The sequence below is a fragment of the Hibiscus syriacus genome, unplaced genomic scaffold (assembly GCF_006381635.1).
Source record: "Hibiscus syriacus cultivar Baekdansim isolate YM2019G1 unplaced genomic scaffold, ASM638163v2 tig00117056_pilon, whole genome shotgun sequence".
Taxonomy (NCBI): Eukaryota; Viridiplantae; Streptophyta; class Magnoliopsida; order Malvales; family Malvaceae; genus Hibiscus; species Hibiscus syriacus.
In genome coordinates this window covers 4,115,194-4,187,282 of record NW_024063539.1, presented here as the reverse complement: position 1 = coordinate 4,187,282, position 72,089 = coordinate 4,115,194, and the positions used below count along the sequence as shown (strand labels likewise).

General features: G+C 34.4%; 2 protein-coding genes and 2 pseudogenes across 2 annotated transcripts in view; 2 read left to right on the top strand and 2 right to left on the bottom strand.

Annotated features, from left to right (window-relative positions):
- The window catches only part of LOC120198021, a 1,580-nt gene extending 407 nt beyond the window's left edge, over nt 1–1,173 (bottom strand). Inside the window, exons 1-3 of the mRNA XM_039199415.1 lie at nt 989–1,173; nt 586–900; nt 1–414 (exon numbers count right to left, since the gene is read on the bottom strand). The exon at nt 1–414 is cut by the window's left edge and continues 407 nt beyond it. Coding sequence (XP_039055346.1) covers nt 1–414; nt 586–900; nt 989–1,093 — 834 coding nt within the window. The 5' untranslated portion in view covers nt 1,094–1,173. The remainder of the gene's footprint in view (nt 415–585; nt 901–988) is intronic.
- A 20,597-nt stretch (nt 1,174–21,770) lies between these two features.
- Nucleotides 21,771–23,373, bottom strand: LOC120198238 (annotated as a pseudogene).
- Nucleotides 23,374–41,330: 17,957 nt separating this feature from the next.
- On the top strand, nt 41,331–49,139 carry LOC120197893 (annotated as a pseudogene).
- A 931-nt stretch (nt 49,140–50,070) lies between these two features.
- On the top strand, nt 50,071–52,104 carry LOC120198237 (B3 domain-containing protein REM16-like). Its single transcript, XM_039199592.1, has 5 exons — nt 50,071–50,175; nt 50,349–50,478; nt 50,566–51,136; nt 51,391–51,605; nt 51,730–52,104. Exons 2-5 carry the CDS (start codon nt 50,368–50,370, stop codon nt 52,102–52,104), a joined length of 1,272 nt encoding a protein of 423 aa, XP_039055523.1. The 5' UTR covers nt 50,071–50,175; nt 50,349–50,367.
- The last annotated feature ends 19,985 nt before the right edge of the window (nt 52,105–72,089 follow it).

Genomic DNA, 72,089 nt, shown 5'->3' with positions numbered 1-72,089 from the left:
ATTATTTTTATCACCTAGAAATGTCCTAAGGACTTTTTGTAACCTGGTGATCCTTGAACTTATAGAATCTATAAGGAAAGGTTGTTTCGAGTAATCACGAGCGTCATAACACTTCTCAGGCAGCAGCTCAATAGTATCCTTGGATGGGAAATGAGCATCAATTCGGGCGTCAGGTTTCCGAGTTCGGTAGGCAACAAGAGATACCGACCCTAGAACACGAACGGGAAGTAATGGTCTACAAAACAAATGCCGGAAGGGCCAATATCCACTTTTCTTCTCCTTGACATCATTTCTATTCGCCGGCAAACCAAAATTAAGGGTATGGAAAAGAGAAATCTCGTGAGCTCCACTTAGTTGTAAAGTGATGCCTTCACCAACAAGGACTCGTTTCAGATCAGTATGTGAATTGTTCAGCTGATGACCAAATACCCAAGTTTCAGACTACTACTAATTGATGATTAAAATTTGTAAATGAAACAATAATTAAGCTAACGCTAAATCGTAAGCTATCCTAAACATTATCTAAGTAAAAAGTTAACCCTTATAATTAATGAGGATATCAAGAGGGGAAAAAAGGAAGCATACCGGGAAGAGGAGTGAAGATTGGTGACTGGGCGAGAGGAACAATTCGAAGGGACCTTCCACTGTAAAGGGATCTAGTACGGCTGAGGAGTTGATTTCGTTGACAAAATCGACGAAATCGTCGCTACTTCGGTTGGTGAGCTTGTTCAAGGAAGAAACTTCGTCGGGAAATTTGAAGAGCAAATGAGTTTTTCCAAATCGGATCCGAAACTCGTGTCTTTTGCCAGTCCCAAACCTAACCTTGCTCAATTCAAATTTTGTAAAATTAAGCCCTTCTTGCTCCCATTTCTGCTTCAAAGCAATCTTCCCAATTACATCCTGATCCCCAAAAAAATATTTAATGAGAATTATAAAACTTTTTTTTGAGGAGTGATAATTAGTATTAATTTGATTTTTTGTAGTCTACCTGTAGGATTTGGGGATAGTTTGATTGGGGAGGATTGAAAGCGAAGGATAAGATCTGAGAGAATAGGAAGAAAAGCAGAAACAGAAGGACACGGCGGCTTGTCATAGGTGGCGGATGCCGTTGGTGCTGCGTTAACGGAGTTTAGTTTAATGTGGACCGGATCGTAGACGATAAGATGAGTCACTGATTCCCTGGCTCGCTCAACTCGTTGGCTTTGAACTACGTTTTTGTATCATGTTTCTCGGGTGAAAAGATGAAATGACAATTTTGGGCTTGTGGCCCGAATCTCAGTACTAATTTGGCGTTGATTTCATGGTCACGTACTCGAGTTTAACGGGTGGTCGGAAATGGACAGTATTCCGTTTTTTTTAATAGATAAAATATATAAATAATTATTAAATTTTGTTAAAATAATCTTTTAGCATCAAAAATTATATTTAACGAAAATTTTGTGAAAATATTCGTTAAATATGATTCATAATTTAGTAAAAAAATTATTATATCTAATATTAAATAATTGAAAAAAATTAAATAGAGAGAAAATCAAAATGTAAATGTATATTTCTCCCCAATATAATCACGTCTCATGACGCCAATTTTTATAGAACGTCTAACACTGTAAATGCACATCTTCAGTGTGAAGCTCAACATAAAAGTTTCCAACAGCTTGATGAAGGTATTCATTCAATGAGTTTAGTTTTTATGTGATTAAGATTTGAAGTGAATGAATAATTTCTTTTTGTTATTATCTATTTTTTTAATAATGTGTTAAATGATGAAAGGTATAATGTCAAAAATAATCTCTAATATTTATTAAAATAATTATTTTAGTTTATATATATTTTTAGAGTATTTCTGTTCTAACGTTTTACGAGATCAAAAAAAACTCTATATAGTGAAAAACTATTGTAATCACCGATTTTATTCCGAAACAAATTAATTTAAAATGTGAGAAGTCATACCCTGCCACTCACACTGATCCCAGCCCATTCCCTGCCGGTTACTGTGTCACCAACTCAACGACAGCTCCTGCCACACGCCACCACTGAACCTATATACTTTCCCTGCAGAAAAGAGAGCAAGAAGAACACTTGGAGGGTTTTTTCATTTTTTTATCCTAATTTGTAATGGGTATATATAACCTGAAAAAAATCAAAGAATTGTAACTTCTTCTTCAGCAATCAAAAAACACAAAGAAAATTTCAACAAATTCCAAGCAGATTCAAAAACCAAAAGGAAAATATACAGGTATTTTTTTGGCTCCATTTTTTCACGTTTTTGGTTTTCACATGCATGAACATGTAAAGAAAAAAATTAAAAGAGAGTTGAGAGAGAGTGACTGGTTACCTTGTTTTGGGGCGCCGGTCAGTGGTCGTTGGTCACTAGAGATGGTGAGTAGCCACTGATTTACAGTGGTCGGATGGACGAGCGTAGCCCATGTTGGGCGTTCGGGTCTCAACCGAAGTGAGGTAAAGAAGAAGGGGAAGTCTTTGGTGTATTCGAGTTTCGTTTGGGGTTCCCTCGGTCTTCGATCGGAGTGAAAGAGAGGTCACCATTGTTTGGTGGCCGGTGCCGGCGAGTGGCTTTGTGGATTGGTAAGCGATGGCCTTCTCGGCCATGGAGAAAGAAAAGAAAATGAGAGAGGGGGAGGGATTTTTGTTTTCACGTGCTATTGGAAAGAATAAGAAAGGTGTTTCATTTTAAGTTTTGGGTAAATCATGCAGTAAGTCCTCCAGTACCAGTGCATGTATTGCTTTGACACTAAAATTTAGGAGTTAATCACGCTTCAACCCCTATACTTCTACCTTGTATTTACATCTTGGTCATCATGTTTTTCTGCTTTTATTTGTTGTGATTTTACCCCTGTTTTGTTTTATTTTAATTTGATCACTATTCTACTATGTTATTTATTTTAGGTTAACTACTAACTTTCATTTTATTGCATATTAATTCTAACATTTTACTTTTATTGCTATTTTATTTTTATATTTAATTTTATGAATATTTAAATTTCTGTATTTTATTTTAGTCCTTCCATTTTATTTACTTTAATTTTTTGAGCTTTTATTTTTGTCCCTTATTTTTTAACAATTTAATTTTAATCCATTAATTATTGCACTTTTGTTTCTATTTATCTTGTTTTAGTCCTATATATATATATATATATATATATATGTATGTTCTATATTTTTATTATATTGAATGCCTTATTTTTCTATCTTGCATTGTGGTCCTTATGTTATTTATGATTTCATTTATAATTGTGTTTCATTTAAACACTTATATTTGTGATACTTATTTTTGGCCTTTGCTTTTTATTATATATTGTCTGCTTTTTATTGTATATATATTTTTGCCATTAAAGTCCAAACATTTATCATCTGGCATGATTAACTAAATTTATCAAAATATTTGTTCACTTTGTCTAATATATTTAAGCTCTAAAATATGTTTATATATGCCTACTTTAGTTATGTTCGTAGTAGATATATTGTAATATTACAATTAATTTTTTAATAATTAGTTTTCCTTCTTTTCCATGTCAATTTGTTCGTGCATATAGATCTAGACATTTCGATATATATATATATATATATATATATATATATATATATATATATATATATATATATATACATACGGAAACCTATGTTCTACGGAATATATGGACATAATTACCTATGTCTTTCGGGATATATGGACAGTATACATGTGTTCTAAAGAACATATGAACAGTTTACTTAAGTTCTTCATGACCAATGGACAGTTTCCGAGGTTCTTTATGCCTCTGGATAGTGGTGCAAAATCTCAATGTACTCGAATAACATAAGTTCTCAGTAATGTACATAGGCCTATAAAAGGTTATCAAAGGTAATTGCATAATTATATGATGTTATCTGTGTTTCTTTGTGATATGATAAATGTATTATATATTATACATAAATGATAAATACAAGATCATATGATAAATAGAGATTATGATAATGATGGTTTAGATGTATTTTGTTATATGGAATGTTTATGGTTTTATTATATGTTTTATATGCCTCACTAAGTCAACGACTTAGCGTGTGATTGTTTCACGTATAGGTTCCGAGAAGAAGAATGATAAAAATTAAGCAAAACATGTCAGTTTCTTATTTCCAAAGATTAGATATGAAAAGAAGTTAATAGTATGTATTTTGTAATACTAATAGTGGTTGGCATGTAAACAAAGATTTGAATCCGATATTTTTTAATTGGTTTTGTAAAATCATATCATTGAATTTTATAATGTTTTAAATTTGTATATGTAAATAGAATTTTTATATGGATGAAACCTTGGATTTTTTTGAATTTACACATATTTTACCGAAGTACTATAGCAGTACTGAAGCAGGGTATCAATTCCCTGTAGCAGGGGAATCAGTTTCCCTATTATAATCTGGAAAATTTAACATTCGGGGTACTATAGTAGGGTATTGTTCACGGTACTATTCACTACTGTTCATACGGTATTATTCACTGTTTATACCATATTTTATTGTTCATAAAATATATATTTTCTTAAATTGGTTATAACAAACATAATTCAACAATATAATATCGTATTTTCTTAAAAAAAAGTTTAAATGTCTTGATATTTTGTAAGAAAAAGGTTTTGAAAAGTTAATGTGACGTCTTAGACTCGTATTCGGGTCGAATACGGGTTAGAATGTTATATTTAATGGTATCAGAGCTACGATTTAGTCGATTATAGACTAAAAATAAAGTCAAAAGTGTTGTAAAAAGTATACATGCCAGCATAAAGTGAAATTTTTTTGATCTAATAGTGTAAGGAGTGTATTGTCTTGCTAATAGAATTAAAATACAATTTTATATTAGATGTATGATCATAAGAGTTTTCAAAGTGAAGCATAAGGCAATAGACTGAAGGTAATAGCATTCACCTGTCCTGGTCAGGCATGGAGAAGAGCGAAAAATATCAGGGCGCGCCTGTACAAGATTAGAGAATGTTGAATGATATTATGATGTGTTTTTAATTTTATACTTCTATAATTCATAGAATGAATGTATCGAAAAGAGTTGAGAACACCCGAGTTCAAGGGTGAATTTGAGAAATGTTCCATTGTTACGGATATTTGATTAAATAATAGGAAGATAATGTTAGAAAGTTTTCATTTCTCCAAAGTGGAGAAGTTAAATTGAGTAATTTCGTTACTACGTGGGTAAGTTAGAAGTATGGTGAACAAATGTCACCATAAGAATATTAAAAGATCAAGTGATGTGGTTATCATTTGTAGAAGAGTTCAAGAATAAGTACATGGATGATCATTTTATAAAACAAATGAAGCTTGAATATATGAGCTTGAAGCAAGAAAATTACACATGCATATGTATGAGTATAAGTTTAATAAGTTAAGAAGATGTATTGCTGAGTTGATTTTGATTAAGAATGATAAGAAAGATACATGTGATTGGTTGTTTAGGGATTGTGCCTTAAATTAAAAAGAATGTTAATGGTTTTGAGTTTGTTCTCATTTGAAGAAATGATTAATCGCATTAAAGCTCTAGTAAGAGCTCAAAATAAAAGGATTGGAGAACAAAAATCAAAGATGATTAAGAGAATTAGTGCTTCATAAAGTTAAGCACCATCAAAGAAAAGTAGAAATTATGGTTTTCAATTTTAAACCATATATGAATTAGTTGTATTTTCCGCCACAGAATAAAGCCAATTAGTTCAGATGGATTGAAAATTACAGTATTAAAGGAACTTTATTGTTATGAAATAGAATAGTTTCTTTACAACATGGATAAGATAAAGTGGAAGAGATGGATGTTAATTGGAAGAAATAAGTCGAATAATAAGGTAGTGTGATAGTGAATGTATTAAAGTTAAATGATTTGTATGTTTGACAGAAACTAAGTGTAACACTCCCAACCCGTATCCGACCCGGATACGAGTCCGAAGTGTCACATTGACTTTTCAAACATTTATTCGTATAAAATAGTGAGTAATTTTAAAACTTTGATAACAGTTAACTCATTCAAAACGTTTACAAAATATATTAGAGTTCATACAATTTATATCTTTAGACTACATGCCAACTACACTCTATAACCAGTACATATATTTTATGATCTGACATTTGGTAAGGAGAACTGACATGTTTTGTTCCGCATTACTCTTTACTCTTCTCGAAACCTACGTGAAACAATCACATGCTAAGTCGAAGACTTAGTGAGGCATAAAAACTTATAATGCACTTTATATCATATATCAATACATGCATGTTCTTTCTATCATGTTATACCAAATTACATGCTTTCTTCGTATCATATAAAATCATATCAGATTAATTACAGTAAATACATACATACACATAACTCATCATTAACAGTTTATCATGTAATCACATACTTTTATGCTTAACCTTTTTAATCAAACACTATACACACACAACATCATATCATTTCTATAACATTTATCATACCACTAACATATATTTGTTCATATCTTTGGATTAGCCCATGTACATATGTGAGAACTATAGATATGTGAGTTTATGGAGGTTGTGCACTAATGCTGTCACCACAGCTCATATAAATGCACCGAAGTGCCACATAGAATTGCACCGTAGTGCCGCGTAGAATTGCACCGTAGTGCCATATAATAATGTCCATAAGGACCACATATCATTCCTTAAGAATCATATACATATACTAGGGATCAAGTATGCGTCTCACCAGACTTCACACATGTTCCAAAGAATACATATATGTCCCAAAGGACCACAATGTACCGAAGGACCACATATCATTCCTTAAGAATCATATACATATGCTAGGGATCAAGTATGTGTCTCACCAGACTTCACACATGTTCCAAAGAATACATATATGTCCCGAAGGACCACAATGTCCCGAAGGACCACATATCATTCCTTAAGAATCATATACATATGCTAGGGATCAAGTATGTGTCTCACCAGACTTCACACATGTTCCAAAGAATACATATATGTCCCAAAGGACCACAATGTCCCGAAGGACCACATATCATTCCTTAAGAATCATATACATATGCTAGGGATCAAGTATGTGTCTCACTAGACTTCACACATGTTCCAAAGAATACATATATGTCCCGAAGGACCACAATGTCCCGAAGGACCACATATCATTCCTTAAGAATCATATACATATGCTAGGGATCAAGTATGTGTCTCACCAGACTTCACACATGTTCCAAAGAATACATATATGTCCCGAAGGACCACAATGTCCCGAAGGACCACATAGACCCTCGACTCTTGGCATGCCAACTATACCCCTAGCTCTCATGACACATAACATGGGCATTGTCATTTAACAGTTCATATTACTTGTCATTTCTCTTCTGTCACATACCATATGTATGTGTAATCATGTATTCCATATCATATCACATGTTCATATAAGCTCATAGCTTCTTTCACATATACATGTAATCACTTAGTCTATTTTCATGTAATTCTTTTCACTTCTCATATGATTTTATATTCATATCTCACATATTTCATATAGTCACTTGGCTTATTTCATTTCACATTGGGCATGTCTCATAGCATATATCACACATGCATATAATCATGTAACATATATAATCACCTATATCCATTTCATGTATCCATGCACATACCAAAATCATAAATCAAATAACATTGTATTATTACATACTTTGTTCCATAGCCATATATTTACATATCTTATACTTACCTAGTTTACTCTATTTCACACATAGTCACATAATCACGTAATATACTTACGCATAGATCATTTTCATATCTAAATCATATAACACCCAATTCTTCCTCATAAAGTTATATATTATATTCATATAATATCATATTATCCTAAAGTAAATACTTATCTTATGGTTTGGTATCATCATTTATACTCAATTCCCTTCACTAATATATTATTCTCATATTACTCTCTAGTCTAATCTTATTTAACTCATCACCTTTCTCATGTAATCAAATAAATATATTATATAAATTCTTATAATTGATCACTTATACTATTAACATATATGGCCACTTATTATATAACCTATTTCATATTCCCATGCAATCATATAGACCATTCATATTAATTCCTATACTTATCACAATACATGTATTCACACAATCATTTAACACATATTGTAATATATATCACATATACCCAAATCAAACATATGCCTATGATCATAAATTAATGCATTATAATATAGGAAATAGACTCGTCGCAAGTCTTATTTCCATTAAACATCATAAACTAACTTGTATGCACTCACCTGGCCTCATTAGTCCATTCCAATCTCTTATCTTCCCTTTTTATCGATCTTACTTGTCAATGATTCCGGAACTCGTTTAGGCTCTGAATCTACATAATAATTCATTGATACTTATCAGTATACTAATTAGTATATTCTAAACTATCATTTCTTAGGCTAAAAGAAAAGCCATTTTCATCTTTTAATGGAGGCATGCATCGATGCACTCCTGATGCATCGATGCACTGAGGGCATTCGATGTTCATTTTATTAGAAATGCATCGATGCACTCCTTATGCATCGATGCACTGACGACATTCGATGTTTGTATTTAAATTAATGCATCGATGCACTTCATATGCATCGATGCACATTCAACAAATTTCTGGGATTTATCATTGATGCATCGGTGCATATTGAATGTGCATCGATGCACATTGCCCAGAAATGGCATTTAAGCACGAAAATCTCTTCTTACTCTACTTGACACTTTATATTTCCCCTCTTTTAATATCCCTAACTTGCATACTCTTACTTAAACTAATTATTATCCATTAAATACTTCTAAAACTTAGAAATCTAATTCTCCATGTAGAATTTAAGAATCTAACCCAAATTCCAACATGTTCTAATTTGAATTCTAACACCTCATACTTCTTAGTTAGCTTTATGACAAGTCAAATCCCACTTTCAATTCTTATTATGAACTCTACTTCAAGATTTCACTTTTCTACTTCCTTTCTTTAATTCTTCCTATACTCCTCATCTTATGGTTTTAAGATAATCTAAGCTTTCCTTAAGCTTAGTTATTATCTAAGGATCAATAAGCAACCTTAAATTCATCAAGAATTTGATTCACAAGAAAACTCACCTTTAGCTTGGCTTCACGGGGGAGAAGAAGAAGAAGATGAGAGAAATGTCTAGAACTCTAATTTTTCTCCCAAATGCCATCCACGTGGGTTATAAGATCACCCCAAATAATATTAAATTCATTTACTTGATAAAAGACTAGTTTGCCCTCTTAACTTTTCCTTATATGCTAAATTATCCTTCTCCAAATATTTTAATCCAGTTCATTAACTTTCAATTTATCTAATTTGGTCACTGAAATTAAAATCTCACAATTTGATCACTAACCCGGTATGAGGGATGTTACAAATCTCCCCCTCTTAAGAAAATTCGTCCTCGAATTTTCACTGCACATCTTAATAAGAACATATCTTCTAATGTTCTTATATTGTTTCCCTGACTTATTCTTTCTTGTCATCACCAGAAACTTACTTTTCAATCCTTTAGTTTTCCAACTATCTTTTTCGTTTATACATTCATCTTCTGTTGCTTATCATATAAACAATAACTAGTAATACCAATCCATTGTTGTCTTTTCTCTCATTCGATTATGCATTTTTCCTTTGACCTTTCTAAAATTCCATATAATGTCACTCATCACGTTGACAGTAACATCCATCTCATCACTCTATATCATAAATCCATCTATTTCTTCATAACTCTCTAATTACCTTATAACCATACCAACTTGTATTTCGTCATCATTTGACCAAAACACAACTTTAAATCTTCTTCAATTGTGATTAAACATATACTTTAAGGAGTCAAACAATATTTTCACATCACCTTGCACACTTTTCGTGTTTCTATATCGCACTTATCATTTACACTTCCATACAAATCCTCACTTCATTCACTATATCACGTTTATGTAATCAAAATATACAACTATATCTAATAAAATTTCATCACAAAATCTTGTTAGTCAACGCTAACTCTTTCATTCTAAAGTATAAATCCTTATCATATCCACACTCTTTCTTACACACAATACTATCCCTTTGTTTCAAATTCATAACTCTGATTCCATTCATGTAATGTTACTTATCCTGTAGACAGTAACATCAATTCTTATCACTAAAAATCAAAAAAATCAATCAATTCATTTCTTTCCTCATTTTCTAATTAATTCACCACAATCCAAACTTTTACTCATTCTTTCATCCTTGTCGGTATTACGATACACATAATCTCTTCATATAACCTTACATACTTTTCTTACTTCTAATCAAACTTATAATTTGCACTTCCTTATAACCCTTTATCATATTTACTCATTTAAACACCATCTTTTCATTTCTTTATCCATTTATCCTTTTATTATCAAAATCTTCTTATATACAAATCATATCTTTCCTTCCATGTTCACATACTCTTGTCTTATCACTTAATTTTTATCTCTGTGTAACCATCTTCATTGCATCCTCATAACTTTGATATCCCTATTTCTTCTACCGATCTTTATTCTTTATCATCTCTTGTATTTGTATTTTTCTTCTTTAAAGCCACTTTTAAAACATACCAATGCTTATCTCTTTGCCTAAATCATATCGGTATGATCAAGATACATAACCACATCCAGATTCATATCATATTTGATTAAATCCACTTTATATTTCCTCCAATCTTATAACTCTAGCACTTTTACTCTGACAGCTAGATAATAACTTTTGTTCAATCTAGGGCACAAGCCCTATTATACCAATCATATACATCCTTTCCAATCTAAATTATCTCAAAATTCGCTTACTCAACTTATCAATTTCACTTCTATTCTCATACATCCTGAAATTTCTTTTGCTCAAACTCAACATTCTGACTTCCTGTGTCCTATAATCTGATCATCGATATACACATTCTCAAACTCTTCTTATCAATCCTTAGCTTTACTTAAATATACAAATTCTTACTTTCTTTTCCTTTACTATACCACATTACTATAATCCAAATATGCAACTGTATCCAGATCCATTACATATTTGGTTATCATATCCTGACAATATCTTATAATCTTATAATTCCAGTATATTTTTATCACATACTCTAGTTAGCCAATGCTAACTCTTTCTATCTTAACTGCAAACCCTTATCATAAACATACTCTTGTTTATGCGTAATACTATCACTTCGTTTCAAACTCATAAGCTTTGACTTTATACATCTTATACACTTGTCACTGATGCACTTATCATTGAGTTCTTCTATACGTACTCACCACGTCATTAAATCTTTTTAACATTCTTATGGTGACACCTGTTCACCATATTCTATCTTATCCACATAATAACAAAACTACTCTATATCGTGTTTCCGATTCAAAACAATGAAAACTTTCTATCATTATTCAGATATGATTTCAACTTTCTGAAATCAACTTTTGATCTTACTAGGCATTTCCTGAGGTGTCCGCTCTTCATCCTGCCTAGCCAGGGCAGGTGAATAGCTATCACAATCAGGAATATCACCTTTCACTTACTTCGAAATTATCACGATCGGATTTCTACTGTATTAAACTATTCTTATTCTATAAGCAAGACAACATATTCCTTACACTATCAGATCAGAAATTTTTCAATCTATGTTGGCATGTACACCTTTTATGACACTTTGGACTTCGGTTTATGCCGAAAATCGGCTAAACCTTAGCTATGATACCATTAAATGTAACACCCCCAACCCGGATACGAGTCCGAAGTGTCACATTGACTTTTCAAACATTTATTCGTATAAAATAGTGAGTAATTTAAAAACTTTGATAACAGTTAACTCATTCAAAACGTTTACAAAATATATTAGAGTTCATACAATTTATATCTTTAGACTACATGCCAACTACACTCTATAACCAGTACATATATTTTATGATCTGACATTTGGTAAGGAGAACTGACCTGTCTTGCTCCGCATTACTCTTTACTCTTCTCGAAACCTATGTGTGAAACAATCACAAACTAAGTCGAAGACTTAGTGAGGCATAAAAACTTATAATGCACTTTATAACATATATCAATACATGCATGTTCTGTTCTATCATGTTATACCAAATTACATACTTTCTTCGTATCATATAAAATCATATCAGATTAATTACAGTAAATACATACATACACATAACTCATCATTAACAGTTTATCATGTAATCACATACTTTTATGCTTAACCTTTTCAATCAAACACTATACACACACAACATCATATCATTTCTATAACATTTATCATACCACTAACATATATTTGTTCATATCTCTGGATTAGCCCATGTACATATGTGAGAACTATAGATATGTGAGTTTATGGAGGTTGTGCACTAATGCTGTCACCACAGCTCATATAAATGCACCGAAGTGCCACATAGAATTGCACCGTAGTGCCGCGTAGAATTGCACCGTAGTGCCATATAATAATGTCCATAAAGACCACATATCATTCATTAAGAATCATATACATATACTAGGGATCAAGTATGCGTCTCACCAGACTTCACACATGTTCCAAAGAATACATATATGTCCCAAAGGACCACAATGTCCCGAAGGACCACATATCATTCCTTAAGAATCATATACATATGCTAGGGATCAAGTATGTGTCTCACCAGACTTCACACATGTTCCAAAGAATACATATATGTCCCGAAGGACCACAATGTCCCGAAGGACCACAATGTCCCGAAGGACCACAATGTCCCGAAGGACCACATATCATTCCTTAAGAATCATATACATATGCTAGGGATCAAGTATGTGTCTCACCAGACTTCACACATGTTCCAAAGAATACATATATGTCCCGAAGGACCACATATCATTCCTTACGAATCATATACATATACTAGGGATCAAGTATGTGTCTCACTAGACTTCACACATGTTCCAAAGAATACATATATGTCCCGAAGGACCACATATCATTCCTTAAGAATCATATACATATGCTAGGGATCAAGTATGTGTCTCACCAGACTTCACACATGTTCCAAAGAATATATATATGTCCCGAAGGACCACAATGTCCCGAAGGACCACATAGACCCTCGACTCTTGGCATGCCAACTATACCCTTAGCTCTCATGACACATAACATGGGCATTGTCATTTAACAGTTCACATTACTTGTCATTTCTCTTCTATCACATACCATATGTATGTGTAATCATGTATTCCATATCATATCACATGTTCATATAAGCTCATAGCTTCTTTCACATATACATGTAATCACTTAGTCTATTTTCATGTAATTCTTTTCACTTCTCATATGATTTTATATTCATATCTCACATATTTCATATAGTCACTTGGCTTATTTCATTTCACATTGGGCATGTCTCATAGCATATATCACACATGCATATAATCATGTAACATATATAATCACCTATATCCATTTCATGTATCCATGCACATACCAAAATCATAAATCAAATAACATTGTATTATTACATACTTTGTTCCATAGCCATATATTTACATATCTTATACTTACCTAGTTTACTCTATTTCACACATAGTCACATAATCACGTAATATACTTACGCATAGATCATTTTCATACCTAAATCATATAACACCCAATTCTTCCTCATAAAATTATATATTATATTCATATAATATCATATTATCCTATAAGTAAATACTTATCTTATGGTTTGGTATCATCATTTATACTCAATTCCCTTCACTAATATATTATTCTCATATTACTCTCTAGTCTAATCTTATTTAACTCATCACCTTTCTCATGTAGTCATATAAATCTATATAAATTCTTATAATTGATCACTTATACTATTAACATGTATGGCCACTTATCATATAACCTATTTCATATTCCCATGCAATCATATAGACCATTCATATTAATTCCTATACTTATCACAATACATGTATTCACACAATCATTTAACACATATTGTAATATATATCACATATACCCAAATCAAACATATGCCTATGATCATAAATTAATGCATTATAATATAGGAAATAGACTCGTCGCAAGTCTTATTTCCATTAAACATCATAAACTAACTTGTATGCACTCACCTGGCCTCACTAGTCCATTCCAATCTCTTATCTTCCCTTTTTATCGATCTTACTTGTCAATGATTCCGGAACTCGTTTAGGCTCTGAATCTACATAATAATTCATTGATACTTATCAGTATACTAATTAGTATATTCTAAACTATCATTTCTTAGGCTAAAAGAAAAGCCATTTTCATCTTTTAATGGAGGCATGCATCGATGCACGCATCGATGCACTCCTGATGCATCGATGCACTGAGGGCATTCGATGTTCATTTTATTAGAAATGCATCGATGCACTCCTTATGCATCGATGCACTGACGACATTCGATGTTTGTATTTAAATTAATGCATCGATGCACTTCATATGCATCGATGCACATTCAACAAATTTCTGGGATTTATCATTGATGCATCGGTGCATATTGAATGTGCATCGATGCACATTGCCCAGAAATGGCATTTAAGCACGAAAATCTCTTCTTACTCTACTTGACACTTTATATTTGCCCTCTTTTAATATCCCTAACTTGCATACTCTTACTTAAACTAATTATTATCCATTAAATACTTCTAAAACTTAGAAATCTAATTCTCCATGTAGAATTTAAGAATCTAACCCAAATTCCAACATGTTCTAATTTGAATTCTAACACCTCATACTTCTTAGTTAGCTTTATGACAAGTCAAATCCCACTTTCAATTCTTATTATGAACTCTACTTCAAGATTTCACTTTTCTACTTCCTTTCTTTAATTCTTCCTATACTCCTCATCTTATGGTTTTAAGATAATCTAAGCTTTCCTTAAGCTTAGTTATTATCTAAGGATCAATAAGCAACCTTAAATTCATCAAGAATTTGATTCACAAGAAAACTCACCTTTAGCTTGGCTTCACGGGGGAGAAGAAGAAGAAGATGAGAGAAATGTCTAGAACTCTAATTTTCTCCCAAATGCCATCCACGTGGGTTATAAGATAACCCCAAATAATATTAAATTCATTTACTTGATAAAAGACTAGTTTGCCCTCTTAACTTTTCCTTATATGCTAAATTATCCTTCTCCAAATATTTTAATCCAGTTCATGAACTTTCAATTTATCTAATTTGGTCACTGAAATTAAAATCTCACAATTTGATCACTAACCCGGTATGAGGGATGTTACACTAAGGATTGATAGAAAGGTTAAAAAAGATAAAGAAGGAAAAGTATAAAGAATATGAAAGGAATGTAAAAGCATAAGGGAAAAAGATAATGAAAGAATTAAAGTAATGAAGTGAAGATTATGATAGCATGAAAGATTTATTGAAGAGGTGATATGTGAAAAGGAATATTAGAATTGTAAATAGTATTGTGTATAAGCAAGAGTGTAAGAGTGTGGATATGGTAAGGGAGCATTATAGATGGAAAGAGTTAGCAATGGCTAACAAAATTAGGTGGTGGAAATGTATTGGAATTATAAGATATTGTCAGGTTATGATAGCCAAATATGAAGTGGATTCGAATACAATGTATATTTTAATTATGTAATGTGATGTAGTGAAGGAGATAAGGATTTGAATGTTCAAGAGAATATAAAGAATAATAGAAAAGTTTGAGAATGAGTATGTCGGTGAACATTTTATCAGACAAAGGAAGTTACAATGTTTGATTTTGAAACAGATGAATAATACTATGTGTGAGTAAGATATCATTGAGGAAAATTTCGATGGAAAAGAATGTATATGATCAAGTTGATAAGGGTTGTACCCTAGATTAAAAGTTAAGGATTTCGTTCAAAAAATTTAATGTACAACCGAATAATATCAGAAGATATCTACTATCCTAAAGTGGAAAAGTTAGATGAAGTAATTTAGTTGCTATGCGGTTGAGCTAAAATATGGTAAACAAATGTTATAATGGGAATAATTGAATATTCATTAATGTGAATATTGTTTCAGAAAAAGTTTGAGAAATAGATACGTCGGTGATTATTTTATAAGATGGAAGACATTGAAATGTTGAGTGTGAACAAAGAAGATTACATGGTGTATAAGAATAAATGTGGATTTGATAAGTTAAGTAAACTATGGTTGAGATAATTCTGATTGGGAAAAAAATATATGATTAATCGATTATGGCCTGTGCCCTAGATTGAACAGTTGTTATTGATTAGCTATAAGAGTAAAGGTGATATAGTTATAAGATTGAAAGAAAAGATAAAGTGAGCTAATCAAGTATGATATGGATCCAGATATGATTATGTATTCTAATCATATAGATATGATGAAGGAAAGGATATGAATATTTATATGTTTTAAAGAGAGCATTGAGAAAAAAATATAAAGTACAAGAGATGGTAAAGAATGAGTTTCTGTATAAGTGAAGCTGCTTATCAAAGTTATTAAGATGCAATGAAGATTGATAATCAGAGATAAGTATAAGTGAGACAGAAAAAAAGTATGTAAACATAAAGCAAAAGATATGATATGAGTATAAGGAGATTTTGACTTTGAAAGAATAAAGGAATAAATAAATAAAAAGGATTGAAAGATCAAATATGATAAAGGTCATATGAAAGTATCAATGATAAATTCGATATAGAAGTAAGGAAATGTGCAAGGTGGTGTGAAAAAGATTGTTGTATTTCGTAAAGTATATGTTTAATCACAATTGAAGAAGATGTAAGGTTATGTTCTTGGTCAAAGGATGATGGAATAAAAGTTTGGTTATCGTTGCAAGGTAATTAAAAATTTATAAGGAATTTGATTGATGTATGATACTAAGTGATGAAAATGAATGTTAGTGTCTACGTGATGAGTGAAATTATATGAATTTTATAAAGATCAAAGGAAAATGCAGAATCGAAAGAGAGAAAAGACAGACATGGATGAGGTTATTGTTTATATGATAAATGACAGTAAATGAATGAATAAGGAAAAAAGTTAGTTGAAAAACTAAAGGAATGAAAAAAAATTAAATAAAGGAAACAACATGAGAACATTAGAAGATATGTTCTTATCAATGTGTGCAATGAAAATTAGAGGACGAATTTTTTAAAAAAGGATGGGAGATTTGTAACATCCCAAATTACGGGTTAGTGATTAAATTGTAAAATTTTAGAATTTTGTGATTAAAGTGGAAAAGTTGAATAGTTCATTGATTTATGTGGAGATATTTCCTAGAAGTTTATAGTAATTATTAAGAGAATTAAAGGGCAAAATGGTCATTTGACAAGAAAGATTTTTATTTCCCTTATAAGATAAAGGAAACCCACGTGAAATTCATTTTCTCTCATCTTCTTCTATTCTCCACCGTGGAGCATACAAGCAAAGGTGAGTTCCTTACTTAGTTGATTATTTGTTGAATTAAAGGTTGGGTTTTGATCATTAGATGATAATTAAGCTTAAGGAAAGCTTAATTTGTTATAAAACAACAAAATGAAAGGTATAGGAGAGATTAAAGATTTTGAGTTCTTGAATGAAATCTTGAAATAGAGTTGATAAGTTGAATTTAAAGTTGAATTTGACTTGTCATCTATGAGAATAAGAAGTTAGAAGTGTTAGAATTAAGTTTGGATAACATGGAAAATTTGATATGATTATTGATTTCTATATGGAGAATAGAATTTTTAGGTTTAAGATGAAATAAATGGATATAAATTAGTTTAAACATGTATATTTGAGTTAAGAATATAAAAGGGGATGAAATATTAAGAATTGAAGTAAAAATAGTGAATTTTCGTGTAATGAACAGTGATTTCTTGGCTTGAACAAAATTCCAAATTACGCAGGGGTACAGATTCCCCTTTGGGGGTATCGATTCTCCCCTAAATGAAAAATGGAATTTTGGTTCATTAAACCGGCTTAAGTTATTAACATCAAGTTTAAGATTTAGGCTTCTGATAGTTGTTTTGAAATGTTATATTTATGTAGATATTGAGCCTAAACAAGTTCCAGAATAATCAAAGGATTAGGATTGAATCAAAGCAAGGCTAAGGTGAGTGCAATTTAATTATACGTATGTTATTGAACATACATTGGCTTGCGATGAGCCAGTGGCGGAGTTACTATGGTAAGAAGTGACTCCTAAAATTTTATATAGTTGATGAAATTCTTATATGTGCATGAGTACACGAAAATAGGTATACGGTATTATAGGTGATTATAAGAGCAATAAAATGAATACATGCATATGTCTATAGAGTAAATGCATTTCTACATGTGATTTATGTGAATACATGTATGTGTGAATATGTTTGGTATGATTACATGATCATAAGATATAAACAATGTAATAAGTGATATGTGAATATATGAAATTATGAGACAAGTGATTAAGTGCTTAAGAGATATAAATAATGAGATAGGTGACATGTGATTCAAATGGAAATGATTTATGCATAAGTTTATATGTTATTCTATGTGCTATGTGATGTATATATGAACAAGATGTGACATATGTGCTTATATAAAAACATGAGAAATGATATAAGTCATATGAAACTATCTACGTGAATACATGCGCTTGTGATACATGTGATATGATATGAGATATATGCTTACACATATATGTGGTATGTGACAAAAGAGAAAGAACAAGTGATATGAAATGTTATAAAGGATAATGCCCATGTTATGTGATATGAGAGCTAGGAGTATAGTTGGCATGCCAAGAGTCGAGGGTTTACCTATGTTCTACGGAACATATGAACAGAATTACCTATGTCTTTCGGGACATATGGACAGTATACATATGTTCTAAGGAACATATGGAAAATTTACTTAGGTTCTTCGGGACCTATGGACAGTTGCCAAGGTTCTTTATGACCTCTAGATAGTGGTGCATAACCTCAATGTACTCGAATACCTTAAGTTCTCAGTAATGTACATAGGCCTATAAAAGGTTATCAAAGGTAATTGCATAATTATATGATGTTATCTGTGTTTCTTTGTGATATGATAAATGTGTTATATGATATACATAAATGATAAATACAAGATCATATGATAAATAGAGATTATGATAATGATGGTTTAGATGCATTTTGTTATATGGAATGTTTATGGTTTTATTATATGTTTTATATACCTCACTAAGTCAACGACTTAGCGTGTGATTGTTTCACGTATAGGTTCCGAGAAGAGGAAGAATGATAAAAATTAAGCAAGACATGTCAGTTTCTCCTTTCCAAAGATTAGATCAGAAAAGAAGTTAATAGTATGTATTTTGTAATACTAATAGTGGTTGGCATGTAAACAAAGATTTGAATCCGATATGTTTTAATTGATTTTGTAAAATCATATAATTGAATTTTATAATGTTTTAAATGTGTATATGTAAATGGAAATTTTATACGGATGAAATCTTAGATTTTTATGAATTTATACATATTTTACGGAAGTACTGTAGTAGTACTGTAGCATGGTATTGATTCCCTATAGCAGGGGAATCAGTTCCCCTATTATAATTTGGAAATTTTAACATTCGGGGTACTGTTCAATGTTCATATCGTATTTTACTGTTCATAAAACGTATATTTCTTAAATTGGTTATAACAAACATAATTCAATAATATATTATCATATTTTCTTAAAAGATTTCAAATGTCTTGATATTTGTAAGAAAAATGTTTTGAAAAGTCAATGTGACATCTCAGACTCGTATTCGGGTCGGATACGGGTTGGGGGTATTACAAACATAACTCGATCGATTTTATAATTGGATTAAATGTAGTATTTAGTTATTTTAAAATATTAAGAAATGATCGTCTTAAAGTAACTAGATGTTCTATTTCGATATTTTAAAATAAATAAATACCCTACTAGAAGAAAAAAAAATAGAGTATGCATAAATTAAATCAAGAATAAAAGGAAAAAATGTTCCTTTATTTAAACTTGTCAAGACAATTCGTTTAATTTTTATTAGGGATTTGATCTCGATCCTTTTAAATATTTGAACATCCCTTATCTTTTTTAATTAAATATATAATTTGGATAAATCTTAATTTCTTATTTTGGTCGAATCAAATTGTTTAATCTTGAATTATTGGAAGAAATTATTATATTCTTTTTATTTCAGTTAGAAAGAGAAATATTCGTCTTAAAGTATTTTAGGGATTATTTTCAATTCGATTGGAGATATTGAAATATTTTATATTTCTCCTTAGAATTTTTTGTTAAATAAAAATTGTATAGTTGAATTTAGAATAATAGGATCGTAACTTAAATTTATATTTAAATTCATAGATTTCCACTATTATAGACAATTTATAATCTATAGGGTACTAATTTTGGGCGTTGTGGGGGTATTGATCCTTAATCAAGAATTTTGGGCATTGTGGGGTATTACCAAAAATCGGTTACGACAACTATTAGTTAACACACGACTAACGCTCCAAAATATGAGGTTTTTTTTAACCTAAAATGAAACGTTGAGGGCAAAATGATTGTTCTATCAAATGTTAGGAGACTTTTGGCCCTAAAATGAAACATTATAGGCTAAAATGCTCCAAAAAAAATAGAATAAAAGATAAAATGACCATTTTGATAAATATCGAAGGCTAATTTTGACATTATGCCATGATAAAATGATATATGTTTTTATTCTCATTTTGTACTATATTAATGGGGTTAACCACCGCATTCGGTCATTATTTAATGGTTTAATATTATTATATTACTAGTTAACCATCATCTCATGTATTTTTTATTTTTAACTCATTCGATTCATATCCAAATTAACTTAAATTGACCCAAAAATCCAAATGTTGAATTGAATAAAAAATTAACTGATAAGATATTCATCCATTTGGAAATCAGCTAATTTAATATTGACGCGTTCTAAAAATTGATTGATATGATATTGACCTGATTCGAAATCCAATCAATTTAATATTATTTTGAATCAAAATTCGATAGATCTAATATTTAGTTAATTCAAAAATTGATTGATCCAAATTTAATATATCCTAACGCGTGACTCAATTTACCGTAAATATGAATTAAATCTAAATCATATTTAATATGACCAGAATTGAACTTAAATTGTATAGTGTCTAAATCTAAAATAATCCAACACAAATCCAATTTGAACGACCCAGTTATCACCTCTAATAAAAGATAACTATCAATGATTACCGTATTTTATTTGTTTATCAATCCAATATCCGGTTTTATTCATTTGAATGGACTCTGAAAAGGTTATTTAAGTATAAAATGGAAAAAAAGATTAATATATTTTTAATATATAATGAAACAAATGTTCAGATTAAATGAAAAATAATAATAAAAGTAAAAGGTTTCAGAATGTGATTGGATTTGATCTCACTAGTCAACATATTTAATCTAATCTTATAATATAATCGAGGAGGTAGCTTCAAGCAAGCTTTACCTCCTATCTAACTATAACTTCAATTTCTACAGATAAATTAAAAATAGAAAACTTGAAGAGACGATACAATTGCCAATATTCATAACTTTCTAAATTTTAGTATTTGCAGAGATGCATATTGCATGGAGGGAACTATAAACAATCTCTTTTTGGAATGGTTAGTGGCTATAAACTAACAACACTATGCTTATGTTGTAACATTGTAGAACTACTAAAAATTGTTGAAAACAAGTGAAACCCAATATGTTCCCATTAGTATCATGGGAACTTTGGTGGAGGTGGTGATGAGTATTTGAAACCGATATTAGGTGGTAGAATCACATCTTTTCGAGGGGCAGGTGGCGGAGAATGCACCGGAGGAGGTGGAGGGTGGACTAGTGGTGGTGGTGGTGACTGAACCGAAGGAGGTGGAGAGTGCATTGGTGGTGGCGGAGGGTGAACCGGAGGTGGTGGCGGATGGTGAACCGGAGGTGGTGGTGAACGAACTGGAGGTGGGGGAGAAATGACTGGCGGGGGAGGGGAGTGGATGGGAGGCTGAACAACTGGTGGCGGCAATTGTTTTTGTGGAACTGGAGGCCGCTGCCTTTTAACAGGTGATTGGTCATAAGGGTCATCATCATCCGTTGGTTTAGGCGTAGGAGGTGGTTTTGATTTAGGGGGTAGCGGCTTCGGCGGTGGTTGACCGCCTCCGCCACCACATTTTGACTTACCGCATTCGACTTGTCGGCTTACCACCTGTCGACATTCTTTAGCTGACTTCTGCTTAGGCCTATCGGGTAAACAATTACCAACATCGTCGAAGACAATGTCTTTCCCCTTCAATTGTAGGCAAGATTCAGCCTCGCCGTTGAAATAGTTGTAAGAAAACCCAAATTTCTTTATGCTCGACAACCGGCAGACTTCGTCCTACACGAAACCCGTCAACATGTTATTTGTAACATCAAGTTCTTCCATTTTGCCTAGACCTTTAAATGTCTTCGCCAAAACACCGTTGAAAGTGTTCGAAGCGATGTCCAAAACCGTTACGTTTCCAAGATTCCCAATCTCCATTGGCAAGCAGCACGTGAGATTGTTATTTTGGAAGACAATCTCGTTCAAGGTGTTCTGCATCTTGCCGATGCTGTTCGGAATACAACCGGAAAGCCTATTGTTGGCGACAACGATGACAGAGACGGGAGAAGAGCCAAACGTCTCCGGGATGTTAGATACAAACCATTTGTTGTTCAAGAACAATGCGTCTAACTCCTTCTCGAACAACTCCGAAGGCGAATTCTCGAACAACTCCGAAGGCAATTCGCCTTAGAAGTTATTGTACCTTAAATCAAGGTACTTAAGCGAGGGTATTGATATAACAACTCTGGGAAAAGGACAAACGAAACGATTGTTGCTAACATCCAATTCATGTAGAAGAGTAAGCTTGGAGAAACTCTTGGGAATGACCCCACAAAATCGATTAGAATTTATATGCAACAGAGCCAAATCAGTCAATAGGCCTAACTCAGCAGGCAGATATCCGGCAATGTCGGCATGGTTAAGATCGACGCCGGCAATGACCGTCGACTTGGGATCACTGAGGGACGGTGCACAGAACACCCCTTTGTAATCACAAACCTTGGGACCATTCCAATTCTTCGTGAAATTAAGCTTCACATGTGACTCATAACTATCGTTCGAATCATCAGTTCCGTGAAGATTCAAGAGCTGGCTTCGTGCGATGAATGCAATCTCGGAATCAGAAAGGGAACGAGTGGAAAACGAAAACAACGATGAAGACGAAGGAAGGAGAGAAGCGATCAGGAGAAGAGCTAGCAAGTAGCCCGACGTCTCCCGAAGAAATGGTAGTGTTTTCATGGCGGTCATTTTAGGTGCCTTGGAATGAACCAAGGCTGCTCATAAAGAAGAATTGTTTTAGAAAATCGAAGGACGATGATGTTTTTATTATTATTATTACAAGAAAGTGAAATAAACCGTTAGTGGTTAGAGGGGAGTTTGTTAGGCACTGCAAAAGTTTCTCATTTGGTGTTTGTTGGCCACCACAAGTTTTCGTTTTTATGTTCTAACTTTGCTCCACTCCCTTGAAATCTCTCATATTTTCTAGAAAATTTTGTGATTGAAATGCCGTATCACTTTTGCCTAAATTTGATTCAATATAAATACATACCTATCAAACACCTTATGTATCAATTGGAAAATAAAAGTAAACAATTAATTTCATTTTTTTGAATAAATGTGTGATTTCTTTCATTTAAAAAATATTATAAAGTCAACGGTTTTAATTTACTTGATGTAGCTACAACGCATGTTATGTGTGGTAAGACTATTATTTAGGCATGATATATAAATTTTCTTAATATTTAATTAAACAATTTCTTAGAGTATATTGACCCTAATATTTTATTCTAGCATAAAATGTTTAGATAGAAAAATTAATTAATTAAAGGTCAATATTTTCAAATATGGCAAAATTTATATATCCAAAGAGATGATGTAATGATGACACATGTCCAATACAAAAAGCGAAAGAGAAAATGAACACATCAATGAGAGAGTTGGGTTGATGGGGCGAAGGGAAAAACTGTACACTGAAAAAGGTGAGGTTTAATAATGGTGGACGAAGGAGAAAGGCAGCGTCTCAGTGCAAGAATGTTCGTATTAACCTCCTCTAATTAACGCGGGAATTGATTGAATTCAAAGGCTCGGCCTTTGTATTCTTTTTATTTTTCTTAATGAGCATCAATTTCTTCTTTGATAACATAAAAGTTCTTAGTAATCTTAGTTTAACAATCTTTGTTTTTGCTGTTATTTTGAATGTTTTTGGCAATAAAGTAAAAGGGCTAAAGCTTGATTCTGAAACAAAACATACACAACTTTAGCTTTCCGCTCTCGTTTTAAACTTTTCTCTTCTTTGCTTTTTTTTCGTAACGGGTTTTCGCCCGTATACAAATTTTACTTGGTTGAAAAAAGTAATTTGGATAAAAAATGGTGTTTTAGAAATATTTTGGAGTAGCCATTGACCTTTTTGGGTTAAGTAGGTCAAATACCTAAAAATAATCTTTTAAAATAGTTTTTAAGAAAACATAATTTAAACTGATCTGCGTATAAACCAAAAATTTGTTCTTTTTTATAATAAAAAAGGGATTCGTGGTCGATTACGTTTGGGGAAGGATTAGCATCCCACAACGCCCAAAATTGATACTTCATTAATTATAATTTGTCTCTATTATTAGAAATTTAAAAATTCAAAAATATATTTAATTATTAATCATGTTATTTCAAATTTATTTTAAGAAAATATATTAATATATATATATATATATTTATAAATAAGATATTTATTTACTTAGAAATATCAGAAAGAGACTTCTAGGTGCTTTAAGACAACTCTTTTCTTCGATGTTAAAAGTAAATAAATATTAATAAAAACATTTCTATAAAAATAATTAAAATAAAATAATATATATATATATAAATAGGATATTTATTTATTTAAGAATATTAGAAAAGGACTTCTAGGTGCTTTAAGACAGCTCTTTTCTTCTATATTAATAAATAAAATAAATATTAAAAATGTTTCTTAAAAAATAATATATATTTTATATGATAAAAAATATCAGAAAACAGACTTCTAGGTGCTTTAAGACAGTCATTTTCTTTAATATTATTAGAATTTATTATTATAAAAAATAAATAAATAAATAAATAATATTTATTATATGTATATGTTTATAATAATAATAATAATAATATATTGCAAATAAACATATAAAATTAAATCAACAACTAAAATAAATGAGATTAAAACTATATAATAAAAGCTAATAATTTTAAAGTTAATGACTAAATTAAAATGTATTAAAAATAAATATCTAATTCGTAATTAATTTATTAAAATTTTAGTATCTGATTATGCTATTTTACATATTTATTAATTTGGTGACTAAATTAAAACTATATTAAATTCGAAAATTAAATTAAAACAAGTTAAAACATGCTTTCTAAATTAAAATATTAATTATTAAAATTAAAGGACTAAATCTGTCATTTACCTAAAATATATATAAAAGCATAGCAAGGACTAAATTATAAATAGCCTCCTAAATTAGAGGGATTATTTCGTATTTTCCCTATTTTAAGTGAATAAAGTAATGAACTCTTAAAGCCTAGGGACCTGACGTGTGGTTTACCCAAACATTTTATAAACTTAAAACTCATCTTCTTCCTCTCATTTTTCACACACCAGAACACCCAAAGCTTTCAACTCTTTTCTTTTCTGTTTTTTTTATTTAATTAACTTACTTTGTTTTTTTTCCGAAAATAAATAAATAAATAAAATATAATGCTGAAAAAATGAATCAAATGTAAAAATAACCTTTGTAATGCTTTTTCCTTTTCAATTTGCTGTGTATTTGCTCCTCCTCCTCCTTTCTTTTTTTAAATTGTTCTGGGGTTTTTATAGCCCCAATTTACATGTGAAAAGAAATAAAATATTATCCTTTGTTTTGTGATGATGAATTGATTCAGGACGTGGAGCATTGGTGGTCGTGGGTGTGGCGGCTGAGCTATAACGAGGAGAGACAGCTGGTGAGGTGCTGGACGGTTGTCGTTGTTGGAGAGTTGCTGAAACGTGGAGGGGGCAGCTGGCTTCTGGAGCTGCTGGAAGGTGCTGGAATGTGCAACGTGGAGGGGCCGCTGGAATGGAGAGGTAAAAATGGTGATTACAGTTGCCCCTCTTTGCTCGTTGCTGTGGAACAGGAATGGAGCAAAGACATAAAGCACCATTTTTAGCTTGAAATGTTTAAACTTCTTAGCTATAAGTTCTTCTCATTATGAACTTTTCCACTGGGATGATAATTTATCTCATTCTGTGATGTAATCATGCAAAGGCTGAACAAGTTCTTCTCGGATGAACTTCTTTTTCGTCTTCAGATAAGTTCTTTTCATTATGACCTTTCTCTGGAAAAGTTGATGTTGATCTATCTCTTTCCGTAATAGAGTCATGCAAAAGGTTGAACAAGTTCTTCTCATTATGAACTTCTTCTTCCTCTTCAGATGAGTTATTCTCATTATGAACTCTCTGGAAAAGTTGATCCATCGAGTGGTGAATTCAAGCAAAAGGTTGAACAAATTCTTCTCATTATGAATTTCTTCTTCCTCTTCAGATGAGTTCTTCTCATTATGAACTTCTACCTGGCAATGCTGATCCATCGAGTGATGAATTGAAGAAAAAGGTTGAACAAGCTCTTCTCATTATGAACTTCTTCTTCCCTCTTCAGATGAGTTCTTCTCATTATGAACTTTATCTGGAAAAGTTGATGTTGATCTATCTCCTTCTGTGATAGAGTCATGCAAAAGGTTGAACAAGTTCTTCTCATTATGAACTTCTTATTCCTTCTTCAGATGAGTTCTTCTTATTATGAACTTTCTCTGGAAAAGTTGATGCTGATCTATCTCCTTCTGTGATAGAGTCATGCAAAAGGTTGAACAAGTTCTTCTCATTATGAACTTCTTCTTCCTTCTTCAGATAAGTTTTTCTTATTATGAACTTTCTCTGGAAAAGTTGATCCATCAAGTGATGGATTTGAATTTTTGCTAAAATCTTTGAAATTCCTGTCAAAATCCAGCATGGATAAAATGAATGAAAATGCATCTATTTTTGCAAATGCCTAAATATGATGCATGAATGTTAAGTTCATTTTTATTTGATTTCAAAGTGGTGAACTCGTATTCCTTCACTTTGGTCAAAATGTCATTTTAAGCTGGCATTTTTGATTTGGAAGAGCAATCTTTATGTCTTCTTTGTTTCATGAAAGTCTCAGAAAAAATATTTCATTTATGAAACTCTTGTCGTAGTTAGAACTATGACCTTGATGCCCTATTTTGTCTTGGATAACATCGGCTTTCTTTATCTAGACTTGTGTAGAAATCCAATAAAGCTTTCATCTTTGAAAAGAGAACCTATCATCTTTAAAGAGATATGCTATCATCTTTGAAGAAAGAATCTATCATCTTTGAAAAGTGTAGATGTAGATATGTCATACTCAGCAGGGATTAATTAGGAGAGCAATGTCTGTTCTGATTTGACTCTTGCAACACATTATAAGGAGGATGTATCCTGATTCCTTTCATGTCTCCACATCTAATTGGATCTCGAACAAGGCAACTTGTCATTCAACTTTAGTTGGCTCCACTAGTTTCTTGTTGTAAAACATTTGACAACACATTCATCATTTCTTGTGATTTCTGCACAGATGTTTCATAAACATTTAACAATACATTCATTATTTCCTGTGGCTTCTGCCCAGATGTTCTCAATCAAATGAAGCTCTTTGCATAGTGTTCAAAGCTTTTGTATGATGTCACAAGACCACTTGAGAACAGAACTCAGTGGGGATACAAGTGATATGTTGGTATGACTAAAAACTTGGTCAAATTCACGATATATGCTAGTGCCGAGTTGAATAAGAGATATAAACTGATCTTGATATCATCTCGAGCAAGGGCAAGTGTGATATCGATCACGTTTTCTTCCGAAATGAGCATTGTAGAAAGTATAAACACTTCAACTATAGGATCCATGTACAGAAGAAGGTTTATGGAATTCTTGATGTTGGGGATGAAACACACAGGATAAACCAAATAGATGAAAACTCAGTTTACCCTGGCTGGTAATGATAACCCTAGTAACAACGGGAATAAGAATAACATAAGCTGAGCCTCTTTATTTGTTCAATATCATCAAGTAAACAAACACTGATGTGAAAAACAGCTTCGTGGTCTCAACAACATGATTGAAACTAACTGTCAGGAATCTCAAAGAAATATTTCCAATCATTACCGACACACAAAATACAAAATTCAAAGCCAAGATTTTGAGAAACTGAACCCTGGATCAAATGGTTTGCCTAGGGACCATCCTTATTCATGCAACCGTGATGTAGCTTAACAAAGAACATGTTGTTGTGTGAAACATGATTTAAGAAGATTGAGTATTTGAAACCATTCTTGCTGAGTAGATATTTGTTCAACAATATGATCCTGCTGTAACTGTCTGATGAATGAAACAATAATGTATAGTCAGCTCCACTGTCACTATTTCACCATTTTCATTCTTCATTCCTTTCTGTCTTATTGGAAATATTTGCTCATATCAAATGATCTTTAACATATGACGATGTGGGCCTTCAGCATGCCCCAACATTGGCTAATACAAACGTTTAAAATGTGTCAACATTCTTGATTCTGATTGAAAGGGGCTTTCAGCATGCCCCCGTATTAGCTAATACAAACGTTCAAAATGCGCCAATATTCCAATTGATTTAAATGGGCTTGAAGTAAGCCCCAACATTTGTTGACGTAAACATTCAAAATACGTCAATGTTCCTGATTATGATTGAAATAGGTTTTCAGCATACCCCAACATTTGCTTCTTGTTGATGTGAGCTTTCAAAATGCCCAAATATTCATACTGACGTGGGCCCTCAGAATGCCCCACATGAATCATTTCTGTCTGAAATGGGCTTTCGATATGCCCCAACATTTGCTAATACAAACGTTCAAAATACATCAATATTCCTGATTCTGATTTGAAAGGGACTTTCAGCATGCCCCAGTATTTGCTTCTTGTTAATCTGAGCCTTCAAAATGCCCCATATGGATCTGTCTGAAGTAACCTTCAAAATGTCCCAACATTCTATTTCTGGTTGAAATGAGCCTCCAAGAATACCCAAAATGCCCCACTATTCTATTTCTGTTTGAAATGGGTTTTCAAGATGTCCCGCATGAATCTATCTGAATTGGACCTTTAGAATGCCCCCAACCTTCTAAACTGTAAGGCTTACTTCCAATGTTTGTTTGATTTCAATATCGTGATCCCCACGAGGTTCAATTTTAACAATGTACTGTTGTGGGTACTTGTAGCTTTATTCGTGCCTCAAATCTGTTTATCTTGAATACTCTCATTCTGGTGTCACTAAACAACAGTTGTCAAGTAACTTGAGGAAATCTCTTCATGTTGTCACAAACTTAAGAAGTGCTCAATCATTCTGACGGAAATGACTGAGATATGTGCCTCTTCTGAATGAGGTGCCAACTTCTTGGATCTGGAAGGATCTAGTCGGACAGAGCGGTATAAATCATTTGGTAACTCATTCCAGGCTGACACAGTGAACCTTTTTTCAGTGAAGGCTATTTCTGGAATATACTTTTCCATGCAACATGTTGATTCTGATAACTACTCATCTGATTATGAAGCGATCTTTCAGGATGATTTCACAGATATTGATAGTTCTTCTGATACTGAGGAAATCCTGAATTCTGATTTTTATGAGGAGAATAAACTGTTATACTTGACGAAAATGGGGTACTCAGAGGCTGAGGCTTCAATAGCCATGGAGATATGTGATCCTAATTCATCAATTGCAGAGTTGACAGATTTTATATGTGATGCTCAAATGGCTAAGGCTGCTAACTCACTTATTCCGATAGAAGATAGGAAACCATTATGCAATGACCCCAATTACAAGCAAAGGAGAAACTTGGGCTATGGTATTTGGAAAAGGAAGAAGTAGATGAAGCTTGAAAAGAAGCTTCTTAATGAAAACGATCATGCAATTCCTCTTCTAAATCCGATGATTGGTTTTGGATTTCCCACCGAACCAGATCAGATAACTCAAAGAACACTTCCAGAATATACTATTGGGCCTCCTTATTTCTACTTTGAAAACGTGGCACTTGCTCCAGTTGGTGTTTGGACCAAAATGTCACTGTACTTATATGATGTAGAACAAGAATTTATAGATTCAAAGTATTTTTGTACCGCTGCACGAAAAAGGGCTATATTCATAATTTGCCAATTGAGAACATATTTCCTCTTATTTTGCTTCCTCCACACACCATACATGATGCTTTTCCATTGACAAAGAAAAATTGTGATCTTCCTAGGATCCAAGAACAAAGTTGACCTATTTACAAACATGTACAGGAAATGCCAAATTGACAGAAAGGATCCGTAAGGCTCTTGAAGCTTATGACGATAAGCCACCTTAGAGTGTCCAGAAGTATGTTCTTGATGAGTGCCGAAAATGGAATCTGGTATGGGTTGGAAGAAATAAAGTTACTCCACTTGAACCTGATGAGGTAGAAATGCTTTTAGGTTTCCCTAAAAACCATACATGAGGAACTGCTAGAGACATGTTCTCCGGTGATATCAATGTCCTGTCTTTTTTTTTCTGGGATCAGTGATGCAGAGGTCGCCTTCTACTGTCTTGGCATACATTTGAAATCAGATGTGCAAGAACTGAATGATGATCGGTTGGAGCAATTGATGAGTAGATTTGTCGAATTCGACCTTGTTGTCGGTGGCATTCCGTGTAACAACCTTACCGGAAGAAATAAACATCATCAGGATGAACTAGAAGTTTTTTTTGTTAGCACCTTTTCTTGTAATGGCTACTAAAGTGACTGTCTCTCATGCTGCTTCAAGATAGACACCTACATATCCCACTCTTCCCGAACCATAGAAAGGTTTAGTTGAAATGGGCTTTCAGTATCTCCCTTTAGAATAAGGTAATCATTCTTGATAAGTTGCTGATAATTTCACGGAAGAGCATCATAAGTTCAATTCTCCAAACTTTCAGGCTTTTTGGACCACTTGCTTTCAAGAATGCTTCATCCTTTTGGCCTGACTTATTCTTTCTCTTCAATAGAGGTAGAATAGACAACAACTTACTTCAAGAACCTTCCTCATTTGAGATTGTCCTGTTTGAAAATGTTTTTTCTCATTTCTTTATTGAAGAATGACAAAATTTTGTAAAGTATTGCCCTTTTCAGGTTCACAACAGAATTAAATCATAAGACATGTAATTAATGAATATAAAATAAATCAACTACTCTTTCAAATTAAAAAATCATAGTTCTATGGCAAGTGTCAAAATTATTGATTGGTTTAAGGTGTAGGTTGATTCAGGTAAAGTAAGGTCTCTCAGGTTGGTTAAGAATATATGTATTCTTTGAGATTTCACTATCTTGAAGGAGGGTTGTTATGCTCATCTGATGGAGATACTTCTTGGTTCCAGAATCTCAGGAACGTCTTTGGGATGTGCAGTGCTTTATCAAGAGCTTAAGATCATCTCTTATGTCATTGTTGCACCATTCAATATTCGAGCCACCTTTTCAGGTTTTCAACTCGAATCCTCCTTTGGTTCCAAGATGTTATTTAAAAATTTACATCTTGAACCCCCTTTTATCATTTTTCATATCATGTATTAAAGATTTTAAAAACAATTTTGTAAATAAAAATCAATCCTGGGAGGCGGAATGAAATCTGAAGATAGTCCATTTCACATAGAAATTCATGTATGATTAGAATGGACTTTTCAGGTACGTAACGTAGGCCAGGGTTCATGGTAATGAAAGAAAGGGATAAAAAGGCCCAAACAAGTGTTTAAGGGTAATTAAACCAAGGATCAATTCTGATGCCTTTAATCTTGTCTTGCTTGACTTGGATCTGCTTTGCTGGGGTTTTTCCATAAGATTTATTTATTTCCAGCATTTCTTGTGCTTCTTGTTGAATATGAATCTTTGAACTTATTGCACTTGATCAACCTTGTAGCTTGAGGCTCCATGAGTCACCCATCTTGATTCAATTTTTTTCTTCATTTTTTCCTTTTTTTTTGAACGAGTATATGACTCCAATTGCTTTGAGAACCTTCTTTTCCTCTTGTATTTTGAAAATTCTTTCGTTATTCTTGAATGGATTGATCTTCAAGCACTTTGCATTTGATCTACCTTGTAGTTCAAAACTTTCTTCATTTCGTGAAGATTTGCCTTCGTAATAAGGCTGGATTAACGATCTTCACTTTGCCCCCCCCAATGTGGAGGGTGATCCTTGGTTAGGGTTTAATCAGAAAAAATATTATAGGCTCAAAAGGGGACAACAAGGGATATATATACATATATTTGAAAGGATAAATGAAACAATGCCGTTCGTCATCTCATACACAGAAGCCTTTGTAAAAAAGATGTATCCCCAGGGGGGATGAATATTCAAGATTAATCTTTATTTATATGAAAATAATGTAATTAATACATGATATATCAATCTTTTTTCTTTCTTCTTTGAGTATGCCTTAATCACTCGAAATTATCTTTGATAGCTTGATCATGATGCCTCATCTCGTTTCTTCTTGCAGGAAGATTTACGGATAATTTGAAAGTTTGGTTCTTTTTGAGGTCTTTTGATTTCACTGTACAAAAATGATGGTTTTGTATTTGGAAGGACAAATGTGTGACTTTTGAAGTCGTGTATGTAGTGGAAGGTAATGAACCAATCAACTCTACTGGAGAAGGTAAACATTTGGATTTGGTGTCTCAAAAACAAGTAGAGACATGACTTTAAGGTCTCAGGTAAATGTATGGTCAAGATTTGATTTTAACGAGGGTCAAGTAATTGGCATTGGATGGGATATGTATAATTTTACCACTTGCTAAAGATCTATAATTCTTGAAAAAATATATTTAATCTACTTGATACTTAAAAATTTCAAAATTAAAATTTAAGTCCTTGCTCATAACTATAAAAGTAACAAAAATTTATTTATCTCAATAAGACAGAGAAAGGAACAAAAAACAATTTCAAACAAGATGCTGAAAATAGAAAGATACTACAGTGGTAGATATCACTTCCACTTGTTTATTTATTATGCATCATTACTCCTCTAATGTTGAGTGTGTAACAGGATCAGAGTCTTTGTCCTCACTTGCCCCCCATTTCTTGATCATTTCTCTTATCTGGGCTCGTTTGGATGATTCCTCAGACGTACCAATCTCTATTTCTTCCTTAGTAGCTTTATGGTATGATCTTATCTCCTTGTTTAGCGGTTGGAATTTGGGCTCAAAACAATCTTTATTAGTGACAATAGCTTTGTCCCGGTTCTGAACACATATTGCAGCTGTGATTGGCATAGTATTTGTCCTGTTCTCTAAACTGCCCAAAGTTTCATCTGTCTTCAGGAAGTCTGATATGGGTGATTGAGATGTTTTCATGGTTGCATCTTCCCAGTTTATTTTTAGGCCTACAGGCCAATCTCTGATTACATCCATGGGAACCTTTTTGCTTTGATTTCCTTTCCCATTTTATTGTGTCTGATATTCTTCACAGGATTTGATCACATTAGTCTCAGTCGAGGCAATAATTTCTGAGTGTTGAACTTTAACCCCTTCTTTTACCTTGCATTTTTGAATTGCTTGCTCTAAAGGATCTTGGAAATTTCCCTCAAGGTTATCAGGAACCTTAGTTGAACAACTTGGAATTCCAGTCTGATTTATCCAAGGAACATCCTTATAGGTCTAATTCTCATTTGGAGGCCATTGTGACTGAACGTGTTGTGGAGTAGTTAAGCTGGCTGAGAGCATTTTTGAATATGATTTTTCACCTGAAAAGTGGAAAGGAGGAAATTGAAAACTCTGCACATTCTTTTTCTTCTTGACTAGCCTTTAACCCTTTTCTATGTCCTTTTTCTTTGGGTAAAACTTATCTCTCACAAGTGAACTTTTTCTATTCATTGATTCTTCATTCACTATTAATTCATCCATACCCTTCGGGACCAAATCTTGAAGCTGTCCTGAATTACCATACTCACTAATAGGTTCGTAATCATCAGACAATATCACGCCGAACTCATCATTATCATTCAGATCCTCATTCATAGCCTTCACTGCGGAATCCTCTAAGGGTTTCTCTCCATGGATCATATCATTCATCATATCCATTAACGTGGTCATTTATTCTTTTGAATCAACTTGGATCTTTTTTGCGTGATTAGTCATTTCTTGTTGAGTCTTAATAAGTTGCTCTTGCAGTTTCTCGATTCTACTGACCCTTGCTAAGATCTCATTCATGGATCTTATTTTTTTAGGAAGACCAAGTTAGCTCCACTTTGATTTCAAAAATTCTGTCATGTAATCCTCCACGAATTATTCCCATATTATAAAATAATTTGAAACAAAATGTAATTATGCCAAGATGCAAATGTAAAAATGAAATTGTAAATACAAACGTAAAAATGCAAGGATGCAAATGTGAATATGTGAATGTAACAATAAGAATGCAACTTGTGCAATAAAAAAGCAAACATAAAAGTATAAATACAAAACGAAAATGAAAAGATGTGAAATGCAAATGCATGTATGAAAAGGTGTTAGTCAAGAGTGATCATCTTAGAACAGATTTCATTGAACACAAAAGTTTTCATGCATCAAACAAAACCTTTACATATAGGGGATGGCTTTTACTCCTAATTTCTCTATTTCTCTTAAAAGCCAAATTAACTTCCACTCATGTTCAGGTGTGGAGTTATCAATCTGCTTTAATTCTATAGCGAAGCCAACTAAGTTCACCAGCTTATGAGCCACATTGCTTGCTTGAACAACAACTTCCTTCGTGACATTGTCTTTTTCCTTCATATTCTGTGTCAATTCTCAGCGTTGCTCGTTTTGTAAGAGACCCTTTGTGTCCAAGAAGTTCTTGTATAAGATCTCTATACTCATCTGAACATTTCTCCAACGTCTTGTTTCTGGTCTTAGTGACTTCTAATTCAGTATCGATCTCATGCTGATGGATCTGATATGATGCTTCCATGTTAGTCATAGCCATATTTAACCTTTGATTTTCGACTTGACATCTTTTTAATTCACTGACAGATGTATTGTGTCTTTTTTTCTACAACTCGTAAATCATGAGAAAACTTCTTGGCTTGTCCTTCATGTATGTTACAGTTCTTTTTCAGTTTGGTGACCCCTGTTATCCACTCTTCTGGGGTGTTTCCTAGGCCAGTATTTTGAAATGCTTGACTGACCTTTTGGAAATCTTCATGCATGATTTCCATTTTGGTGCTCAATTTATCGTTTGCAATCTTTAGATGACGTATTTGAGCCTCAGACCTCAGTAAATTTTCTTCTTTCTGGGTGCCCTTACTGATACTCTTACATTTGAAGACTTTTAATATTAATCTAGCAGGACCTTCAATTACCAATCTAGGTCGATAAATTATCACAAATTGTAAGGTTCCATGATCCAGAAGACTTTGTACTCGACGTTTGAAGGCAAGACAATATTCGATGGTATGCCCTTGAGCTCCAGCATGATATTCACAATAAAAGTTAATGTCATACCAATTCGGATACGGATGTTGGAACGGTTTTATATAGTACGGGGCCACTTCTTGCGCTTCAAGTAGCTTTTCATATAACTCCTTATATGATATAGGGATAACATCAAAATAAGAACCGCCTTTTGTCTTGGATTGAACCTGAGTTTTAGACGTCGGGAGCAGACTAAACTTTGACGACTTCAGATTACATGATTTCTTCTCATCTCTGGGAGTTTTTTTTTACAGTTGTCACCATTTCCTGGGTATCTCCAGATAACTTGTGAATACGAATGAAGACTGTCTCTATTTGTGCCGGAATCTCTTTTCCTTTGGTCAAAACAGATATTCTTTCCATCATCTTGGACATCTGCTCTCTTATTTCTCGTATCTCCTTTTGTTCTTTAATGGGCATACGATCTTTGGGTGCCTAGCTCTCCTATATCCTCGGAGTTCCCTCAGGATGCCATTCCACGGTTGCGTCATATTTTGTTCGATCATAAAACTTTTTGTCCATTTATGATTTCTTTCCAATTTGATGAACCGTCTTTCCAGTTAACACCTTTTGGTTATGCCATGATCATGCAATGCAAACAAAAGAAAATAATATAAACAAATTAGAGCAAAAATAACTTTGTAATGGGAAAATAAGAAAAAATAAAATGGTTAGTACCAACTAATTGAAAGAAATTTTTTTATTTATCATGGTATATAATAAATCCTAACCTCATGCTTTCTAGTTTCATACTTTGTTTGGAAAAATTAACCTAACCACATGATTTCTAGTTCGCAGGCATTTATTCAGAAAAAGGAAAAAATTAAATAAATCAAAAGATAAAAAGTTAGAACTTATTTCTTCTTTGTGTATACCTATGAACAGAGGTTCAGTACTGTCTTAGATCAGGTAAATTTCTAGGGTTTATTATATGCAGAGTTTCAGTTCTAGGAGTAAAGATACTCGAATTGTCCTTGTTGATGCCCCCTTGGGCTGCCAACCCTCAATCCTAGTCCACTACAGACTTAAACAGACCGAGTTCAATTCAAGGGGACACATTTCTTTATGTCTGACACGGAGAATAAATTCTCACGAAGACATAGAGCATATGAACCCCGAAAGCTACTTGCTAGGTCTGACACGGAGAATAAATTTTCACGAAGACGTCGCTTTCACTCCCACTTAAAAGGGACAAATCTCAGTTATAGAGATTATGTTTATGCAATGCATGTGTTGTGTGTGAGGATAAATGTTCAAGCCTCTGACAGATAAATAATGAAATAAAATACTTGAAAAATAATGTAACAACCTGAAAATTTCAAAATAATATTTAATTGGGAATTGAGGTTTTAATTGTGAAAATTGGTGGATTTTGGGGACTAAATTGGAAGTTTTTAAAACTTGTAGCTTGTTTTAGAGTTAAAGAAAATTCAGGGACCAAGCCCTGAATTTACCCCCAAAAAAATTAGGTATTTGGTTTATATATATGATATATGCGTGAATTGGGTTCTGAAAATCAGAACCCAATTCCTCCCAAATTCCCTCTCCCAACCTCAACTTCCGACGACGATCCCGACGTCGTCCGAATTCCGATCGTCATTTTAAAACTACTATCGTGTTCATCATCAAGCGAGGAACAAACCCTTCAATTTAATTGAAGCGAAACGCTGCCAAACACCGTGAATTTCAAGTCAAAGCATCGACGTTTTTTTAAGCTCAATCGCCTAGAAAATCCTAAATTCATCGTCGATCGCTACTCCGTTTACGACACCTCCCGCACCATCGTGTTCCTTGTGCCGTTCCGAGTCCTCCGATGTCATCCTCGATCTCCGTTGACGACGGCGCGTGGGGAGGTGGATCAGTCAAAGATTCGGCCGAGTCGAAATCGAGCTCTCCGCCGTTCAAAAATTTGAACCGATCTTAGTAAGTATCTCGAAATCGCTCAAAATAATTTTTAGAAATTTTTCCGTGATTTTTAGAGCCCCGGAGGACGTCGCACGCGCCACACGCGCCGCCGTAGGCGAGTGAACGCTGGAAACCGGTTTTGAACCGGTTTTGACCGGTTTGACCGGTCACGACACGACCCGTTTACCCGACCCGTTGACCCGACCCGACCCGTTGACCGTTGACCCGTGCTATTCTGGGAATTAATTCGAAATGGGTGTTATTTTGGTAATTTTTTTAAAAGGGTGCTATTTGTGTAAAATGTTTGACATTTGTTGACCTCCTTTGACCAGAACTTTGACCGGCTTTGACCAACTATTAAACGACCTTTGTTTTCGACCAAGAATACCTATCCTGATAGTTTTCGACGTTCCGAATCCGTTTTTGGGATCCGTTTTGCTAAATTCAAACCCGAAAGTCTCCAAATCGTCAGTCAACCCCGTTGACTTTAATTTTGACCAAGAATTCGAAATTTCGGAAGGTCATACTTTATATTTTTCGACGTCCTGAGTTTAATTTCGAAGTCTGTTTTGCCAAATTCTGACCCGAAATTCCCGAATCGAGCTTGTAAACCCAAAAGGCTTAATATTTTAATATTTTGATTATTTAAATGAGATTTGGTCAAGGATTTACTCAATAAAATATTTTATGAAGGTACTCGTGTTTCACCTGAGCAAGGATCAATTAGGTCCGATATTATCCGTTCGTTAGATCAGCCTGAACCGCGTACTACGAGAATTACCCGTAGGTTTCCGTATATTATTTAAATAATATTTAGATTATTTATATTAGGATTCCAATATGGATTTTTCTAATTCGTAGGATCTAGCGCTGCAACAGAAAGTGATCGACAAACCCAATAGTAGGATTCCCTATCCGATTTCTCAGAGTGTGACAGGTGTGTTTCCTGACAGTGTTGTTTTACTGTTTTAAAATATTATTTGAATTATTTCAGAATGGTGATTATTCAAAATATTGTTATGACATGATACATGATATCTGATTTCTGAATAATGGTTACCGACATCTGATTACCGTATTTCTGTATATGATTTTCAAGCATGATCCATTTTCATGTTTTAATGGATTAATCACCATTTTTACTCGAATATATATTTGTTTATTACTGTCATTGGGGGGAAAAGAATTGCTGGAGGAAGAAAATATTTCAGGCTCCTCGACTTTGTGCTCAGGGCCTTACTGGTCGTGACGGGGTGTATGGTTATGGGAACCTACACAATTTGTTCGTGACGGATGGGGGTAGTGTTCATATTTAAAAAAAAAACATGTTGCATAAATCGATTTTTATTGATAATATCTTATTAATATGTTTTTGTACGCTGTATGGAACACACTGGGCTTCTTAGCTCATTCTGTAAATTTTAACCTTTTTCAGATAACAGCAGACCGTAAGCTAGCAGATTTGGCATCAGGAGAAATCAACTATTTTATTTTGTACGAACATATATTTCTGTATGTTTTTCGGTTATGTTTGGTGACATGTATTTTATTATCGTTTTGGACATATCTGTATTATTAATATTATGTTCTATATTATATTTAACGTTCTATAAGTTATATAAAAAAAAAACCTCTGAATGGGATATGTGACCACTTAGGTTTGGGTCTAACTCAGAGACCGGGTCTAGGGGGTTATAAATAAAATGAAACATTAATAAAATAATATACATATATATATTATGAAAATAATAAGTATATATAAAAATTTTGAAAAGAAAGAATTAAAATTAAATATATGAATTTTTAATTTTTAATTAATAGAGACAATTTATAATTGATTTTAAAGTTTGACCAGCTCCCCAGCGGAGTCGCCAAGCTGTCGTAACCGGTTTTCGCCCGGGTACAAATTTTACTTGGTTGGAAAAAGTAATGTGGATAAAAAATGGTGTTTTAGAAATATTTTGGAGTCGCCATTGACCTTTTTGGGTTAGGTAGGTCAAATACCTAAAAATAATCTTTTAAAATAGTTTTTAAGAAAACATAATTTAAACTTTTCTGCGTATAAACCAAAAATTCGTTCTTTTTTATAATAAAAAAGGGATTCGTGGTCGATTACGTTTGGGAAAGGATTAGCACCCACACAACGCCCAAAATTGGTACTTCATTAATTATAATTTGTCTCTATTATTGGAAATTTAAAAATTCAAAAATATATTTAATTATTAATCATGTTATTTTAAATTTATTTTAAGAATATATATATATATATATATATATATATATATATATATATATTTATAAATAAGATATTTATTTACTTAGAAATATCAGAAAGAGACTTCTAGGTGCTTTAAGATAGCTCTTTTCTTCGATGTTAAAAGTAAATAAATATTAATAAAAACATTTCTATAAAAATAATTAAAATAAAATAATATATATATAAAAATAGGATATTTATTTATTTAAGAATATTAGAAAAGGACTTCTAGGTGCTTTAAGACAACTCTTTTCTTCTATATTAATAAATAAAATAAATATTAAAAATGTTTCTTAAAAATTAATATATATTTTATATGATAAAAAATATCAGAAAACAGACTTCTAGGTGCTTTAAGACAATCATTTTCTTTAATATCATTAGAATTTATTATTATAAAAATAAAAAATAAAAAATAAATAAATATTATTTATTATATGTATATGTTTATAATAATAATAATAATATATTGCAAATAAACATATAAAATTAAATCAACAACTAAAATAAATGAGATTAAAACTATATATAATAAAAGCTAATAATTTTAAAGTTAATGACTAAATTAAAATGTATTAAAAATAAATATCTAATTCGTAATTAATTTATTAAAATTTTAGTGTCTGATTATGCTATTTTACATATTTATTAATTTGATGACTAAATTAAAACTATATTCAATTCGAAAATTAAATTAAAACAAGTTAAAAGATGCTTTCTGGATTAAAATATTAATTATTAAAATTAAAGGACTAAATCTGTCATTTACCTAAAATATATATAAAAGCATAGCAAGGACTAAATTATAAATAGCCTCCTAAATTAGAGGAATTATTTCGTATTTTCCCTATTTTAAGTGAATAAAGTAATGAACTCTTAAAGCCTAGGGACCTGACGTGTGGTTTACCCAAACATTTTATAAACTTAAAACTCATCTTCTTCCTCTCATTTTTCATACAACAGAACACCCAAAGCTTTTAACTATTCTCTTTTCTGTTTTTTTATTTAATTAACTTACTTTGTTTTTTTTTCGAAAATAAATAAATAAATAAAATATAATGCTGAAAAAATGAATCAAATGTAAAAATAACCTTTGTAATACTTTTTTCTTTTCAATTTGTTATGTATTTGCTCATACTCCTTTCTTTTTTTGAATTGTTCTGGGGTTTTTATAGCCCCAATTTACATGTGAAAAGAAATAAAATATTATCCTTTGTTTTGTGATGATGAATTGATTCAGGACGTGGAGCATTGGTGGTCGTGGGTGTGGCGGCTGAGCTATAATGAGGAGAGATAACTGGTGAGGTGCTGGACGATTGTCGTTATTGGAGAGTTGTTAAAACGTGGAGGGGGCAGCTGGCTTCTGGAGCTACTGGAAGGTGCTGGAATGTGCAACGTGGAGGAGCTGCTGGAATGGAGAGGTAAAAATGGTGATTACACTTCTGCTTCTAGGCTTCTTTGAATTGAACAAGCAAAAACTCTGGTTCCACGATTGAGTGAAGAGAGGCAGCCATTCATGCATTTTTCAATATGGAGTCCGATATCCCACTGTGCAGCTCTAGTGGCGGACAGGAAATCCAAGAGGAGAATTGGTTCTGGTTCGAAACAAGTGAAGAGAAAGCATTCCGTGCTTCGTCAATTGCAAGAAACCAAACTCAAGGAAGCTCTTGAAGAAACATCCGAAGACGGCTCGCTCGCTAAATCACACGATATCTACTCCGCATCTTTGAACCAAGAGGGAAGCAACAATGGAGGTCGATCAAGGTCATCACTTGCCAAGCTTCGGGCCCAAAATGAGTTCTTGAATGCCGCTTCCATTGTTGCAGACCGAACCTTTTGCAACGAGGACTCCATTCCAGACCTCCATGATGCCTTTTCTAAGTTCCTTGCCGTGTACCCCAAGTTATAAGTAACCGAGACCGTCGATCATCTGAGAGTCGAAGAGTATGGCCATTTATCTGAGCCTTCAGCTAAGGTATGGCTTGATTACTGCGGTTTTGGGCTATTCTCTTTGAATCAAACTCAACATTGTTGGGATTCATCATCATTTACTTTGTCTGAAATAACTGCAAATTTGAGCAATCATGCTCTTTATGGAGGCCCAGAGATCAGTACCGTAGAACATGATATAAAGACTAGGATTTTGGATCATTTAAACATCCCTGCAAATGAGTATGGCTTTGTTTTCACTGTAAGTAGAGGGTCGGCTTTTAAATTGCTCGCCGAAGCTTACCCTTTCGGATCGAATAAAAAGCTTTTGACCATGTTCGATCACGAGAGCCAGTCGGTGATTTGGATGGCTCAATGTGCTAAAGAGAAAGGTGCTAAGGTTTACAATGCTTGGTTTAAATGGCCTTCCTTGAAACTTTGTTCTAAGGAACTGAGGAAGCAGATTTCGAACAAGAAAAAGAGGAAGAAAGGCCATTCTAATGGTCTTTTCGTGTTTCCGGTTCAGTCTAGAGTTTCCGGGATAAGTATTCTTACCGGTGGATGTCGCTTTCCCAACGAAACAATTGGCATGTCTTGCTTGATGCCGGATCATTAGGTCCCAAGGACATGGATTCACTTGGCTTGTCTTTGTTCCGACCGGATTTTATTATTACATCGTTTTATAGGTTGTTTGGATGTGATCCAACTGGTTTTGGATGTCTTTTGATCAAGAAATCTGTGATGACAAGCTTGAAAAACCAATGTGGGCATACTGGGTCTGGAATGGTGAAGATCCTTCCCATATATCCCCAGTACCTGAGTGACTCCATAGATTGGCTTGATGTTTTAGCAGAACTTGAAGATGAAACTGCGAAACATGATGAAGAATCATTGCCAGAGAGAAACAGTGAATCGCATATGCCTGCTTTTTCTGGTGATTTCACTTCCAATCAGGTCAGGAATGTTTTCGAGATCGAGATGGATTGTTGTAATGTTAGGAAAATAAACCGAGTACAAGTAATTTCCCTATAACCAGATTAGTGAGAATGCAAAATAAAAGCGAAAAAATAATACCCGAAAATTGATAACGGAGTTCAGCCAATTGTGCTTACGTCTCCGGGCTGCTGCAGATCTTTTACTAAGAGAGAAAATTTACAGGTGTTTACAAAACACTCACTACTCACAAGAAAGCTCTCTAGTATAGGAAGAAAGAAATATTTTGGGATGATTTTGAAGCTAAATGGGTAAGGGTATTTATAGTAGAAACTTAGGGACTAATCTTTGAAAATACCCTAAAGTGCAATGACTAAAGTGAATTTACCCATTCCTATTTTCAACAAACATCTACCAAAATTTTACCAAACTTTGAAAAACATTTTTCAAAGAAACATTTACCAAACTTTGAAAAAACATTTTCCAAAGTTGGTTGCCAAACTTTGAAACTTTTAACAATCTCCCACTTGAAGACTGATTTTAATATGTCTTCACACCTCGATCAATGCAGCAGCATGTCTGGTCTTGTTATTCTAGCATGCCAACTGAAGCTGAACACAACTTCAGTTTGTCCGTAGTCACCGTCTTTGTCAACATGTCTGCCGGATTTTGAGCTCCACTAATCTTTTCAAGTTTCAAAATCCCATCTTCCAGAAGAGACGGGATAAAATGATATCTCAATTGTATGTGCTTTGTCCTGGAATGAAAAGACGGATTCTTTGCTAGATGGATAGCACTTTGACTGTCGCAATACAAGATATTGTTTTCTTGTTTCTTGCCTAACTCTTCCAAGAAACTTTGGAGCCAAACCATCTCCTTGCTGGCTTCCGTAACAGCGACATATTCTGCTTCAGTTGTGGAGAGAGCAACTATCTTCTGTAGTTGAGAAACCCAACTCACTGCAGTTCCTCCTAGAGTATAGACATACCCTGTAGTGCTCCTTCTGATGTCGACATTTCCGGCTAAGTCAGCATCTATATAGCCTGTCAGTATCATATCTCCACCTTTGAAATAAAGTGCTTTGTTTGTGGTACCCCGAAGATATCTGAGGATCCATTTGACTGCTTCCCGGTGTACCTTGCCCGGATTATTCATGTACCTGCTAACAGCTCCCACTGCATGAGCAATATCTGGTCTGGTACAAACCATGGCATACATCAGACTTCCAATTGCTGAGGCATACGGCACCTTCACCATGTGTGCACGTTCTTCCTCCGTCTTTGGTGATTGGTCTTTGGAGAGTCTGAAATGAACACCTAAAGGTGTACTTACTGGTTTAGCATCTTGCATGTTGAACCTGGAGAGTACTTTGTTGATGTACTCAGCCTGCGATAACATCAAAGTCCCCGACTTTGTGTCTCTCTTGATCCTCATCCCAAGAATCTGCTTTGCAGCGCCCAGATCCTTCATAGCAAACTGCTTCGACAATTTTTGCTTCAAGTTTATGATCTCTTGCATGTTTGAGCCTGCAACGAGCATGTCATCAACGTACAACAATAAAATAATGAAACTATTGTCGAACCTCTTGATGTAGCAACAATGATCTGCTTGGCATCTGGTAAAACCACTGCTACTCATGAAACTATCGAACTTCTTGTACCACTGTCTAGGAGCTTGTTTTAAACCATACAAGCTCTTCTTCAACCTGCATACCAGGTTTTTCTTGCCTGCCTCTATGAAGCCTTCTGGCTGCCTCATATAGATCTCTTCCTCCAAATCACCATGAAGGAAAGCTGTCTTTACATCTAACTGCTCAAGATGTAAATTCTCTGCAGCTACAATTTTCAACACCAGACTGATTGTAGACAATTTTACGACTGGAGAGAAAATTTCATTGTAGTCAATACCTTCTTTTTGCTGAAAGCCTTTGACAACCAATCTTGCTTTGTAGCGTTTGCTCCCATCGTGCTCTTCTTTGATCCTGTAAATCCACTTGTTGTGGAGCGCTTTCTTGCCTGGTGGTAATTCAGCTAATTCCCATGTCTGATTTGACATAAGCGAGTCCATCTCATCTTTCATGGAAAACTCCCACTTGACTGAATCCTCCACTTGCATTGCTTCATCATAGCACTCTGGTTCACCATTGTCAGTCAGCAACAAGTAGTGTAAAGAAGGAGAATACCGTTGGGTTGGTTTAGGAATTCTGGAGGAGCGTCTCAGTTCTGGTGTGTGTGGTTCTTCTTGAACTGCTTCAGGATTGATCTGAACATCATTTCTAGAAATCTCCTCGAACTCAGCAAATTCCTTTGTTTCAGCTTCGGTATTACTTGATTCTGCGGTTGACCTATCTTTGTACATCACATTTTCATTGAAAATGACGTCTCTGCTTCTGATGATCTTTCGATTTTCGTAGTCCCAAAACCGGTAACCGAACTCATCACCACCGTAACCAACAAAGACGCATTTGTTGGACTTGGCATCAAGTTTACTTCTTTCAGCAGAGTTTATGTGTACATAAGAAATACAACCAAACACTCTTAAGTATGAAAGGTTTATTTCTTTCTTGCTCCAAGCTTCCTCTGGTATTCCGCCATCCAAAGGAACTGAGGGCCCACGGTTGATCAGGTAAGCTGCAGTGTTGATAGCTTCAGCCCATAGAAATTTGGGCAATCCGGCATGTATCCTCATGCTTCTGGCACGTTCAATCAGAGTTCTGTTCATGCGCTCTGCTACGCCATTCTGCTGCGGTGTTATGGGAACTGTTGTCTCCATCTTGATCCCATTGTTTGCGCAGAAATCTATGAAACTACTGTCTCTGTACTCTCCTCCATTGTCAGACCTCAACCGCTTGACTTTCAAACCAGTCTCATTTTCCACCATGGCCTTCCATTTTCTGAAGGTATCAAAGACTTCTGATTTCTTCTTCAGAAAATAAACCCACACCTTCCTTGTTGAATCATCGATGAAGGTGACATAATATAGTGAGCCTGCAAGAGATGGAACAGGGGATGGTCCCCATACATCAGTATGAACCAATTCTAACCTTTCTGCCTTGGGAGTCTTGTCAATCTTTGTAAAACTGACTTTCTTTTGTTTTCCAAAGATGCAATCCTCGCATAGTCCGACATCTACATTCTTTAGATCCGACAGCTTCCCTTTTGACAGAAGTATCTTCATTCCTTTCTCGCTCATATGGCCAAGCCTTTGGTGCCATAGGTTTGATTTTCCATCAGCATCTGCTACTGCAATGATATTCTCTAAATTTGAGGTTACATAGAGAGTACCAGTCTTCTTACCACGAGCAATGACGAGTGCTCCTTTGGTAATCTTCCATTCACAGCCTGAAAAGGTTGTGCTATATCCTTCTCCATCAAGCTGTCCAACAGAAATCAGATTTCTTTTGAGGCCAGGAATATGTCTCACTCCTGTCAGCTTCCAGGTGGTCTGGTTTGGCAACTTTAGTCGGATGTCTCCTTTTCCGACGATCTTCAAGGTTTCATCATCAGCTAGATGAACCTTCCCAAAATCACCACTGACATAGTTCTCCATGATTTCTCGGCATGGGGTGGAGTGGAAAGATGCCCCTGAATCCAAGATCCATGATTCAATCGGACTGTTGACGCTTAAAATCATGGCATCACCTGTCTCCTCCGTAATGTTGGCAGATTCCTGTGCGCCGGTATTTTTCTTCGGTGCTCGGCAATCTCTTTTGAAGTGACCCTTCTTGCCGCAATTATAACAGGTAAAATCTTTATTTCCTATTCTTGATTTGCCCCTTCTGGATTTTGATCTGCCACGATTTGAATTTCTTTCTGAAGTTCTCCCTCTAGACTCGGTGTGCAAGGCTGAGGAGGTTGATGCTTCACCCGATTCTCTTCGTCGAATTTCTTCACTCAATACCAGATCCCGAACATCGTCGAATTTTAATTTGCTGTTTCCCGACGAACTGCTGAATGCTGTAACAGTAGCATTCCAACTGTCTGGTAGAGATGATAAGAGAATTAAAGCTCGAACTTCATCATCGAACTCAATTTCAACTGAACTCAACTGGGTTGTGATTGTGTTGAGTTCATTTAGGTGTTGTGCCATCGATGCCCCTTCCGCCATCCGCAAATTGAATAATCGCCTCATCAAATGAACTTTGTTTGAGGCCGATGGCTTCTCATACATACTGGAGAGAGCCGCCATAAGACCCGCCGTGGTCTTTTCCTTTGCTATGTTGAAAGCAACATTGCGGGATAACGTCAGTAGGATAACTCCGAGGGCTTGTCGGTCGAGAAGAGCCCAGTCTTCATTCTTCATGCCCTCTGGTTGCTTTCCTGAGAGAGGTTGATAAAGATTTTTCTGGTACAGAAAATCTTCAATCTGCATCTTCCAAAAGCCAAAGTCCGCACCATCGAACTTTTCAATTTTCACCTTCCCTTCGTCTGCAGCCATCGCTTCCACTCGAATCTGGCTTCTTTTGGATCGTTTCTGACAATTCTTGCGAACCACCGTGTATTAGAACACCACTGTCGACAAACTCGTATCGCCGACCGAAATTTCACTATTCACGAAATTTACTATTTACGTGAATAGTAATGAATAGTAACCTCGCAGAAAAATTGACAAAATTCACAACCAAAAGCTCTGATTACCAGTTGTTAGGAAAATAAACCGAGTACAAGTAATTTCCCTATAACCAGATTAGTGAGAATGCAAAAATAAAAGCGAAAAAATAATACCCGAAAATTGATAACGGAGTTCAGCCAATTGTGCTTACGTCTCCGGGCTGCTGCAGATCTTTTACTAAGAGAGAAAATTTACAGGTGTTTACAAAACACTCACTACTCACAAGAAAGCTCTCTAGTATAGGAAGAAAGAAATGTTTTGGGATGATTTTGAAGCTAAATGGGTAAGGGTATTTATAGTAGAAACTTAGGGAATAATCTTTGAAAATACCCTAAAGTGCAATGACTAAAGTGAATTTACCCATTCCTATTTTCAACAAACATCTACCAAAATTTTACCAAACTTTGAAAAACATTTTTCAAAGAAACATTTACCAAACTTTGAAAAAACATTTTCCAAAGTTGGTTGCCAAACTTTGAAACTTTTAACATGTAATAGTTCGGATCGTGAAGGAGTGAGCAGCATTTTCGAGGAAGCAGAGAATTTTTCGGTTGGTGATCTCATGAGAAATCCCATTTCAGTGAGGATGAATCATCTGATAATTCGTACTGGATCGATCTCGGTCAGAGTCCATTCGGTTCTGATGATTCAGGCCAACTGACCAGACATAAACCTGAAACAACCTTGCCCCCATCATGGTTCACTAGGAAGATCAGAACCAATAAGGGGCTATCTCCAAAATTGACATCAAACATGAGATTGTATGAAGATCCTTGGTTGTCTTTCGATGCAGCCGTGTTGCCAGTGTCACATGTGCCGGACCGGTTTAAGGATATTCATGAAGAACAACCTGTTCACATGTACCCTGCTTCAGGAGATGATGGAAAGTACAGTGGTTTGCGTTACTTTGGGGAGATTCAAGAAGAATCCGATATTGAAGATGGTGTGCTCGACAACACTCTGGCCTCTGAAAGTGCTATAAGGAGAGAGACCGAGGGCGAGTTCAGACTGCTCGGGAGATGGGAAGGGAGTAGGTTCGACAACAGAAGATTCTTCAGTTTGGAAGAGGAAGATCCAGCGGCAAGTACAAGTACGCGTCGCAAAGTATCTTTTAGGATGGAAGATCACTGCAATGAAAATCGAATCCGATTGGAGACAGGAGAAGTGTCTTTGGCAACCTTGATTGATGATGAATCCAGTACCGAAGAAGACTATGATGGTGAACAAGAGTGCAGACGAAAGGAACCAGAGATAATTTGCAGACATGTTGGGACTCAACAAAACTACCCTTAGATTGCGTTACCTGATCAATTGGCTTGTAACTTCATTACTTCAACTTCGGTTACCGAGTTCCAATCAAAGCAAGGGACTGCATCTTGTGCAAATATACGGTACAAAGATCAAATACGAACGAGGTGCAGCGGTAGCCTTGAATGTACGAGACATCAAAGGAGGAGGACTAATGGAACCAGAAGTAGTTCAGATGTTAGCTGAAAAGAGTGGCGTTTCTCTTGGCATTGGTATACTCAGTCACGTACGAGTCGTCGACAATGCGAAGCAACGATATTCCAAACATGAGCACGAAGATTGGGCACTGCATCAGCCAATGTCTAATGGTTACCAAGACGGTAAAAACTTATATTTTCGAGTAAAAGTCATCACTGCATCACTTGGTTTCCTGACCAACTTTGAAGACGTGTACAAGACATGGGCGTTTATGGCCAAGTTTCTCAATCCATCATTTGTTGAAACCAATCATTTATCCTTGATATCTGAAGATTCGGAAGCATAGTTCTCGGGGGAGGCTCGTAAAACTGAAAACCAGACGATGGACCTTCAGAAACACCTTGCAAGTTCCCCCATTAATGATATATGCAACTGAAATTGATGATTCGAGATGATGAAACCAATAGGAAAGCATGTAAAAGTATGGTACTGTGATATGTCTCTTGTTTCTGTTGGTGTTCCCATTGAGAGTAATTCCTTGTTAGAAGATGGATTTCTTTTTATCCATTTTTGTTATATATATATATATATATATATAACAGTATTACATATTTGTGTATAACATTAGTGGTGCATACAAGTGTATCCTACAACAAAAATTTTATCTTTTTTAATTTTGATCTTTGTATTTTTTTTAAATTTAGTCATTGTAATTCAAACAAAAATTACAATCAAATCAAAATCGTCAATAACTATCATTATCTCCAACAATATCATAATTAAAGAAACGAAATTAAAAACATAAATTATTAATAAATATCAAAATATTCAAAATTAAACATGCAATTTCAAACTTTGTGAATTCATTTCATTTTAATCACTGTAATTTTTTTTAATTTTATAATATAATTATAATTCAAAAACTAATATGATTTAATTTCCTTTTTATACTCATTGTTTCACTTAAATAGATCAATTAAAAAATCATTTTTATAGTTATAATTTCGTTTTCTTTCGATTTAATTTCAAAATTTACAAAAGAAATGGACCATAGTCACTTGCCAAAAACTTTTAGTGATATTATTCAAATCAAAATTGATCTCTAAATAATTTGTTAGATGAATATTTCCTTTTTTCCCCTTACATTTCCTCCTCAATTAGCCTAAAAATTGAACCTTGTAAAAGGTGTACATATAAAACGAAACGATTAGGAGTTGGAAAAAAAAAGAAAAGAAAAGAAAAAGGAGAGCAGAGCAATGTACACAACAAGACCAGACAGCACAGTCCCCGAAGCTGAAACGTGGGAAGTTTTAACTGTGTGTTGCCATGTGTGTTCCACATGTTTTGTTTTGTAAACCAAAACCATAAAAGCTCGTCTTTTAAGGCTTCTATCTAAAAAAAACTCCACTCAAGCTCACTCTCAGCTATTCAAAATCCCTATGGTACTAACATTTCAATGGTCTTTAATCACCATTTTGGTTTGCTTTTGCCTTCCTGTGATCATGAATAATTAAAACCAGTCCTGTACATGAACTGTATAATTCCTATAGTTAATAGCTTCCAATTTCTGGGTTTTCCTTGTCATTTGTTAATCATCTGAGTTTTGAGTTTGCAGATCTGTGTGGTTAGAGCAAATGGAAGATTCATGCAAAAACTGTAGGAACTGGGAAGAGGAAATCTTTTGGACCCATTTTCAGTCCATTCATTTCTCCCAACTTCTCCATGGTGATTTTCTTCAGCGCTTGGTAAGTTGTGTCTTTGCAGTTGCCACAGCCTCTTCTTTCGCTCTCCATGGTGAATTTTATTTACCCTTTCTTTGTCCTGTGCTGCAGGAAATACCGGAAAATTTTGCTAAAAATGTCAAGAAAAGGCTTCCAGAAACTGTGACTCTTAAAGGTCCCAGTGGTGTCATATGGGATGTAGGACTGACAGCAGATGATGATGTCTTGTTCTTCGATGGCGGATGGACAACTTTTGTAAAAGACCATTTGTTGATCGACAATGACTTTTTGATCTTCAAATACAATGGGGTGTCCCATTTCGACGTTCTCATGTTTGATGGCAAGAGCTTGTGTGAGAAACCATCTTCTTATTTTGTGAGGAAGTGTATGCATACGGAATCCCACTGTGAACACCAAACCAAAAGGAAAGCGAGTGAAAATCCTGATGAAATTCTGCACAACTCTTCTCGGTGTGGCCTTGAAAGCAGTCCGGAAAAATCCACCAACAATGACACCGACGCCAGGCCATCCACGAAAGCTATGGAGTACGCGGCTAGTAATAATAAGAAGAAAATCCAAAATTCGGATTCTGGTACTCGGTCCATCATGACAAAGAGGAGCCTTGGAGGCAAACAACCTTCTACTTTTCCTGTAGGAGTGAAGGTCGAAAGACTCGAAACTGGTAGGAGCACTTGGAAGACGTAATTCTAAACATAAAACCTGCATTCCATGGTTGAATTTGTTAAATTGTTATACTAGTACCTAGGTATGGTAGGGGAAGAACTTATAAAATTTTAGGGGTAAAAATAGGTTAGAAAATATCTAAAATATATGAGAAGAACCTGTCACCTAATGTTATGATCACTCCCTATGCATGACTTCGCTTCGTAGCTCGAATTGGGTGACTGATAATTGTACTCTCTTTTCTGCCCTAAGATTCGCATGATTCAGAGCATGAACATACAACAACAGAGTATGAACACACAACAACAGATGGCGATGCCTTCGGCTCATTGTGGCATGCAACAGGTAAAAGGGTTGCGACCCGAGCTGAGAAAATGAACGTCCTTTTAAAGGCACAAGAAGCAGTAACCGATGAAGGTTTTATGGTAGTTATGAAGCCTACACATGTTGACAGAAAGTTTTATATGGTAAACTTAATCCCGAACTCGATCTTGATTATGGTTCTTGTGCATACATTGTTTATCCAATCAAGTTAGACAATGATATTAAAGCTCAGCCATGTTTATTGTCTTCTTTTTCGGGTTTTTGCAGTCTATCCCTATTGCATGGGTGGTTAAACATCTCTTTAAAACAATGACAGATGTGGTTCTTCGTATGAATGAGCGTACATGGAGGACCCGATTTTTTTATCACCGAAATCGCAAAAACGGAGGGTTTTCAGGTGGATGGAGGAAGTTTGTGAAGGACAACAACATAGAAGAACGCGATGTGTGTGTATTTGAGCCTGCAAATATAGGAAGTAAACCAATCATCCTGGATGTTAGCATCTTCCGTGTTCTCCCACCTGCAGTTCATCTGAGACGAGTAAACCATCCCCCGAGCTCGCCACCGGACAAAGTTGACTTGAACTCGACACCAGACATAGTCAAGGTAATCGACGCATCATCATTACGTGCCGGAAAATAGATATGTTATAGTTTTTTAAACGCAGTTAATATGGTTTGCTAGTAGTAGCCTATACTAGAAAACATGACCAGTTGTAATCATATATGTTAATTATATGCGTGTGTTCGCTTTTAGCAATGCATGTATTGTGCAGTATCCAATTTCGTAGATAAACGTTTTAGTAAATCAAATTCTAAAACAGAGAAACACATGAAGAGAACCATGAAGATTTACGCCAGAAGAAGCTCATTTCATCTTAAATCAAGAAAGTATGTTCATTTAGTTATTTATATTCGTTCATTTAATTTTTTAAATCTTTAAAATTAAATAAATGAATATGAATACCTCCGTTCGGTTCGTTAATTATTTATCTCGTAAACTAATCTCTCTCCTACACGGTACACGAAATGAAAGAACCATAGTATTTAAATTTCTAATTGATAATATTTTTTTATTAATTCTAATTGATATTCACTTACTTTTAGTAGGCTACTTTCTCTCCTACACGTCACGACACATGAAACTAAAGAAGTATAGTCTATTTATAGTTGTGCTTCGTAAGTGTGTTTATTTGTCGGTGTACAATGAATCGCCACTTTAAGTATATAGGTAAGTGTAGAAATAAAATTAGATAAACATTGAGGGATATATCTATAAGATAAGGTTGTAATTGATTGCATATTCATATAACCGTCCCTGTTGTAATTCGAATTACATTCGATAATTTTAAGTTTACAAACTAATTACATTTAATAATATTTCAGTTTGATTCGACTTAACTCGTTTACATCCTTAATAATTTAACACTCATATATATATAATAATTTTCTGAGACGCTCTCAATGATCAAATGGATCTTCCTCACTCATTCTCGTCCATTTCATCGATTTTCGCTTTCTCAATCCTCCTTTTCTCACTCTTATGGATATTTAAACACTGTAACACCCTAATTTAGGGGTTAAATTTTAGAAATTATAAAATGGTGATTTTAATTGGTATTTTGGAAGAAAATGGAGGATTAAATTGTAAAATTTCAAAGTTTGCAGACCGTTTTATAAAGTACAGGAAATTCAGTGGCTAAACTCATAGTTTAATATTTTTCTTTAGGAGAAAATATAAAGCCTTCTCCATACGCAGTTTCCATATTGTTTTTCCAGTTTTTCTCTTCCATCAACTCTCTTTTCAACTCTGATTTAATCGCCGTCCGACTTCTGATCGATGAACCGAAACCACTATTGTGTTCGTTGTCGACCGATGAACAAAACCTCTCAAACGTTTTGTTATGAATGACGTCGTTTGTTATTAATTTCAGTCGGAAGTATCGTCGGTGTTAACCCAATTTTCGTTGGTTTTTCGTTGATTCACGTCGATCCGACCATCTGTTTTCGACACCTCCCGCATCATCATGTTCCTTGCATCGTTCCGAGTCCACCGGTGTTCACTATTTATCCATCGTCCCTGACGCGTGGAGGGGTGAGAAAGTTAAAATTTTCGATGTTTCGAAATCGAGCTCTCTGTCGTTCAAAAATTCTGAACCGAGCTTGGTAAGTGTCTCAAAATGCCTTAAAATAATTTTTAGGAATTTTTTCGGGAATTTTTCGACACCGTATCACTGTTCACGTGCCGCACGCGCCGCCACTGCGCGTAGAGGGTGTTAATTTTGTAATTTATTTCTGTTAGGGTGATGTTTGTGTAAAATTTGGGTGTTAGTTTTGTAAATATTTGTATAATGTGACTAATTTTGTAATTAATTTCTGTTAGGGTGATATTTGTGTAAAACGGTCGACTGTGGACCGTTGACCTGCGTTGACCGTCGACCGGTGTTGACCACTGTTGACCAGAACTTTGACCGGCATTGACCGGGCGTTGAACGACCTTTGACTTTGATTGGGTATACCTATTCTGATGTTTTTCGACGTTTTGAATCTTTTTTTGGGGTCTGTTTCACCAAATTTGAACCCAATAAGGTTGTTTTCACTGATTAATCACCAGATTCGATCTGTTTTTCAAAATTAAGCCTAATTTTTGATGAAATATTTATTGTAGACATTAATTTTTCATCATATTATTATTATTATTATTAATATTATATATATTATTATTAAATAAAAAATACAGGCCCAAATACATTTAAAAACCTGACCCAATTATATAACCCTAAACCTAACTAAGGTTTCAACATTTTCACCCAACCACCGCTTCTTTTCCACCGTTGGATCTGGCTTGATCCAACATCCCACAACCTTCTAGATGAAACCCTAGGGTATCATCACCCTAGGGTCCACGACTCCAGCGGCCCCAGCCAACTTCTCCAGCGCTGCTGCCACGCCAAGCTTCCGTTGAAGACTTCAGAAGCTTCCAGCCGCCTTGCCGACGCTCCCACTGCCAGGTGACCCAACCCTTTGCAGCCACAACGCTGCCGCCTCGAAGAAATCTCCAGAAACGCCATGATGCCCTCTCCACGTCGAAGCCCTATGATGAGTCACCACCATAGCTATAGTGACTCACCGAAGGGCTCCCTTTGGACTGGTCCGAGCCGAACACCGTGGTGGCTATAAAAGCCACCACTAAACCTGTAAACAGGGAGAGAACGGAGAAAGACAGAGAGACTACGACAACAACGAAGAATCGGGAGCAACAACAAACCACCAAGAACCATTCGAACCAAAATACACAAAAACGAGAGAAATAGAGAAATAGAAAGAGGAAAAGAGAGTTACCGAGAAGACTACGCAATCGTCGGAGCCACCATACACTGCCGTAAAACCGAAAGGTCGAAGGTAAAGAAAGTTAGATCTACTTCGATTTAAAGGGTTTTAGTCTAAAATAAGTTTGGATTCGGGTTTAGGAAAATAAAAGCTTTTATTTGGGAAAATTTTGTAAAGTCCGACCACCGTGGGTGGTGGCCGGCGGGGGCTGCCGGCGCGGAGCAAGGTGATCAACCGATGATCGGGGTCCCTCCGGATGGAGGCTTTTAGAGAGAGGGAGAGAGATTTATTTCATCTCTCTCTTCTCTTCTAGAGAGAGAAAAGAAATGGAAAACTGAGATAAAAATGGCCTTATGGCCGGTTTAAAGGGGTATTTATACCCTCACCAAAACGACGCCGTTTCGATGAGGGGTGTCTGTGTAATTTTCCTCAAGGGAAAACCACGTCCGCAATCCATGGAAGTTTGTAAAATTTCATTTTGGTCATTGAAAGCAATTTCTAATCCTTTTAATTTGGTCTTTTAAATTTTGTGTTATTATAATTTAGTCACTATATACATGTTTATATATTTAGGGTAAATATTAGATTTAATCCCTTAAATTTTAATAATTTATATTTTAATTTGAATATTATTTAAGGATAAATTACACTGTTAATATTTAAATAAATTAAATTTCAAATGAAATTTAAAGTTTTTTTTACAAGTTTAAAAATTAAAAGTGAAGAGTATAGGAAAAAGGTGAGTTATTCAAATTTATTTTTGGTGGGAGACTGTGTTTGGAAAATGGCGGCTTTCAATTTAAATAATTCAAATTGGATAGTTACTACAACATGTGTCTACAGTGCATCGAAAAAGCAAAGGCACATATTTCTTTTTAATACTTTTTATATTTTAATAACATGTCTAAAAAATATTTTTAAAATTATTAAATAAAACACTGTTCTTTTTAACACATAAGATAAAAGTAGTGTCACTTCAATTATATATTTTAAAACGTAAGAACATTTATTGTTCCTAGATTTTATGTTTTTTTTCTCTTTATGGCCATAAGTTTTATTACTTTTCAATTTAATCTTATAATTTTAATTTTCTTGTTTAAATTATTTTATTACCCTTTATGTTGCAATAATTAAATAATGGTATTTATTATTATTTTATTTCATATGAATATATTTAATAATAGTATTTACTTATTTCAATATTAAGAAAGGGCAGTCTTAACGTAACTGGATGTCATTTTCTGATATTTTTAAATAAATAAATATCCTATTTTTATAAATTATATATATTAATCTATTTTTTTAGAAAAATGTTTTAATACTTATTTATTTTTAATATTAAGAAAAGGATAGTCTTAAAGCAACTAGATGTCCTATTCTGGTATTTTAAAAAATAAATAAATATCTTATTTATAAAATATAAAAATTAATATATTTTCTTAAAGTTATACTAATAAATTTGAAATAATAGGATTATAAATTAAATATATTGTTGAATTCTTAAATTTCCAATAATAGAGACAATTTATAATTAATGAGTACCAATTTTGGACGTTATAGGGGTGCTAATCATTCCCTAAACGTAATCGACCACGAATCCCTTTTTACTAAAATCTTTGGTTATACGCTGATCCGTTTTATCTTTTAAATTATGTTTTATTCAAAAAAATATTTTAAAAGATTGTTTTTAGGTATTTGACCTACCTAACCCAAAAAAAGGTCAATGGCGACTCCCAAAACATTTTAAATCAAAATTATTTATTTCTTCACATTATTTTTCCCGCCAAGTAAAAATTCGTGCTGGGTGAAAACCGGTTACGACAGCTTGGCGACTCCACTGGGGACTGGTCAAGCTTTGAAATTAATTATAAATTGTCTCTATCAATTAGAAATTAAAAATTCATATTTATTTAATTATAATTCTTTTCTTTCAAAATTTTTATTACTCATGATTTTCATAATATTCATTATATTTTAATGTTTTTATTTTATTTTCATATATTAAATTTCATATTATTTGTTTGTCAAAAGGTTTGAATATTTCTCCTCACACACAACACTTGCATTGCATAACATAAGCTTTATAATCAAGCTTGTCCCTTTTAAGTGGGAGTGAAAGCGACGTCTTCGTGAGAATTTATTCTCCGTGTCAGACCTAGCAAGTAGCTTTCGGGGTTCATATGCTCTATATATTCGTGAGAATTTATTCTCCATGTCAGGCATAGAGAAATGTATCCCCTCGAATTAAACTCGATCCGCTTAAGTCTATGATGGACTAGAATTGAGGGTTTGGCAGCCCAAGGGGGCACCAACAAGGACAGTTCGAGTACCTTTACTCCTAGAATTGAAACCCTGCATATAATAAACCTTAGGAAGTCTCCTGATCTAAGACTGTACTGAACCTCTGTCCGTAGGTGTACACAAAGGAGAAATAAGCTCTAGCTTTTAATTTATTTTATTTTATTTTATTTTTCTAAAAAATGCTCGTTAACTAGAAATCATGCGGTTAGGTTAATTTTTCCAAACAAAGCATGGAACTAGAAAGCATGAGGTTAGGATTTTTATATCATCATATATATGATATTTTCTTTCCATTAATTGGTACTAACCAATTTATTTTTTCCTTTCTCATTTTTATTTTTCATACATTTTGCTGTAACTTGTTTATATTAATTTCTTTTGTTTGCATTGCATGATCATGGCATAACTAAAAGGTGTTGACTTGAAAGACTGTTCATCAAATTGGAAAGAAATCAAAAATGGACAAAAAGTTTTATGATCAAGCCAAATATGACGCAACCATGGAATGGCATCCCGAGGGAACACCGAGGATAAATGAGAGCTATTATAACACCCTCAAATCATACCTGACCCGGATACGAGTCCAGGATGTCACATTGACTAAACAAAACCACACTCTTAAAAAAACTGATAAAACATTTGAACTTATATTATTAAAATATAATAATATACATATGTTAATACAAGTTTATATAAAAACTCAGAGCATACACAACTTAACATTCTATTACATGCCAACATTGATTTACATAACAAAATGACATACTATTAAGTTACTTCTGATCTGATAGTTGCAGGAGTAATGTTGTCTAGCTACTTAACCTTGATCGTCTACTTTCTCGGATCATACGTGTGAAACACTCACACGCTAAGTCATCGACTTAGTGAGGCAATATAATAATAATGATAACAAAGAAATGTAATGGAAATGCCATAATTAAATGAAATGAGATGAAATCAAATGCTTAACCATGCCGTTTATATCACCATGTTCTTTACCGGTAAGCATAATATATTAACATTCATGAATTCATATTAATAAGATTATTGGCCCATGATACCATACTGAGAACCTAAGGTATGTGAGTACTGCGAGGTTGTGCACTATGCTGTCACCACAGCTCGTATAAATGCACCGAAATGCCACATAAAATTGCACCGAAGTGTCGCGTAGAATTGCACCGTAGTGCCATATAAGCTTGTCCCTAAGGACCACGTAGAAAATTTCCTTAAGAATCATATACATATGCCAAGGATCAAGTATGTGTCTTAAAAGACCTCACACATGTTCCAAAGAATACATATATGTCCCGAAGGACCGCGTAGACCCTCTACTCTTGGTATGCCAACTATACCTATAGTTCTCATTTACATAACATGGGCTTTCACCATTCCCATAATTTATATTGTATAGACATATAATTTCCATACCTTTATCACATAAACATATCATGTTCCATCATTGTATCACATAGCTTATATAACCTTTCCTGCATATTCATGTCACTTAATGCATATAATATGAATTCATGTAATGTATCATAATATGAAATGCGATCATGTATCAAAATATTGAATCTAGACTTATCACAAGTCTAGAACTGAATATAATACTATATTCATGCTATGCATATGCACTCACCTATATTTCCTTGCTTTTTCCTCGATTGATCTTACGAGGCAATTGTTCTGGAACTTGTTTAGGCTCGGTATCTACAGAGTAATTCATTGATGCTAATCAGTATACTAATTAATATATTCTAAACTATCATTTATTGGGCTAAAAGAAAAGCCATTTTTATCTTTTAATGAAGGTATGCATCGATGCACCACACCATGCATCGATGCATAAATCATATTCGATGTTTATATTTAAGGGGGTACATCTATGCACTCCTTATGCATCGATGCACTGATGGCATTCGATGTTTGTATTTTAAAAGAGTGCATCGATGTACTTCATGTGCATCGATACACCTTGAACAATTTCCGGGATTTATCCTTGATGCATCGGTGCACATGGAATGTGCATCAATGCACATAGCCCAGAAATGTCATTTTAAGCACGAAAATCTCTTTATAATCTTCTATACACTTTATTTTTCACCTCCTTTTATATCCCTAACTTGCATACACTTACTTAAACTAATTATTATCCATTCGATACCTTTAAAACTTAAGAATCCAATTCTCCATATAAAATTTAAGAATTTCACTCAATTTCCAACATGTTCTAAATCGAATTCTGACACTTCATATCCTTTAATTAGCTTGATGACAAGTCAAATCCCACTTCTATTTCTTATTATGAACTATAATCCAAGATTTTACTTTTCTACTCCCTTTCTTTAATCCTTCCTAACCCCATCATCTTATGGTTTTAAGATAACCTAAGCTTTCCTTAAGCTTAGTTATCATCTAATGATCAATAAGAAATCTTAAATTCATCAAGAATTTGATTAACAAGAAAACTCACCTTTAACTTGGTCTCACGGGGAAGAAGAAGAATGAAGAAGAAGACAAATTTGGAAACTTTGGTTCTCTCCAATAGCTTCTACGTGGTTTATTAAATAACCCTAAGTAATATTTAATTATTTCTCTTACTAAAAGACTCATTTGCCCTCTTAATTTCCCTTCTTTGCTTATCCATCCTACATGAAACATTCCCATTAAATCTTTCAACTATTCAATTTATCTACTTTGGTCACTAAATTTTAAAATTCCATAATTTGATCACTAACCCGGTATGAAGGATGTTACAAATCTCCCTCCTTTAAGAAAATTCGTCCTCGAATTTTCATTGCACGAACAGATGAGGATATTGAAATCGCATATCTTCTTCACGTTCCTACGTGGCTTCCTCTACTTTGTGATTCCTCCAAAGAACTTTGACCAACGGAACCGATTTATTTCTCAATTGTTTAACTTCGTGAGCCAAAATTTGTATTGGTTCCTCTTCATAGGTTAAATCAGGTTGAACTTCTACTTGTTCTGGTGCAACAACATGAGAAGGGTCGGACCTGTATCTTCGTAACATGGATACATGGAAAACATTATGGTTTTTGTCCATTTCTAGTGGCAAAGATAATTGATATGCTACTGGTCCTATTATTTTAACAACTTCAAATGGCCTGATGAATCTAGGACTTAGCTTTCCTTTCCGACCAAATCGTAATACTTTTTTCCATGGAGATACCTTCAGAAACACTTTATCCCCAACTTCAAATTCAATCTCCTTTCTTTTAAGGTCCGAATAGGACTTTTGCCGATCAAATGCCACATTTAGGTTATGTTGAATTTCCTGAACTTTCTCTTCCATATCTTGAATCAAATCTGGACCAAGTATATTTCGATCTTTGAGCTCATACCAGTTTAATGGCGTACGAAACTTCCTCCTATATAACGCCTCATAGGGTGCCATTTTAATACTGGACTGATAACTATTGTTGTAAGCGAACTCCGCCAGTGGTAAGTATTTCTCCCACGACCCTTTAAACTCAATGACACATGCTCGCAACATATCTTCTAATATTTGAATTGTCCTTTCTGATTGTCTGTCTGTCTGAGGGTGAAAAGCTGTGCTAAAATTTAAACGAGTCCCCAACGCTCCATGTAAGGATTTCTAGAATCTCGAGGTGAATCGAGGATCTCGATCAGAAACTACAGAAACAGGTACTCCATGCAATCTAATATTTTCTCTAATATACAGCTCCAAATACTTTTCCATAGAGAAATCTGTTCTGACAGGAAGAAAATGTGCTGACTTGGTCAATCGGTCAACAATTACCCAAATTGAATCTCTTTTGTTTGGAGTCAGGGGTAACCCCGAAACAAAATCCATTGTGAAATTTTCCCACTTCTATTGTGGAATGGAAAGTGGTTGGAATAATCCAGACGGAACTTGATGTTCGGCTTTGACTTGTTGACATGTTAAGCACTTGGACACAAATTCAGTAATGCTTCGTTTCATCCCTGGCCACCAATACCGATATTTTAAATCCATATACATCTTAGTTCCACCCGGGTTCATCGTCAATGGACTGCAATGAGCCTCTATCAATAAATCTTTCTTCAACTCTTCATAATCTGGTATCACAATTCTTCCTTTATAATACAAATTTCCATCCGATTTAACCTCAAAGTCTTTAATCTCTTTGCTCTTTACTTGATCAATTCTTGTCAAACACCTTTTATCTTTACTTTGCAATTCTCTTATTCGTTCCAACCATGCTAGTTTAAGTTTTAACTCTGTACATAGAATACCGTCTCCAATTAAAGATAACCTTATATCCATAGCTCGTAAAGCTGCAAACGTCTTTCTACTCAAAGCATCTACTACCATGTTAGCCTTTCCAGGATGATAGTCAATTATTATATCATAATCTCTCAAAAACTCAACCCATCTCCTTTGTCTCAAATTAAGCTCTTTTTGAGTCATAAGGTATTTCAAGCTCTTATGATCCATATACAAATAACATCGTTCTCCATACAGATAATTACACCAAATCTTGAGAGCGAACACCACTGCAACCATTTCTAAATCATGGGTGGGGTAATTCTTTTCATGTAGTTTCAACTGCCTCGATGCATACACTACCACCTTCCCTTCTTGCATTAATACACACCCCAACTTACTATGGGACGCGTCACTGTATACAACAAAATTTTTGCCAGATTCCGGTTGAACCAATATAGGAGTTTCTGTCAGAATCCTCTTTAAAGCTTCAAAACTTTCTTGACATTCAGAAGTCCAAACAAACGATACATTCTTTCTCATCAGCTTCGTTAAAGGCAGCACTATCATCGAAAAATTCTTAATAAATCTTCGATAATAACCGGGAAGTCCAATAAAACTCCGAACTTCGGATACATCCTTGGGAACTTCCCAGTCTATTATAGCTTTAACCTTTTGAGGGTCCACTCTAATCCCATCTTCCGAGATCACATGCCCCAAGAAAATTACTTCATTTAGCCAAAATTCACATTTGGACAATTTCGCATAAAGCTTCTTATCCCCGAGAATTTGCAAAACTATCCTTAGATGTGTGCTGTGCTCTTCAATGGATTTCGAATACACCAGTATGTCATCAATAAATACAACAACAAACTGGTCCAAATAGGGCTGAAAAATCCTGTTCATGAGATCCATGAATGCAGCATGTGCATTCATTACTCCGAATGACATTACAATGAATTCATAATGACCATATCTCATTCTGAAAGCCGTATTCGAAATATCTTTCTCCTGAATCTTCAATTGTTGATAACCCGAACGTAGATCGATCTTCGAAAATACCGAAGCTCCTTTTAGCTGATCAAACAAGTCATCAATGCGCGAAAGGGGATATTTATTCTTGATGGTCACCTTATTAAGCTGTCGATAATCAATACAAAGACACATTGATCTATCATTTTTCTTAACAAATAACACCAGAGCTCCCCAAGGCGACACACTTGGTCGAATAAATCCCTTTTCTAACAACTCTTGCAGTTGATTCTTTAACTCTTGTAATTCTTTCGGAGCCATTCGATAGGGTGCCACTGCAATCGGAGCTGTGCCCGACATTACTTCAATTTGAAATTATACCTCTCTATCTGGAGGTAATCCTGACAACTCAGTAGGGAAAACATCAGGGAATTCCCGAACTATTGGAATCTCATCCAATCCTTTTTCTTTAGCTTTTGTATCTATCACATTTGCAAGAAAACCCTGACATCCTTGTAACAATAGCTTCTTAGCGGACATTACTGATATTACATTTGCTAAATGATTAAATCTTTCACTGATCACACTTATTTATGTTCCTCCTGGACTTTTTAGGGTTATCTTTTTCGATCTGCAATTAACATCTCCATAGTAACGGAACAACCAATCCATTCCCAGAATCACTTCAAACTCGTCAAAGGGTAATTCCATCAGATTAGCAGGGAATTCAATTCCCTGAATCTTTATGGGACACCCCTTACAGACTTTGTTCACCCGAGCACTATGGCCTAAAAGATTAGTTACTATAATCTCATTACTCGTAGCTTCTAAGGGAATCCTCAATTCCTTTACTAACTTACTCGTAATGTAAGAATAATTAGATCCTGGATCAATTAATACCAATACGAATTTATCATACAGCTGAAAAGTACCTGCTATAATATCAGGGTCATCACGATCTTCACTTGTCTTTAAATTGTACACCCGTGTGGTTGGCCGAACTTCAGGTTGAGCAGATGATTCAGACTGGTTCCTTCCTTTGCCTCTTCCTCATAATCTCTGTGAGGCAGAACCAACTCTTTCAAATGGTGCAGGCTCACCAACCATCAACGGATAATCTCGAATAAAATTTCCAACATCTCCGCATCGAAAACAAGTCCCAGCAGCCATCCGACAAGCCCTAAAATAGTTTTTCCCACAATGCTGACACTGTCTTCCTTAACCCTGATTAGATCTCCCAGTACCAGATCCCACTAACTGTGTCTGTCTAGGTATTGCCTGACTTGCTCCCCTAGCAGATGATGCAACTGATTCTGATCTAGCTTGTGATCGAAATCCTGAGTCTCTTCCTTTTTTTGGTGGTACTGAGCTAGAAGAAGCACCCGTCCTCTTTGATGTCTGAACTCTTGAGTCCCAAAATCTCTCATTCTAAGCTCTTTCATGAGCTTTGGCACGATTGATCACCTCTTGGAACGAGGAAAAATTCAATACTATCAACATCTCTTTCAATCTAGGGCGTTAGCCCTCCACAAACCATTCACAAGCCTATTTTTCAGTAGGCACAAGCTCAGATGCAAACCTACTCAGCTTGTTGAACTCACATTCATACTCATATACAGAGCGGTTCATCTGTTTCAAGTTCATAAACTCCTGCTTCATCTGTCGAATAAATTGATTTCCAATGTACTTGTTTTTAAATTCATCTAAGAACAAAGACCAAGTCAATTGGTTACTTGACATCCTCATGGTGAAGTTCGTCCACCATATCCTCGCCTGACCCCTCAGTAAAGAGACAGTTCCAACTTCTCCACGTCAGAGCAGTGGAGACCATCCAACATGATTTTCAAATCATTTAGCCAAATATCCGCCGTAACCGGACATTCCTCGGCTTCTCCCTTAAATTCGGGAGCTCCTAAACCTCTCAACTCTTTTGCTACATTCATTCATTAAGTTGGTGGGGTAGGAGGTTGAAGACGCGTCAGAATAACGTCCAATATCCTGAAGAAAGTGTCTTGATCTTGTACAGGCACTCTCTGAGATGCCTGTCCTTCACCTTACCTGGCCAGGGCAGGTGAATTACTGCTTTCAGCAGGCCTATCTTCTCCCGCTTCACTTCGAGAGCTACTATGTCCGGACATCTAATAAAATAAACACATTGTTTTATTAGCAAAACAACATAATCATACTATACCAGATCAGAAGTTCTCACTATTTGTTGGCATGTATTCCATTTAAAGACTCTATAGACTCTGGTTTATGCCTAGAATCGGCTAAACCATAGCTCTGATACCATTAAATGTAACACCCTCAACTCACACTCGACCCGGATACGAGTCCAGGATGTCACATTGACTAAACAAAACTATTACACGCTAACATTTATTAAAATACAATAATATACATATGTTAATACAAGTTTATCAAAATACTCAGAGCATACACAACTTAACATTCTATTACATGCCAACATTTATTTACAAAACAAAATGACATACTATTAAGTTGCTTCTGATTTGATAGTTGCAGGAGTAATGTTGTCCAGCTGCTTAACCTTGATCGTCTACTTTCTCGGATCCTACGTGTGAAACTCTCACACGCTAAGTCATCGACTTAGTGAGGCAATATAATAATAATGATAACAAAGAAATGTAATGAAAATGCCATAATTAAATGAAATGAGATGAAATAAAATGCTTAACCATGTCGTTTATATCACCATGTTATTTACCGGTAAGTATAATATATTAACATTCATGAATTCATATTAATAAGATTATTGGCCCATGATACCATACTGAGAACCTAAGGTATGTGAGTACTGTGAGGTTGTGCACTATGCTGTCACCACAGCTCGTATAAATACAATGAAGTGCCACGTAGAATTGCACCGTAGTGCTATATAAGCTTGTCCCTAAGGACCACGTAGAAAATTTCCTTAAGAATCATATACATATGCCAAGGATCAAGTATGTGTCTTAAAAGACCTCACACATGTTCCAAAGAATACATATATGTCCCGAAAGACCGCGTGGACCCTCTACTCTTGGCATGCCAACTATACCTATAGTTCTCATCTACATAACATGGGCTTTCACCATTCCCATAATTTATATTGTATAGACATATAATTTCCATACCTTTATCACATAAACATATCATGTTCCATCATTGTATCACATAGATTATATAACCTTTCCTTCATATTCATGTAACTTAATGCATATAATATGAATTCATGTCATGTATCATAATATGAAATGCGATCATGTATCAAAATATTGAATCTAGACTTATCACAAGTCTAGAACTGAATAGAATACTATATTCATGCTATGCATATGCACTCACCTATATTTCGTTGCTTTTTCCTCGATCGATCTTACGAGGCAATTGTTCTGGAACTTGTTTAGGCTTGGTATCTACAGAGTAATTCATTGATGCTAATCAGTATACTAATTAATATATTCTAAACTATCATTTCTTGGGCTAAAAGAAAAGCCATTTTCATCTTTTAATGAAGGTATGCATCGATGCACCACACCATGCATCGATGCATAAATCATATTCGATGTTTATATTTAAGGGGGTACATCGATGTACTGATGGCATTCGATGTTTGTATTTTAAAAGAGTGCATCGATGCACTTCATGTGCATCGATACACCTTGAATAATTTCTGGGATTTATCCTTGATGCATCGGTGCACATGGAATGTGCAGCGATGCACATAGCCCAGAAATGTCATTTTAAGCATGAAAATCTCTTTATAATCTTCTATACACTTTATATTTCACCTCTTTTTTATATCCCTAACTTGCATACACTTACTTAAACTAATTATTATCCATTCGATACCTTTAAAACTTAGAAATCCAATTATCCATATAAAATTTAAGAATTTCACTCAATTTCCAACATGTTCTAAATCGAATTCTGACACTTCATATACTTTAATTAGCTTGATGACAAGTCAAATCCCACTTCTAATTCTTATTATGAACTCTAATCCAAGATTTTACTTTTCTACTCCCTTTCTTTAATCTTTCCTAACCCCATCATCTTATGGTTTTAAGATAACCTAAGCTTTCCTTAAGCTTAGTTATCATCTAATGATCAATAAGAAACCTTAAATTCATCAAGAATTTGATTAACAAGAAAACTCACCTTTAACTTGGTCTCACGGGGAAGAAGAAGAATGAAGAAGAAGAGAAATTTGGAAACTTTGGTTCTCTCCAATAGCTTCCTCGTGGTTTATTAAATAACCCTAAGTAATATTTAATTATTTCTCTTGCTAAAAGACTCATTTGCCCTCTTAATTTCCCTTCTTTGCTTATCCATCCTACATGAAACATTCCCATTAAATCTTTCAACTATTCAATTTATCTACTTTGATCACTAAATTTTAAAATTCCACAATTTGATCACTAACCCGATATGGAGGATGTTACAGCTATACACCTAAAGATCGTATGCTTGTTGAAGAACAAAAGGAGATACGAGAAATAAGAGGGCAGATGTCCAAGATGATGGGTAGAATATCTGTTTTGGCAAAAGGAAAAGAGACCCCTACATAAAAAGAGAGAGAGGTCAATGAATATAACCATGCAATTTCAGATATACAAGGAACTTCTTATCCTAATGAATTTGAGAAATTACAGACAGTCATAATTCGTATTCACAAATTGTACGGAGATTCCAAAGAAATGGTGACAATTGTAAAAGCTCCCAGAGATGAGAAGAAATCATGTAATCTGAAATCGTCGAAGTTTAGTCTGCTCCCAACGTCTAAAACTTAGGTTCAATCCAAGACAAAAGGCGGTTCTCATTTTGATGATATCCCTATATCATATAAAGAGTTATATGAGAAGCTACTTGAAGCACGAGAAGTGGCTCCGTACTACATAAAACCGTTCCAACCTCCTTATCCGAATTGGTATGACATCAACGTTTATTGTGAATATCATGCCGGAGCTCAAGGACATACCATCGAGAATTGTCTTGCCTTCAAACGTCAAGTCCAAAGTCTTTTGGATCATGGAACCTTACAATTTATGATAAATGATCGACCTAGTTTGGTAACTGAAGGTCCTTCTAGATTAATACCAAAAGTGGTCAAAGGTAAGAATATCAGTAGGGACGCCCAGAAGGAAGAAGATTTGCTGAGGTCTAAGGCTCAAATACGTCATTTAAAGATTGAAAACGATAAATTGAGCACCAAAATAGAAACCATGCATGAAAATTTTTAGAAGGTCAGTCAAACATTTCAAAATGCTGGCATAGGAAATACCCTAGAAGAGTGGATAACAGGGGTCACCAAACTGAAAAAAAACTGCAACATAAATGAAGGACGAGCCAATAAGTTTTCTCATGATTTACGAGTTGCAGAAGAAAAACGCAATACATTTGTCAGTGAATTGAAAAGATGTTAAATCGAAAATCAAAGGTTGAATAGTGCTATAACCAACATGGAAGCATCATATCAGATTCATCAGCTTGAGATCGATACTGAATTAAAAACCACTATGGCCAAGAACAAGACATTGAAGAAATGTTTAGATGATTATGGATATCTTGTACAAGAACTTCTTGAACATAAAGATTCTCTCACAAGAGAAAATGAACAACATTGTCTACAACTTCGAGAGTTGACACAAAAGATGAAGGAAAAAGATAATATCATGAAGGAAGCTGTTGTTCAAGCAAACAATGTGGCTCATAAGCTGGTGGACTTAGCTGGCTTCACGAGAGAATTAAGGCAGATTGATAACTCCACACCTGAACATGAGTGGAAGTTAATTTGGCTTTTAAGAGAAATAGAGAAATTATGAGTGAAAGCTATCCCCTACATGTAAAAGTTTTGTTTGATGAACGAAAACTTTTGTGTTCAATGAAATCTGTTCTAAGATGATCACTCTTCAATAACACCTTTTCATACATGCATTTGCATTTTACATCTTTGCATTTTCATTTTGTATTCATACTTTTATGTTTACATCTTTGCATTGCACAATTTGCATTCTTATTTTTGCATTTATACATTTTCAAATTTTTTATTTATTTAAGTATTGTTATATACATTAATTATAAAAACATATAAATAATTCATGAAAGGTTCTGTAATAGTAAAATTGAGACCATTCATATTACTGTACATCATCATGAAAACAATGGAGCAATCTTATAAAAGACTACAAGATCAGTGGCCAAAACAATTGACAAGGTTACCTCAAGATACAAGGAAAAAAACATCGAATTCAGTACCAGATGGATCAAATCAAATTATTCAGAGGATGACATCTGATAAAGAAAAGATAACTGATAAAGAGCAACCATGCTATCAGATTGAAGAGTCGAGAATGATAACATACCCTGGGGTATCCCACTTGAGCTCAAAGAGTAGCCTTATTAATTATTCACAATATGAGGAGAGATTCAAAAGGATGGATGAAGCAATCAGAAATATGAAAGGTGTTAATGTCTCCCACAAAGAACTAGAAGCAAGAGAGCTCAGCTTGGTTCCAGATTTGGTTATTCCCCATTAATTCAAGATGCTTGATTTTGAGAAATATGATGACACCAGAATTCACCTGAGAATGTTTTACAGAAAAATGGAAGGATATTTAAGTTCTGATAATCTGTTAATTCACTCTTTCCATGATAGCCTTGTTGGCCCAGCAGTAGTATGGTACAATCATTTGAATAGAGAACAAATCAAGAGATGGGTTGATTTAGCTGATACATTTTTAGGACAATATCGGTATGTTAAAGGTTTATCTCCAACACGTATGGATCTTCAAGGAGTAAAGATGAAAGCCAATGAAGGGTTTAAGGAGTATGCCTTAAGATGGAGAGGAGTGGAAGCACAAGTTCAACCTCCCATGGTAGAAGAAGATATATCATCTATGTTTCGAAATTTCCTTCCCGCTCCTTTCTTTGAGTTAATGTTGGCAAATCCGACGAAGGAATTCGAGAATCTTATGACAAATGGAGAATTAATTGAAAATGTAATCAACGAAGCAAACTCAAAAAGTCACACCCAAGAGCTCGAAGGATCAGAAAGTGAAAGCCGATGATGTGAATGAATGTAGCATCCATAGTCCTCGCAATTGCAAAAGAAAAAGAGCAAGTAGTTTTTCTGATCGACCAAAGAAAGTCACTTGATCAAGAAATACTTTGGAGGTATTCCAAACTTCTATTTCAAACTTATACCCTTATTTGATTAAGGGTCAATACATCACACCAAGACCAATGAAAATGCCACCAAACCCTTCTACTCATAGCTATGATCAAGGTAGTGTTTGTGATTTCCACTTGGGGGTATTTGGGCATTCCACGGGCAATTGTAGGCTATTATTAAAAGAAATAAATATGCTTGTTGACAAGGGAGTCTTGACACAAGAAATGATCAAGAAATGGGGAGCAAATAAAGCTGGAAATCATGTGCCAAGTACATACCCAACATTCGAAGAATGATGGAACAAGCTAAACAAAATGAGTGGAAGTTATTATCTACCACTGTAGTACCTTTCTATTTTCAGCATTTTGTTTGTACATGTTTTTTGTTCCTTTCTCCGTCTTTTGTGTAATAAATAAATTTATGTTGCTTGTAAGATTATGAGCATTGAATCAATTTTGCAATCTTGCAGTTCTTTGAATATCAACTGGATTAAAAAGCTCTTCATGATTAGAGTTATAATCTTTGACAAAATATCAAGATTGAAAACCGAAAAAACAAGAACCCTTGACCTTACCTCAGAAGAAATATACCCAAAGACTACCCTTTCCACAAAAATGAGAGAGCTTTCTCCAATATAAGGAATTAGGCAAAAAGGCTTGGTATTTACATACAAAGGTGTACAATGTGAGGCATCTTATGTAACATTGCAAAGCTGACTAGATTGCGTTTCTATTGATTAAGTTCGACGATGAAATTTTGACAAATCTAGTATAAAGTCATTTGGTAATGAGATTTTCTGAATTCCACCAAAACACCTAGAGTATAACAGGTTCTTCTTAACAAGCTTAAGAAATTGGATTTGGATACCCATGTTATATTATTATATATATAATAATCCTTGAGTTATCCCCATAAAGCAATTGGTTAATAGCCCCGACTTTATGGATAATATTAAGCTAGTTTGTTATGCTTGAGTTTGTCCCCCTAAAGCAATTGGTTAATAGCCCCGACTTTATGGATAATATTCAGCTAGTTTTTTATGCTTGAGTTGTCCCCCTAAAGCAATTTGTTAATAGCCCCAACTTTATAGATAATATTTAGCTAACCTATTATATTATATGCAATAAAACTGTCCCTCTAGAGCAATTGGTTAATCGCCCCGGCTTTATGGATAAGTTTCAACTAGCCTGATAAAGGTGATTATATTATTATATACAATAAAGCTGAATTCAATTAGCCAAAATGGCAAAAAGTCACTAAATAAAAATGGACTAAGGGAGTTGTGAAACACATGTTATAGTCAACTTCACACAAGCACTCAGAAATTTCATTATTAGATCGATGTTTTCACATTGCTTTATCAAGGATTTCAGAGAATTGAAATGGAAGTATTCTAGAAGGTCTAGTAACTGTTATGCTAGATTGTGTCATTTTGTACGCATCCGGTTAAAATACCAAGTCCTTAAAGTAATGAATGTGACAAGGTTCACAAAGAGCGAGAGATGAGTGACATCTTAAATAGATGTAACCATAGAAAATAGGAAAGCCATCATGAAACTAACCCATAAATCTTGATACTTGTCAAAAAGCTATAATTCTCAAACATTAAAGAATTGTTGATTCTTTTGATATTCTTTGAATTCATGCTTATGATTTGATTCTATTGTGAATCTGTGATAAGCAATATTTTACAAAATTCTTTTATTCTTTGATAAAGAAAGGAGAAAAAACATTTTCAAACAGGACAATCTCAAATGATGAAGGTCCTTGAAGCAATTTGTTGTCTAATCTAACTCTATTGAAGAAAAAGAATAAACGAGGCCAGAATGATAAAGCATTTCACTTTCTTGAAAGTAAGTGGTCCAAGAAGCCAGAAAGTTTGGAGAATTGAACTTATGACGCTCTCCTGTGACATTTTTAGCAATTTATCAAGAAATATTATCACTCATCTCATGCTGAGGGCGATAAGCATCACCAGACAAATTATTTTCCCCAGCCATCAATCCATGTTCTCTAGAAGATTACATCACAAAACTATAAGTCCCATTAAGGTGTATTATGGGAATGAACAAGTCAACTACTTGCACTCTGGTTATACTGTGATATTGGCTCAAGTCTTGATACATCACTTTTGCCTCTTCCATGTCGATCATTTTCCTTATCAGGATTACATCCATTATGTCTTTCAGAAGATTGCTGAACTTAAATTTGACATCGGAACAGATTCTACACTTGTAGACCTTTCATACGGGAGTGTGATATAAATGGAGCAGTAGAAGAGGCAGTCACTGTAGCAGTCATTGCAAGAAAATGAACAAAAAAAAAATCCTTGAGTCCATCCCGGTGATGTTTATTTGTTCCGATAAAGTTATTACACGGGATGCCACCGACAACAAGGTTGAATATGCCAAATCTACTCATCAATTGCTCCAACCGATAATCGATTATCTTTCAGTTCTTTCGCATCTATTTTCAAAGGTATGCCAAGACAATAGAAGGCAACCTCTGCATCACTGATCCCAGAGAAAAGAGACAGGACATTGATACCACCAGAGAACATGTCTCTAGCAGATCTTCCTCCTCATGTATGGTTTTTAGGGAAACCTAGAAGCAT

Excerpts from the sequence above, each read along its gene's own strand:
- LOC120198237 (XM_039199592.1), top strand. The coding sequence starts at position 50,368 with ATGGAAGATTCATGCAAAAACTGTAGGAACTGGGAAGAGGAAATCTTT. Across the intron at positions 51,137-51,390 it reads GGTCGAAAGACTCGAAACTG|ATTCGCATGATTCAGAGCAT; the intron begins GTAGGAGCACTT and ends TTCTGCCCTAAG. Across the intron at positions 51,606-51,729 it reads TTGACAGAAAGTTTTATATG|TCTATCCCTATTGCATGGGT; the intron begins GTAAACTTAATC and ends GGGTTTTTGCAG.